Source organism: Chelonia mydas, chromosome 17, assembly GCF_015237465.2.
Source record: "Chelonia mydas isolate rCheMyd1 chromosome 17, rCheMyd1.pri.v2, whole genome shotgun sequence".
NCBI lineage: Eukaryota > Metazoa > Chordata > Testudines > Cheloniidae > Chelonia > Chelonia mydas.
In genome coordinates this window covers 16,860,836-16,914,097 of record NC_051257.2, presented here as the reverse complement: position 1 = coordinate 16,914,097, position 53,262 = coordinate 16,860,836, and the positions used below count along the sequence as shown (strand labels likewise).

Sequence of the window (53,262 nt, the reverse complement as noted above, 5' to 3'; positions counted from 1 at the left end):
ATGCTAGGTGCTGATTGTCAAAAGAAATCTGGCCCCAAGTGGGAGATACTGAACGCTTAAAAATGTGACCCTATTGCTCTGTCTCTATGCACAGCTCACCAATGATGTCATTAGCCATTCGTCCTGGAATAGAGTTGAAGTGCCTGCCTCACTGTTGCACATAGGGCCAGACACTACACTGTTAATTCACACATTACTCATGCTGCAGTCTATTAAGGGAGTTTAAAGACGCTACCACCTGAAGTTGGTAATGTGCGAGAGTGACTCACAAGACATGTGTGACGAGTTACCATTTTTTCTCTAAAACTTAGATTTGACCAGTCTGTGTTCACAGAATGTTTTTCTGCAGTAGTTTCTAGAGATTTGCTAAAATAACTTCAGAAGGCAAATGCTAACTTCTAAAACAAGCACTTCAGCAAGTCGTTGCAAGCACTTCACCATGAATATGGTCTAGCAATTGACATGCCATTAGAATACTCAAACAGTAATTCCAGTACCACTGTAACATCAAGTATAGTTGGTCTCTGTATGATAACGTCTTTGTGTCTCCTGTGTAAGGAAAATAAGTGTCCTTGAGCTTTTTCCCCCTGTTTATCCTAAAACTTCACTTAACTATATCACAAACAATTCACAACTTGGATTTCGTTTAGTGAGCAGGTCACTGACTCTTGTGTCCTGCAATACTCAAGTATCTGTGACCAGAAGCTTCACAGGAAATCACAATATTGCAGATGCTGCTGCACTGTGATTTTCAAATCTCTCTTTAGTGTTGTATTTGTGAGGCTCAAAACTAAGCCTAAAAATAAGCTTGGAAAGACGATGGTCCACTGCCTGATTAGAGGAGGAAACCCATGGTGGTGATAATGCCTGCCTAATCCTCTCAGAGCCCTTTTCAGTACTCAAATTTTGAAATGAAATTCGTCCATGATTTTTGGCAAAATGCAAGGAGAGAGAAGGAAGTTCCTTCCTTATTCCCCCCCAAATACGCTAAAGTGTTCAGTTTCTGTCAGCAAAAATCCCTACAGTAAAACATTCTGAGATTCCACTGGTAGATCAAATAATTATCCACTTTCCCTTAATCCTGAGTCATGTGGAGTCTGGTAGTAATATCTGAGATATGTGACCCGCATCACCACAGTATCAGAGCATCAAGATCTTTTAATGTATTGATCCTTGCAACACCCCTGTGAGCAAGGCAGTGCTATTATCCCCTTGTTACAGATGGGAACTGAGGCAGAGACTAAGCTCACACGGGAAGTCTGTAGTAGAGCAAAGACTTGTAGCCAGGTTTCCCAAGTCCTAGGCTAGTACCCTAGTCACTGGATCATCTTGTCTCTCCTCCTTTTTTCCCTCTGCCAAAGAGGCCATCTTTGGTTCTAAAGAGTCTCCCTGAGTCGTGGCACCTGGGAAAGTTTATTATTAAGATCTTCTCCATTCACTCTTTGAGGCCTTCACAGAATTCTGTAGTACTTTTTCTTCATGCACAACGGATTATCTTGTATTTACCTTGTCCAATCTTGCCTTGAGTGCAAGGTAGAATATATTTTGCAACTTAAATTTCTCAGCAAAGCCCACAGGGCTGGATCTCCTTTTCCTGCAGAAGCTCTATCATGGGAACCTTAATTTTCAGTGCAAGTGGCTAGACTTGTGGGAGGATCGTCATTTCAGGAAATGACTACACTGGGTGAAGTTCCTCGTAACTTGATTGCAAAATTGAGATTTCACTTAATGCACTTAGGAAAGACTTTGAAACTTGCCTTTATGCACTGTGGATCATGCAGAACTCTGTGCCAGAGGAGTCCAGTGGAATGAATGAGTTCACAGGCCTTCAGTCCCAGCAGCCCCCTGGCTCACAGAGTTATGGGGCTACTGCACCAACTACAAGTGCTTCTCAGTTCTTACAGACACCAGGAAATGTTTCAGCAAAGAGATCTTACCTAGCAGTTGGTGTGCTGTGCTATATCAACTTACTCAACTACATGGATTGGTTTATTGTACCAGGTAAGACTCTTCCTCCTCTCTCTTAGAAAGAACAAACTACAGTTCTCAGCAACTCTGTTCACTCCACAGTTAACGGGGAAACCTCTGGCTTAAAGCTGTTTATCTGTGTAAATAAAAGTAAATTATTCAGAAACACAGACTGTTTAACACTTGTTTGCTTTGGTCCGTTGGTCACACTTCCTGTCAAAGTGCCATTTATAGATTTTAATAATTGTTAAATGTCCATAAACTTTTAAGCAACCTCCAACTATTCATGTCTATAACATGTGTTAATCATTTATTAACCCTTAAACCATTTATAAATGGAACCCAGGTATAAAGGGCAACTGATCTGGTTCTAAGTAATGACTTTGCAGAGCTTTGACAAAGATGCTTTTCTGGGGCTGTAGACAGGCAGCTCACAACATCTACCTCCTGTAGGCTTTTCTCCCATCTGCCTGGGGAAGTGAGTGGGGGATTACTGCCCTCTTTGCTTGCTTTAGACAGTGCTCCCATTGGAACTAGTGAGCCTTGCTTGAAAAAGGACTAATGATGAGATCATCCCTGACTCTCTTGTCTTACGGAGGGGATTAAAGGAGCAAAAAACCTACTCTTTTGGCCAAAATTTTGTCAGGGAAAGGCTGGCTTTATCTTCTGCCCCAGTGGAAATTATGTGATCTCTGCAATTAGGAGTTTCACATAACTTTGGGAGGAGTTGAGGCTAGAGGAGACCCATTCTCCATTTCATTGCCCTTCAGAATCACATATAGTTCTCTGAATAAGCTCATGCTGACTTAGGAGGATGGTGTTAACTGAAATATGTTTCAATTCTCAGAGTTATATATCTCCTTTTGTTTGCCAGTTAAAATGGCTACTTATGCAGTATAGCAATATCCTGTACATCAGCTTGAAGTCAAGCTGTAGTGCAGAATTCTTGCATCAGCCACCTTCCTTTTTAACCCTTCTGTCCCTTTGGATGTCAGAACCCTTAAGTAAAAGGTATGTCTACACAGCCCATGACAGCGAGCCTCCCAGTGTGGTTTGGCACACTTTGGCTACCAGGGTTTGCACGGATGCTGTAAAAATAGCTCTGTCAACAGCATGGGAAGTTGCGGCTCAGGCTGGAGCTCAGGCTCTGAAGCCTAGGGAAGGGTACTATTTTAGAGTACTATTGTGAGTCCTGCTAGCCCGAGTCTGTGTAGGTATACCCAAAGTGTCTGGCTTTTAATAAGTTTGAACAGAAAAGTAGGGGAGGTGTGTGCATCAACTTGCAAGGGTACTGAAGGCTATGGAGAAGTTGTGGTTTTCTGTTCTTAACACTTCTCTTCAATATGCAATCTGCTTTGCTCTGACCCTCAGCCATAGGAGACATTTTGTCTGTGTGCATCTAATTATATGAGGGGAAAGGATAGACTAGAATCTGTCAAATGTTTCTTCAAGTGTTGATAATTACGGTCATTTGAACTTTGCCCCTCTTGTTTGTAATCCCATTGCTGGGGGTTAAGGTCAATACTTTCCAACTTGGTTCCCACTAAAAGTTATACACCTAAATAACTGGCCTGAATTTCAGAGGTGCCTATCATCTTTGGCTCCTATTGACTTGTGTGGCTTGGTATGTGACAGCTAGAGAATTATTTAGGTGGAAAATTTTAGGTAGCATTCAAACTGAAAATTTTTTAGCCTGGGTTGGAATGCTCAGTTTGCATGTGTGGAGAATTCTACTTTCAATTCCAGTTGCAGTTTTACTTTGATACCTTAGTTTCTGCATTTCCTGTTGATCAGTGGTGCTGTGCGTTGATAAATAGCTACCCAGTTCTACCCTAGAGGCATGGATAAAAGGGTTTAGTTTGATTGATTTCTAGTGTGGTAAAATCTTGACTATTAAAAGTCTGTCTCAATCATTGAAATAACTTCAAATTTTAAGTGTGGTTCTGCTCTGAAAAGTGACTAAAAATGTCACTGGAGTTTCATGTGTTGTACATCAGTGTTTGTTTGGTTTGTTTTTTTCTCATTCTAAGCCCTGCAAATTTATCCTGGGATATGAAAATCAAAGTCTGAAGGTCTACACAATCTCTAAAAGCAAAGGGTTTGGAGGCAAAGTACTGCCTTCAATTACACCTGTGTTTTCTATAATGAAGGCACAGGGATTGTACACATGACATGTACACATGATTGCAGAAACTGACTGGTGAAGGAAAATAGACTCTCCAGTCACTGAGGGAGATTGCAAGAGTAGTAGACTACAAAAAATAATCTGTTGCTTGCATGTGAAGAATATAATCAGAAGAAATTAAGAATCAAATATGGAATCTCAGTGTTGCTGCTAGTCTCATTTCAAAGTCACTTTAATCAGTCATCAAAGAAGGCCACATTCAACAGTTGCTTGTCTATCACACTATTGGAGATTAGAGAGTGGCACCATGTCTCCTCATTAAAATTCTTTAAATTCCTTTTTCAAAAACAGAAAAATAAACTAAACCAAGTAATACAAGAAGTAAGAAATTGATAAAATATCCTTTATTATAATCAGACTAAAGGAATACAAATACATCCCTGTTTCTTTGTTGTTTAAGCCTCTGCTATCTATTTTAAATTTTGTCTCAGGAAAGGGCTGGTGTGTGATTAAAAGATAAGTGTGTGCTAGCTACAAATGCAGCCTAAAAATAATGATGGTCATGATACTGTGTAAATACCATGTTTTATCACAACTGCATTAATGCATCCATATTATGTCGAATCCCAGTGTTTTTCCCTGATGTAAAGTCAAACAGTTTTGAAAGAAACTAACATTTCTTTCAATAATTTTTAATAAGCTGGAAGTTCAAATTTTGCCACTGTCTCAATTAATTAAGAGGAAGTACATCAACCAGCTCTTCACACCTTTATATAAACCAGATGCAGAAATATCAAATAATTCTTTATCACTGCAAGCTTGTAGTGTTTGTCAGTGTCATAGGGATTACAAAAATCCTTTGTCTCAAAATTGCTCTCCTACATGTGCCTCAGTTTGCCCCAACAAAGTGGGTACAAAACATCAAGGCTCTTGTCAGGATAACAGTCTTTCCAAATGGTGGAAACCATTTTTAGAGAACTATTATACCAATCACTAGCGTTTATTTCTTTTAGCCTTCAACTCGTAATAAGGACTATTATAACCATTTATACTCTTTGGAGAGAGACAGAAATCAGAGCACCTCTGCACACTGGAAATGTTAAAACTCATCCTTAACAGAATTTTAGAAATAACTTTTGCTTATCCTAAACATTTCAGGATCTCTAGCTTCATGCTAAAAGCCCACTAAATTAAACTACCATCTATTCTATTTTATTTCCCATTGGGTCCGTATAAACCAGTGGTTCCCAAACTTGGTTTGTGGCTTGTTCAGGATAAGCCCCTGGCGGTCCATGGGACACTTTGTTTACCTGAGCGTCCGCAGGTACGGCTGCTCGCAGCTCCCAGTGGCTGCGGTTTGCCGTTCCCGGCCAATGGGAGCTGCAGGAAGCGAACCAAGTTTGGGAACCACTGGTCTAAACCTTGAATTGTAAACTGTTTATACATCACTATGCACACACATGGCTCTGTAGAAATTAGATGGAAATCCTGGCTGAGTTGAGTCTTGCAAGATCTCCACAGTAGGATGACTAAGAATGGCCTGAAGAAAGTGATGGAAACTTCACAATAACTAGTTTATTAATGTATACAAGATGCTATGGAAGATTTAAAGATTACACTTCAGTTTAAAGATTACAGCCCCCATGAAAATTAATGGGCCAAACTCACCACCTCTGTGCAAACCCTTGACTTGAAGTGAGTCTTCAGGTTAGCAAATGAGTAAAATGAGCAACTACTGAGGAATGATACACTCTGCTATAGCTGCATAATTATGAACTTTTTCTTTGTTGCAGGGGTGCTGATAGATATAAAGAAGTACTTCAACATCAGTGATGGCAGTGCAGGCTTACTGCAGACAGGTAAAGAGATGTCACACTACTGGGAGCAGCTTAGCCTGCTCCACATCCATGTTGCCTGTCTCTAAAATGAAGTCTAGTTCTTCCCTGCTCCTTATTTTTTGCAGTTCCCCACTGTCCTGTTGATTTCAGCTTTGAACTTTAAAATGTTTAGTCAGTTTGGTCACAAATACAAGACTGAAAGTCACTGGCTAAAGTCTGACCAAGCCTGCAGCCTTCCAGGAGTAAAGAAAGTCCTTGCCTGTTTGTGGTCACCACTTAGGGTGACCAGATATCCCTATTTTATAGGGACAGACCCAGTATTTGGGACTTTTTCTTATATACGCACCTATTACCTCCCACCCCGTGTCCCGATTTTTCACGTTTGCTATCTGGTCACCCTATGGTCACTAAAGTTCTTATGGCAGTTAAATCATAAGAATTGAGGGGGGTTAAACTTGGTTTCTCACTTAAATTCCAACTTGGGCAATAAAAATCTGAATATAAAAATTCTCCTTGAGGTCACCATTGGGAAATATATTTGCTTCCTGCCCTGAACACAATAGGTAAAATTCTAACCTCGTCAAATCCATTGACTCCAGGATATAAATAGAGCAGGCTAACCAATTAAATAGCTCTTTTTTCCATAAAGCAATTGGAATGAATGAAAGTTCTACATAAGCTGGTCATTGTGTGTAATCCCTTTGTTTTACTTTTAACTGTTGGGTATCTTTCAGACTCTGTAAAATGATCAGTTCCAGAATTAGAACTCTTTAACTGAATTCAATAGTATTTAAGGGTGTACTCCCTTTTAGAGCATGCTTTGGAAATAACCAATCCATTCTGGATGGTGACATGACCTAGTAAGCTGGGTTGACAGTGTCTGAACTGTAGCTGCAGAGTCTGGAGGCGCAACCTTAAGCTGAATTTTCGGTGTCTCCTATGGTCTATTGAGGTACTTGGGGGAAGTGTCTTTCAGCTATGTATATAAAATAGTAACTTAGTAACACATTTCATCCAGTTTATTGCTTTAAACATCTATTTTACTGTTAATGGGTTCTGTCATCTCCATCCGTAAACTTCGATAGCTAGAAAAGCCACTGCCTAAGACAGAATGAATAAATCCAAACATCTTGTAACTAAAGAGCCGGGGATATACAAATGGGAATTGTTTGGATCTGGAGGGTTGGCTCAGAGCTCTCTACTCACGAATTGCACTTCTGCAACCTCAAAATTGGGCATTCAGCCTAATAAGTAGCACACGTCAAGTATCAGAGGGGTAGCTGTGTTAGTCTGTATCCACAAAAACAACAAGGAGTCCAGTGGCACCTTAAAGACTAATGGATTACTAACAGTAGCACATGGTATCCCTCTCTGGGGAGCAAGGGGAGCCATAAGAATAATATGACCAGCATTGTCACTGCTCTTGCTTTGCATTGCAGTCTTCATCATCTTTTTTTCGCTGTCTGCACCCTTCTTTGGATACCTTGGTGACCGGTACAACAGGAAAGTCATCCTCAGTGTTGGTATCTTCCTCTGGTCAGGTGTGACGTTAGGCAGCTCATTCATCACTGAATCGGTATGTCACTTACTTATTTGGAATGGTACTTAGAGAAATCAGCTGCCTGAGTCTTTCAGTGACTCATGGAACTTTTGTTCTGATCACGTTATAGTTTGTAAAAGCTTTCAGGCAGCACCCTGGAGCTTACTCCTTGAAACATGAGTAAATGGGCTTTGTGCAGAAAAGCTCTGCAGGGAATGATATCCTGTCCCTTCCAGGCCATAGAGCACCAGTGAAGCTATTCTACAGCTGCTGCTGTAGTATTCTTAGCTTTGTCCTTTCCCTCTTCCTGAGCATGTGCATTGGAGTGTAGGGGATTGGCTGGTGAATCTGTGGAACTACTGACCATGCCTTGCAATGCCCCCTGGTGACACCCCAAGAATTCGCCACATGCTGCTGCAGAAGGAAGCTTGAAAAGTTCAGCTTTGTGGTGTGAGGGGCTGCAGGTGTGGGAGGAGACAGCACTCTGAAGTCAATGGGAGTCATGAATGAATAAATGCCAAGCACTGCAGGATTTGGCCCAGTCACTTCAGCTGCCCTTCTTAGATCCTCCAGTTTAGTGAGGCTACCGTAGTAACCATAGGGGACTCAAAGTGTTCTCCCTGTTGTAAACACTGGTAACTGTAATGATCCTGGCAGAGGCAGCTAAGACCTTGTCTACACTAAGGGCTTGTCTTCACTACTGGCTAGATTGATGCAGCGGGCATCCGTTTAGTGGCTCTGGTGAAGATGAGATAAGTTAATGTGAGAGTGCTCTTCTGTCAACTTCAATACTCTACCTCCCCAAGAGACGGAAGCTGTGTCGGTGGGAGAACATCTCCTGTCGACATAGTGCAGTTTAGACACTGCTGTAAGTCAATCTAAGTTACGTCAACTTAAGTTACATAATTTAACTAACGTAACTTAAGTCGACTTACATTACCCCCTTAGTTAGAGTAGACCAGGCCTTAAACTCCCATCCCATGAGAAACATGCTTCCTTAAGAGACAGCTTCCTTTTAATGTGTGCTTTTTGGATCTTAATGCCTCTTCTGTCCCCAGTACTCCTGGATATTCTTCCTTTCACGAGGATTTGTTGGCATCGGCACAGCCAGTTACTCCACCATAGCGCCTACCATCATTGCGGACCTGTTTGAGAGGGACCAAAGGACCTGTATGTTGTCTGTCTTCTATATCTTCATCCCAGTTGGAAGGTTTGTCTGCTCACCAGTAACTGGCACTTCTTGAAGCACTTTCTGGAAAGAACTAGAACACATATGCCATAACTTGACTGAGTCATGTTGGTTTGTGCCTTAGACTAAGCTTTTTAGGGCAGGGTCTGTTACCTGTTTGGCACTCTTAAATAGAGCTGGTTGGATTTTTTCATGTTTACTTTTTCAACTAAGAATGGCTTTTAGACCAATCTTTTTTCTTGTGGAAAACTTTGATTTTGGGGGAAAAATCGAATTTTTTAACAAAACAAAAGCAAACTGAAAAGCAGAATTTTCTCCTCTGAGAGTGGGGAAATAATGGTCTTACAGATAAGCTGTCCAGAGTTCTACCGTGTGTTAGTGACAGTCAGGACTAGAGCTCAGTCTCCCAGTTAAAGCTAAAGGAAGGAACCACTGCAGAGCTTAATTCATATGGTTTACCCAAACAAGGTCTTGCAGTGAACCTGTGTGTGGGCTGCCTGGATTTGGATGCTTGGGTCTAATTACACAGAATAAATGTTTATTCCCAGGGGAAACACACCTTTTATCTCGGGGTGGGCAAACTTTTTGGCCCGAGGATCACATCGGGGAATAGAAATTGTATGGTGGGCCATGAATGCTCACAAAATTGGGGTTGGGGTGTGGGAGGGGGTGAGGGCTCTGGCTGGGGATGGGGTCCAGAAATGAGGAGTTAGGGTGCGTGAGAGGGCTCCGGGCTTGGGCAGGGGGTTGGGGTGTGGAAAGGGGTACAGGCTCCAGCTGGGGGTACGGGCTCTGGGGTGGGGCTGGGGATGAGAGGTTTGGGGTGCAGGAGGGTGCTCCATGTTGGGATCGAGGGGTTCAGAGGGCGGGAGGGGGATCAGGGCTGGGGCAGGGGTTTGGGGAGAGGCTCAGAGATGCAGGCTCCAAGCGGCACTTACCTCAAGTGGCTCCTGGAAGCAGCAGCATGTCCCTTCTCCAGCTCCTACGCAGAAACTACCAGGTGGCTCTGCACGCTGCCCCGTCCACAGGCACTGACCCTGCAGCTCCCATTGGAGCACCGGAGGGGGCCATTGGAGCATGTAGCAGCCAGAGTGGGGCCATGCCGCAGCTTCCGGGAGCCGCTTGGTGCGGCCCCCGATCCTGCACCCCACTGGAGCACCGGAGCGGGGCAAGCCCCAGACCCTGCTCCACAGTGGGAGCTCACAGACCAGCTTAAAACTGTTGGCAGGCTGTAGTTTGCCCACCCCTGTTCTATCTGATAACCTGGATAATACTCTCCCCTACCTTGCTTCTTTGCCTTGCCCCTACCTCCCCTCCTCCTCATTTACCATTACCTTCATGGGGGGAGTGTGGGCAAGCCAGAGGCATCATCACATTGCTTCTGTGCCTTCGTGGGCCTGGGAAACCCTTTTCTAGGATAGTCCCAACAGGATTGAGTAACTGCTCCCCAATCTTAACATTTTGTGTGGGGCTGCTGGATAAGGGCCAATCTCCCATTGTCCTCCAAATCTGTCCTCTGGGGGAAAGGTAACCTGACCACCTGTGGTTCAACAGTAGGGACACGCAGAGTGTGTCTGTACTATGAAAAATCAGTACCTGTTTTTCAGCATCAGCATACTTGCATAAATATTAATGTAAATGTGGCTTGGAAATTACCACCATTTCAAACCTGCTCTGAGCAGGTTACAATGCCTAAACCCAACTAGTTTCTCTGGGAGCTACAATTGAATAGGCCTCACTGGTAGGAAATGCCTGCAAAAATATTCCTCTATGTTCCTCTCTGTACAAATCCTACCCCTGCAGGGCCTTGGGGTCTCACTGCACCAATGGAAACTAATGTAGTCTTGGCATCCCATTTTGTCTTTTACAGTGGTCTTGGTTATATTCTGGCATCTGGTGTAACACAGGCTGCTGGCCACTGGCATTGGGCATTCAGGGTGAGTCCTTTCTCTCACTGCTCAGTACTGATCCACTCTTTGTAAAATCCTGGTTTTGACTGGGATCCATATAGCCTATTGGGGCCTGTATCATTAGGATTTCAATCTCATGTCACTGTGTCTCAACAAGAATGTTAAAAGGGTTTTAAAGAAACAAAATATAAGAATGAATGGAGGGGAACATAGTTACCAACAGAGAAGAGAGTTGCAGTCCTATGACCTTCCATAAAAGCCCCCCTTTCTTACGTGAATTCACTATTTAATGGAACTCTTTCTGGAGGGTGAGTGGCGTTTTAAGGTTTCATGACTGTAATTGTGCTAAACGCAAGGATGGGTGAACTGCAGAGCTGCCATCCAGTCAATTTTTAGGTGGAACATTGGATCCTCCTTCGCTTCATAGGCACCCCTTAATTACAGACCCATTTGGAAGAGCTACAGTGGACTGATGGGTAGCTGGTGGTGGACCTAGAGGCCTTTTCAAACAGAGGCACCTAAAAACTAAAATGGTCCTCACTTTGGTATAGAGTCATGTCATTCTGCAGAGACATTGTTACAAGAGGAACCAGTTTTTTTAAAATACTGCTGGAAATAACACCTATTCCAGTCTTGTATTAGTCATATTGCTGTGATGGATGCTCTGCCCTTATAGGACATTTCACATCTTCAAAGCACTTGATAAATCTTCCTAACTCACCTGCAAAGTATGTCAGCTAGTATCAGTGGGGCAAAGAGGACATGGGGTTTGTCTTAGGGCTGCACAAAAAATGAGTGACAGCTGGGACTAGAACTCTGGAATACTTGACTTGTATTCCCAAGCTCAATTCTTCTATATTATGCCGCTCAAAATGTCCTGAATAACCCCCCTGCTGAGGTACTTGCAGGATTAGAAGTGTACGTGTGGGTGTGAATGCTTTTCTAGGTGCAGAAGGGATGCTATGGCTCCCATATCTGGTGACCTTCCCGCTCGAGATCCCAACATTGAATCGTGGGGATTCCCTCCCCTTACATTTTTCTCCAGGATCATGGGGAAGGGAACAGTGCCTTTGCATAGGAGAATGCATAAGGGTTGGGGAACATACTGCATCTTTTCACCAACATCACCAAAAGGATTTCTCCCCTGAGAGAAAAGCTAATTATGTCTAGGAGATGCATGCAGCTGGGTCTAGGCTTGTCTGCAGCTTCCCTAAATGTAAATCTTTAGGAGCAATGTCATGACTTTCTTCTGCTATTAACTGGCCTTCAGTATTAGAGGAAAAGTGACCATGACCTTACTCCAGTTTTGTCTCTACAGATAACTCCTTGTATGGGTGTTATAGCACTGGCTCTTCTGATTCTACTGGTCCCTGATCCAACCCAGGATGCAGCTGAGGGACATGGAGGCCAGAGCATCTCTAACACAACTCAGGGAGCAGATAAGAAGCCTGGTGCCGAGAGTACTGCCAGCACGACCTGGTGTGAAGATGTCAAGTCCCTCAGCAAGAAGTAGGTGGCTATGGCTACAAAGGCTACACCCCGCCTCAAAAGGCTATTAAACCAATAGAGCAATTCCAAATTCAGAAAGCTGCCATATTCTACATGCAGGTCCTCTACATCCATATGCTGTTGGGCATGTAAGATCACAGAGATGTCTGTAATGAATCCCCCTTCCTTAATTACTGATAAACGTACTACCTGTGAGACTAAGAACTGATCTGCACTGGTCACTGCAAGATGCAAAGCAGCTAGTCTTTGGGACAGAAGGAACAGGGGTGTCTGGCTCACTTATCACTGGAGAGACTCTGTTAGAATTGCCTATCCAATTTAGAAATGGGCCTGAACTCTAGCACTGGTTCAGTCTAGCTGATACTGTCATTCAGTTTGAATCCTGATCCAAACCTGCCTCCAAACTTAACCTTCCTGGGGCTCTATGTTGGGATTCAGTTCAGGGGTATAACTTCACAACTCTGGCCCATCCCTAGCATGTACAAATGTTTGTGGTCTCCCATGAGGCTATCTGTTGCTGTGATTAGTTGGACTCAAATGAGATATAAATCCAGTATAGAGGAACTCCTCACCTGCTTGTGGTAGAGCAAACATAATCCTATTCCTACGTGTACAGCTGACGGGGCTGAGAGTTCACCCCAACAAACAAGGGGCGGTCCCAAGTGTTGGGTATTTTGACAATTAGGTTGCAACATCTTGAGTCATGGTATGAGGATGAACAACCCAAATGCTCCTTCAGATCCAAGCAAATGGAACACATTAGAGGGCAGAAAGAGCTGTGCTACAACCAGTTGATCCCAGTTCAAAGTAGCCTTGCGGGCCCTAGACTTTATGGTCTATAGGGTGCTTGGAGGTCTCAGATGACAGGAGATACAGGAAAATGAGGTGTCTTTATAACAGGTCTGAGAGCCAATTGAATACCTGCCAATTAGGAGCAGGCCAGATAATTCTACACTACTACTGTCTCACTGCTGCCTCATGTCTCCCTGTTTGTCTTGTCTTTATACTTTGACGATAAGCTCTCTGGAGCAGGGACTGTCTTTTGTTCTTTCGGCATATTGCCTAGCACAGAGGGGTCCTGGTCCAAGACTGATGTTCCTGGGCACTACAATAATACAAATAACAAATGAAGACAAGCAGCAATTCAAATGACTGAATGCCCTGTGGGGCTTTCTAACGGAATTTGTCTCATTCCTAGTGTTCTGCAGCAGCAGGAGCAGCGCACTATTGCTAATAATTATTCAGCCCTGTGAATCTATAATGCCTTCTGCAATCAGAGTAAAAGGCCCTCCCTTCCCCTAAGAGCTTCCAGAACAGGGGCCTGCCTGCTCTGTGCTTACTGCTTACTGCTGGACATATGTTTGGTACCAGTTGTGACTTGAGCAGGTACACTTGGTAGTAAATGTTTGCCTCTCCCAACCTTGCTCCTTTAGGGGAACGCTGGGCTCAGGATCTGTTGCCATGGAGTATCAGTTCCTCAGCTCTGAAAAGTGCCTAGAGGAAGACATGGCTGGCAGCAGGGGGAAAATAAGAACAGGAAAATCCATATCTCTCAGTGGTGCCATTACTTGGGACCAATGTGCTGTTGAACTTTGTGCGTAGGTGTCAGTGTTAATACCATTGTGTGATCATTTCCTTTTCATGATGCTGAATTTGTGGGTGTCTCCTAAGGAATGTTGTATCAGTACTTCTCAGGCAGTCTTGCATGTATTGAATAGTCTGCTGCAGTGCCTTATGATATCAGGGGGCTAGATCCTGCAAGATCAGGACTTAGATTTGTGAAGTAACTGTGCATCCTCTGATGTATGACCAGCTAACCACGTCAGCTTTGGCAAAAGTCTGGAAAAGCTGATTTTCTTTATCCACTAGGTTTCAGAGTAGCAGCCGTGTTAGTCTGTATTTGCAAAAAGAAAAGGAGTGCTTGTGGCACCTTAGAGACTAACAAATTTATTTGAGCATAAGCTTTCGTGAGCTACAGCTCACTTCATCGGATGCATTCAGTGGAAAATACAGTGGAGAGATTTATATACTTAGAGAACATGAAACAATGGGTGTTATCGTACACACTGTAACGAGAGTGATCACTTAAGGTGAGCTATTACCAGCAGGCGAGCGGGGTGGGGGAGGGGGTGAACTTTTGTAGTGATAATCAAGGTGGGCCATTTCCAGCAGTTGACAAGAACGTCTGAGGAACGGTGGGGGGTGGGGGAATAAACATGGAGAAATAGTTTTACTTTGTGTAATGACCCATCCACTCCCAGTCTTTATTCAAGCCTAAGTTAATTGTATCCAGTTTGCAAATTAATTCCAATTCAGCAGTCTCTCTTTGGAGTCTGTTTCTGAAGTTTTTTTGTTGAAGAATTGCCACTTTTAGGTCTGTAATCGAGTGACCAGAGAGATTGAAGTGTTCTCCGACTGGTTTTTGAATGTTATAATTCTTGACGTCTGATTTGTGTCCATTTATTCTTTTACGTAGAGACAGTCCAGTTTGACCAATGTACATGGCAGAGGGGCATTGCTGGCACATGATGGCATATATCACATTGGTAGATGTGCAGGTGAACGAGCCTCTGATAGTGTGGCTGATGTGATTAGGCCCTATGATGGTGTCCCCTGAATAGATATGTGGACACAGTTGGCAACGGGCTTTGTTGCAAGGATTAGGTTCCTGGGTTAGTGGCTCTGTTATGTGGTGTGTGGTTGCTGGTGAGTATTTGCTTCAGGTTGGGGGGCTGTCTGTAAGCAAGGACTGGCCTGTCTCCCAAGATCTGTGAGAGTGATGGGTCGTCCTTCAGGATAGATTGTAGATCCTTGATGATGCGTTGGAGAGGTTTTAGTTGGGGGCTGAAGGTGATGGCTAGTGGTGTTCTGTTATTTTCTTTGTTGGGTCTGTCCTGTAGTAGGTGACTTCTGGGTACTCTTCTGGCTCTGTCAATCTGTTTCTTCACTTCAGCAGGTGGGTATTGCAGTTGTAAGAATGCTTGATAGAGATCTTGTAGGTGTTTTGTCTCTGTCTGAGGGGTTGGAGCAAATGCGGTTGTATCTTAGAGCTTGGCTGTAGACAATGGATCGTGTGGTGTGGTCTGGCTGAAAACTGGAGGCATGTAGGTAGGAATAGCGGTCAGTAGGTTTCCAGTATAGGGTGGTGTTTTTGTGACCATCGCTTATTAGCACTGTAGTGTCCAGGAAGTGGATCTCTTGTGTGGACTGGTCCAGGCTGAGGTTGATGGTGGGATGGAAATTATTGAAATCATGGTGGAATTCCTCAAGGGCTTCTTTTCCATGGGTCCAGATGATGAAGATGTCATCAATGTAGCGCAAGTAGAGTAGGAGCATTAGGGGACGAGAGCTGAGGAAGCGTTGTTCTAAGTCAGCCATAAAAATGTTGGCATACTGTGGGGCCATGCGGGTACCCATAGCAGTGCCGCTGATTTGAAGGTATACATTGTCCCCAAATGTGAAATAGTTATGGGTGAGGACAAAGTCACAAAGTTCAGCTACCAGGTTTGCCGTGACATTATCGGGGATAGTGTTCCTGATGGCTTGTAGTCCATCTTTGTGTGGAATGTTGGTGTAGAGGGCTTCTACATCCATAGTGGCCAGGATGGTGTTTTCAGGAAGATCACCGATGGATTGTAGTTTCCTCAGGAAGTCAGTGGTGTCTCGAAGATAGCTGGGAGTGCTGGTAGGGCCTGAGGAGGGAGTCTACATAGCCAGACAATCCTGCTGTCAGGGTGCCAATGTGTGAAATGATGGGGCGTCCAGGATTTCCAGGTTTATGGATCTTGGGTAGCAGATAGAATACCCCAGGTCGGGGTTCTAGGGGTGTGTCTGTTTGGATTTGTTCTTGTGCTTTTTCAGGGAGTTTCTTGAGCAAATGGTGTAGTTTCTTTTGGTAACCCTCAGTGGGATCAGAGGGTAATGGCTTGTAGAAAGTGGTGTTGGAGAGCTGCATAGGAGCCTCTTGTTCATATTCCGACCTATTAATGATGATGACAGCACCTCCTTTGTCAGCCTTTTTGATTATGATGTCAGAGTTGTTTCTGAGGCTGTGGATGGCATTGTGTTCTGCACAGCTGAGGTTATGGGGCAAGTGATGCTGCTTTTCCACAATTTCAGCCCGTGCACTTCGGCAGAAGCACTCTATGTAGAAGTCCAGTCTGTTGTTTTGACCTTCAGGAGGAGTCCACCCAGGATCCTTCTTTTTGTAGTCTTGGTAGGAAGGTCTCTGTGGGTTAGTATGTTGTTCAGAGGTGAGTTGGAAATATTCCTTGAGTCGGAGACGTCGAAAATAGGATTCTAGGTCACCACAGAACTGTATCATGTTCGTGGGGGTGGAGGGGCAGAAGGAGAGGCCTCGAGACAGGACAGATTCTTCTGCTGGGCTAAGAGTATAGTTGGATAGATTAACAATATTGCTGGGTGGGTTAAGGGAACCACTGTTGTGGCCTCTTGCGGCAAGTAGTAGTTTAGATAGTTTAATGTCCTTTTTCTTTTGTAGAGAAGCAAAGTGTGTGTTGTAAATGGCTGCTGAACTGGAATTAATTTGCAAACTGGATACAATTAATTTAGGCTTGAATAAAGACTGGGAGTGGATGGGTCATTACACAAAGTAAAACTATTTCTCCATGTTTATTCCCCCCCACCGTTCCTCAGACGTTCTTGTCAACTGCTGGAAATGGCCCACCTTGATTATCACTACAAAAGTTCACCCCCCCCACCCCCCCTCACTCACACAAATATGCCTGCTGGTAATAGCTCACCTTAAGTGATCACTCTCGTTACAGTGTGTATGGTAACACCCATTGTTTCATGTTCTCTAAGTATATAAATCTCTCTGCTGTATTTTCCACTGAATGCATCCGATGAAGTGAGCTGTAGCTCATGAAAGCTTATGCTCAAATAAATTTGTTAGTCTCTAAGGTGCCACAAGTACTCCTTTTCTTTTATCCACTAGGTGGCACTGTTTACCTGCATGAAGTTTCTTTCTCCCAGGCCGGACTAACATTGTAATCTGCCTTCAAATGCATTCCTATCTGCTCCCTTTATTTTAAGGACAAACTACCTCTTCTGCTTTCCTGGGAACCAGGCTTGATCATATCTCACCACCATAGAGTGACTACATCATCTGGGAGGATGGAATTGTGGTTCATTAGTAGTGGCTGGACACTAGAGCACAGTACTCCACTTGGTGACTGGCATTTCTTTATGGGCACTCTGCACAATAGTCACACTTGAGACCCAAATCAGGATTTTTGTGGTCTGTAGGCAACTGCTGTCTTAGGTGAGCCAAAAGGTCCTTGGTTGTTCTGATGCATGCAATGCAAAGCTTTACTCATCAGGAGGTCACTCTTCAAACATTAGTGATGTAACAGATCTGTGGCCCCCTAGTGTCATGTACTGGCTGTGTATGTATGTGACCTATTTGCCTCTACTGACTGATCCACAAAGAATAAGGGACCTGCTACTGCAAATCAAGGGAGATCTCTTTAACTCAAATGCTAGAGCCATGTGTCTTGAGGAGCTGAGGTACTAAGTTGCTAATCCTGGCTCACTGGGAGGTTACGACATGTCATCTACAGCACATTTATCTGACATCAGTGGTTCTCAACCAGGGGTACGCATTCTGCCGGGGGTACGCAGAGGTCTTCCAGGGAATACATCAACTCAACTAGATATTTGCCTAGTACATAAAAAGCACTAGCGAAGTCAGTACAAACTAAAATTTCATACAGACAAAATGAGAAAGTATGCAATTTTCCAGTAGTATTGTGTGCTGTGACACTTTTATTTTTATCTCTGATTTTGTAAGCAAGTAGTTTTTAAGTGAGGTGAAAATTGGGGTACGCAAGTCAAATCAGACTCCTGAAAGGGGTACAGTAGTCTGAGAGCCACCGTCTTACACTAAGATGTCATCCTTACCCTATTGACCTTTTAGTCTAAAGTAGACTTTCTGTTCGTTCTAGGGGGTCTGTGAAACAGTTTAACAGTTCTAATTGCTTCCAGTAGAGGCAGCTTGTTATACTGCTTACCCTTCTGCTTGAAAACTCTGTAGGCTGATTAAGAAATAATTTATACTTTCATGACACTTTGAGATACAGTAACACTTAACTTCTCAACTCCTTCCTTAACTATTGGACCGTCCAAACTGTTGTGCTCGTGTATATTGGCAACAAAACAGACTTCAAAGCATCCTGAGGCACTCAGGGCTCTCTCTGTGCACTGTATTTTCAAACTGTTGGCAAGTCATGACATTTTCACTCACCTTCCAACACTGTCATTTTTCTTTCACAGCCTACCTGCAGTAAATGCTTGTGTGAATCTCCAAGAAAAAGATGGACTTTAACACTGTGAAAGCAAAAGTTCACACAACTAATTAATGCCTAATGCTTGCTGGTCTGAGTTTATATAGATTTGATCTCTTCAGTAATCAGATCTTCATAATCAACAGGGAAGTTACTCACATTGTTAACAGCTTTCTGAAGCAATCCATTCATATTGATTACTTAGAACACTAGATATCCAGGCTGGACTTCTCCTTCCTTCCCATGTCCCATTCTTTCAAACTATTGATCATAGCACTAATACTTATTTCTTTTGGTGTGACAGCCGAAGTTTCATCTGGTCCTCATTGGGTGTGACAGCCATGGCCTTTGTGACTGGAGCCCTGGGATTATGGGTACCAGTGTTCCTTTCCAGGGCTCAGCTATTCCATGACCTTGTACCTCCATGCCTTCAGGAGCCATGCGATTCTTCCACCAGGTGAGACACACTTCACTCTGAAAAGATCAGACAGGGTATAGGCAATGCATATATGAACACTCCATGTTTCTAAATGCTAACGGCGGTCATGTGCTTTCTCTTCCTAAAGACAAAGGGTGGGATGGGGCTGAGAACGCTTATTGAGAAGGCGTAAGTGTTGATGTGTTGCTCCATTTTACAGATGACAAACTGAGTCAGATAACTGACTTGTCCAAGGTCACACAGGTAGTATGTAATGGAGCCAGGAACTAATGCCAGCATGCCCTCCTTATGATGGGGCGTAATTCATCTATAAATTGCTTTAAATCATCCGAGGAAAGAGATAAACTGTGCATATTACGATTAGCAATGTAATCTCTTGACTAAATTACTCTTAATGTACACTTCTTGCAACAGAATCTAATGAACTGGGGTGCCCTAAGGGACTGCTCCTCATCCCAAGTGAATGGATCACCTAATTAGGAGAAGATTCTGACTTGCTCCTGAAATGCTTCTCAAATTCCTTGACTTGGCTTGTGTACAATGTGCCGGCTCCCTAAAGGGTTAAAATCGGCCACTGGTGAAAGGCTCTGATCTCTCCCAGATGGAGCTGACTTGTAGTGGAGGGAAATCCAGGGCAACATACTAACTTCTTTAAAAAGCGCTTAGAAGACAGTACTAAATCCGTTTGGCTTTGCAGAATTGGCTCCCTCCTTACAAAGAAGTATCAGCCCTTGATCTGAAGAGCATCCCTACTTGGATGCCACTGATGGGTGTCCCAAACAAGCAGCAGCCCTTGCAAGAAGTAGAAGTCTTAGAGTCAGGCTTACACACAAATATGCCAATACAGGTGTTCCCATAAGGACTTTCACTGATTTTGCTACACTGAATTAGTTAAATCTGTGCAATTTCAGTGTGTAGACAAGCCCTTAATTTGGCTTCTTGGGGAGCATCCCAGTTAAACTTATTCTCTTAAAGGGCTTTCCAGTTGCATCAGATTTATATCAGTATTAGAATACGTGGGTTGGAGGGGAGAAGTAATTTAAACATCTAAGTAATGAAAAGTTGCTGATTGGAGAAGGGTTCAAGCATGAGGTTCAGATTCAGAGTTTAAGGGAGTTTAGTCCTACCTTCAGTGGATATGGAGAACAACTGATCATTGTCCTCTTTCCTTAACATATTTGAAGACTGTTATCAGGCTCCCTCCTCAGTCTTCTTTTCTCAGGACTAGATATGCCCAGTTTTTTTAACCTTCCTTAATAGGTCAGGTTTTTGAAACCTTTTATAATTTTTGTCGCTGTCCTCTGGACTCTCCAGTTTGTCCAGATCTTTATAAAAGTGTGGCCATCCCTATTCCTTTCCTACTATTCTGGTATTAGAATCAACTGCCAACGTAGCAAAGTTACTGTGACTCCAATGTGAATCAGGCTTGATTCATCTGGCACAGTACCATAACCTTTTGTATAAAAATAAGGTAATTTCCACCAATCAATAATTTATCTGCAGGCAGAGCTCTTCTGGAGAGGAATTCTCCGTTACAGATCTTGAAATGCAGATAAAATATCAGGTACCTTCAGAAAATGATGTGTGGTGTTGGGAGGAAGGGAGGGATTTGTTGCTTTGTGTCCCAGCAAGGCAGCAGGACAGAGCAGCTGATGATGTAATTCCGATCTGGCATTTCATTGGCTTTGACGTTCTCAGAACCCTTCCTCCTTCAGAGTGGAGGAAGACAATCCTCCTTGGCTTTCTGTACTTAGGGATAGTGGAGTGTACTCAATACTGCGCTCCCACCCTTGCCAGCTATTGCCTTCCACAACACAAGCATCAAAATATCTCCCTGTCCTCTCCTCCTGTATGTACTGATTGCCAGACTCCATGCAAGTGTGACTCATCAGGCTTATGATCTGTCATGGACGTCCCAAACCAAGCTATTCCTAGTCTTTCAGGATATTTCAAGGATTGAGTGATTTGCCATACTCTTCATCCCTGTAGGGGGTTTCGAATGAAGTAAAGCAAATCAGTAGAACCCTGGTCATGTCCTGGTGGCTGTGAGATGCAAGAAACCTCAAGGAATCAGGCCAGAAGGTTCTGAATTTGGTGCTTGAGGTATCCAGGCAAGTACCTGGGGTTTTCAAACACTAAAAGATCCCATGACAGTCTTAAAAAAAAATTATCTCCAGAAATAGGTTTCTGCACTTAGCCAAAAGTCTCTTCCACTCCTTCTGTCTTAAATGCTCCTTTTCCATCTTACGAGTGGCTATGTTTCAGTACTAGCCTACAGCTCATAGCTCCTTTGGGATAAAAAGGGATCTCTAAAGACAAATGCAGGGCCCCTCAGAAACACTAATGTAACCTTAGATCTTCAAACTTGCCTGTACCGGGCAAATGTGTATAAAATAAATCTTCTGACCATTGATGCTCTATCCATGTCATTTCTAAGAACTGTTTAACTGTGATGATTGCCTAGAGTGGTGAAGAGTGGTAAGCCTGTTGCACACTTGAACTCTGCCTGATAGAGTTGGCTGTCAGTTTTTGCTTCACCTTTTTAGTGTAGAATTAGTAACTAATTTCCTCCTAACCGTCTGGGAGAAATGGTAAGAGTCAGTGTGCTGCAGTTTAAAAGAACAGAGTCCTTGTTTGGCATCACAGCCTGCTATGTATAAGTGCAGATCTCCCTGCCCTAGAGCCAGGGAGAGCCAAGAAAGGGCACCATTTTTTAAGGGTATGTCTACTCTGCAATTAGACACCTATGGCTAGCCCATGCCAGCTGACTTGGGCTAGGCTAAGGGTCTGTTTAATTGTGGTGTAGATGGGCTTGGGCTGTAGCCCAAGCCCTGGGACCCTCTGACCTCTCAGAGTCCTAGAGCCCAGGCCCCAGCCGAGCCTGAACATCTACACCACAATTAAACAGCCCCATGAGCCCGAGTCAGCTGGCATGGGCCAGCCATGGGTGTCTAATTGCAGAGTAGACATACCCTTAAAGCCACATAGCATGCTACCAGAATGCTAAAATATTTAGAGCCTCTTGTGTTCTGAACACTACACTTCTGTCTCCACTTCATTCGAGAGGGCTGTGATAGATTAAACAATCAGGGACACCAAAATCTTATTTATCACAGGGAAGTTTATTTTTATCATCAGAATCTCATCTGGGATAGAGGAAAGGGTTTACAAAAGTCCCACTGGAAGTCAAGATAAGTCTTGCTTTCAAGAAGACAAACTGGCTGTTCCTCTGAGGAGCCCTTCAGCTTTCACAGGCACATGAAACAAAACTGAATGGCATTTGAAATTCTACATTGTGAAAATATTTTGTGTAGTTCCTACTGGATAACTGTTCAGTCTGCCCTGAGCTGTCATGTAAAGAAGGGCTGTATCCAGCAGTGGGCGAAGTGTCCCATGTGAGCCAGATTAATTTGAGGGTTATGATGGGTTCTACCAGTATGATCCCATGTGATGGGATCTCTTCCAAGAGAGCAGACTGGTACAAAGCTACCCCATCTGTAATGGGGGCGAGGGAGTAGCTTAGTTCATAGGTATGGCCAAGATGGCTGGAAACTCCTCTGACTCTATGGCTCTCTAAGGCAGCTCCTACTGACTGAGCACCCAGTGGGTTGTTAATCTCCCTTCCTCTGGCACAGGTGATAACACCTGCTCTGTGGCAGGGCACATCACTGCTTTAGTGGACACGACATTGATTTCCAACTAAGCATGTATTTAGCCCTGGAGGACTTGGGTAAAATGGAGCCCAGATTTGATTTCTCCATTAAAATCCTTCTCTGCTTTGTGCAATAAACACCAAAAAAAAAAAAAAAAAAAAAGGGTGGTGAGAAAAGAAGCTTGAAACTTCTCTCTGAAACATACAAGAGAAGCTGAGGTCACAAACTAATGACAGACACATGGACTGATTCTTCTCCCTTTATGTGCCTTTATTGCCCTACTCATCCCATTCCTTTCCTTTACTGCCAGCCTAATATTTGGAGCAATTACTATCGGGACGGGAATTGTTGGTGTCATCACCGGGGCAGAAGTTGCAAGAAGATATAAGAAGATAAACACTAAGGCCGACCCTCTTATCTGTGCCGTGGGCATGTTCTCCTCCGCCCCATGTCTCTATCTGTCTATCATGCTGGCCAAGCAGAGCATCCTTGCTACCTACGTAAGTGTCGATAAACTGTGTAGCCTTGACAGATGGTTTTGTAAGATTGCATGGGTGGGTTGCAGGGTGGTCCTCAGAATGGTCTAGTTGAAGGAATTTAATTAACAGCTTGCAATGGCTCATGCCACTATGTAGCCCACAGGCCACGTGCTGCACAGGGGGCTCTAACCTGATCTGTGGTTGCAGTCTCTACTTCCGAGGTGTAGCCTAGGGACTACCCGCCCCATCGTGCGGAGCTCCCCTTTTAATATGAACAGCCAGACCACCTATGGAAAAGGGGACGTTGCAGACCGGATCTTATGCACTCCATGCACCTCCATGCACTGCATCTTTGTACTGAAAGTGTGGTAAGTTTATTCAACCTAGTATGGCCACTTGCTAAAAGACTACAGTGCACCTTTAGCTGGGCATGGTTTGACTGCGCCAGGTTTCCAAAGGTATATTTAGGCGCAAACTCAAAGTCCTAACGTGGTGTTTAATTAAATGAATCTGCCATGTATGATACTATTTCTCTTCTTTCCCAGAACACTTAAAGATTACATTGTGCTTGGCACTGTACAATAAACAGAGTTCCTGGTAAGAAGAATTTAGTCAGCAAGTTGGGTGCCCAAAATCACTAGCTGCTTTTCTTAGACCTGTGGAGATGTATCCAGAAGCGTTTCTTGGTAAAGAGGAATGCAGAAACATAACAAGAGAGATCAGTAGCTGCAGGAACTCCGTGTGAGGATGAACTGAATGCAAACCTTATTTTAGCAATAATCCGTTAACAGCTATGAAAGGAATCCCAAGCCCTCTCCAATGACTCTAGATTCACCGTTACCAGAATTAACATAAATAATAGGATCCATGTAAAGTTAATTACAGTAATCAACACTTCACTGCAAAAAAGGGTGCTTTCACAGTGCTTTCTCTTCTAAAAATAGCTTTTGTTCAAAAAGGTTTTCCTTTTGCCTCTTCAGCAATCTAAAATCCCACTGACACTTAAGGGGGAAAACAGATGAATTTTTCACTTGCACAGAGCAAAATGTGGACTTGACTTTAAAAAAAAAAAGATTCAGGTATGCGGAGGTAAATGGCAGAGAATATAACTGTCTTGAGAATCTGTGTGCTTTCTCTTTGTAAGAGCCTCTGTCTCAAATCCATTTACAGTTCTGCCTCGAGCAGACATTTTTACACCTAAAGGTGCAGCACACAATCATAACTTCATATTCCACTAACTTTAACCAACCTCATAGATGATTCTGCCAGTCTATCATAGTGCTTCTCCCCCTTCCCAGCCCCTATTTCTAACTATGGATGGTTGGATGAAAATTCATTTGCTCAAAGGAGTTTGTCAGCTCCTGTTCCCTAGTTGTTGCATGAGACATCAAATGACAACCAAGCAGCATGAGATGAAAATCTTCATGAATGAAAAACTTTTTTCACACAAAAATCTCTTAGTTTTAAAGGGTGGAGGAACATACCATCATCCCCTCCAAAATATAGTGGCAGAATCCTCCTTTGAATAGAGGTTGGCATCCAGCACTCTGTTCTCAGGATTTGGGAGGAAATCCCAGAGTGGGATATGGACAGCCATAATTTCTCCCTTCTCTCTCCCACCCCCCCGCAGATACAGGCCAGTGGGTCTTTAAATGCTGCAGTTTCTCTATATAGATAGAAGAATATAATATTATTTATGTATTTATTTATTTTATTGAGGTCTGTGTAGTCTTGCCGCCTGTTTCTTCTGATTCTTACAACTACAGCTGCCTAACTGTTCCCCTTCCCAGCACCGACTATGCTGTTTTTTTCTTTCAAACTCCATCTGGCATAAGTCATAATGGTGTGAGAATTGGGGTGGATTGCCAGCTGGTGCATCTGACTCAAAGATCCCACTGAGTTGGAGCGTTCCATGGTGTAGGAAGCAGGCAAAGAAGCTGGCTTTCCTGTCAGTGTTAATTCAGGCACATGGAGGCCAGCAAAGTAGTCTATACCTTACAGTATACAAAAGCGACTGAGGCAAAAACTGCACACTTCACAGAATTTCTTAAGAGTGCTTGCTGTATTCCTCTGTCCATATCTGAATAAATTATGAATGGTGCTTTGGCTGTATATAACTGGTGGGTGAACATCAGCCTTGTGTTGTCTATCCAAACTTACAAGAAACCTCTTGTGGAAGTTGAAATGGAAGTATTTCAAGACTTTTTCAGTATTTCTCTGTGACAGCTGGATTGGAGATGCCATTAGAACAGTCTCTTTCTTCTGCTTTCTGTGTGCATAGTTCAGCAATTCTTAATTTCAGAATTAGTTTTTGTGCAGGTGGTGCAAATTGCAACAACGGTGTCTGAATTTTGTTCCATCTCAGGATGTGGTTTGGTTTGGATCACCTGTCTGAATCTATTCCACCATCCAAAGCTGTAAATTTCCTTATGCTGATAGGAGAGGAGTATACTTGGCTGTAGCAGGGAGTACTGTCTCCTTAGTGCCTTAATACATTTTTATGTTTGAATTTTAGCTATTTATCAGGAGCCAGATTACAATGAGGGCTGAATTCAAACTGGATTTAAATGGGTGCACCTCCATTGACCTTAGCACTGAGTTTGCCCCAGTGAAGCCAAATTTTGAGCCAACCTGCAGTTCCTCTCTTCTTAGCCACCGACTGCTGCGATCCAGTGGGATTAGTACCTGTGGCCTGCAATTAGACTTTCTTGGTTACATGTGATGTCTGCTTCTTGCCCAAGTGACTCTTTTACTTGGTTTAGGAAAGAGGCACCATGTTTTCCTTAAACCAGCCCATTAATTGCTACTCTGACTCTTCCCTAGATAGGTCTTGCTGGAACTGATTTCGTACAAACTTGATTCTTTCATCTATTTTATTTTTCATTTGACAATGTAACAGCATGTTGGCTGCCCTTAAAATACCTTTCCAAATGTCTTCAGGAAAAAAAATCACAGGGGATTTAGTTTTTTCTAGGATGGTTATAGGGAACCCCAGAGATACAGATGCTCCCCAAGTTGCTGTTCCTGTTCACAAACCTCCAGGGCTGATATAAGTCTTTTCTTCAAAGCTGACAGTACCTTCAAATAGAAATTGTAGCCAATGTGCCATGTAAACTACCATCAAGCTTTAAATTGCTCATTTGACAGGGACTGGGAAGGGAAACAGGGAAAGGAAATAGACCATTGGAGTGGGCATAGTGCTGGAATCCGGCGGGGAGGGTTGGGGGGGGCGGGGAAGAAAGGGGGCTTAAAAATGGGGGAAAAGAAAGTGATACAAATCTCCTTTGATACAGGACACATGGTTCTTGCCCAAACACTACAGCTGTACTAAATATGCAGTATTTAGGGCCACTAATGTAAAACATAATGTATTTGAGGCAAGGAGGGAACCATTATTAAGACTTAAATAATGGACCAAATGTGCATTCTTGGTGCAACTCCCTTGACTTCAGTTGTTGCAGGAGGGATAAATCTAGTCTATTATGTATGACAGGCAGATACGATCTAGCTTCGCAAGCCATTGTTGCAATGTATTTATTAGTCAGTTTGAAGAAATCATGGAAGATTTGTGTAATAGTATGTTACAAGATACATGACTGACCTATAGCAGGGCATTCTTGAATCTCATTTCATGTTTAAATATCATAGTTCAGCATTCAGTCTACTTTACAGGGGCTATATAAGAATACAAATACCTCATTCACAGCAATAATCCTAATAAAATAATAACCCTGTTACTGTGGAATCTTATAACCATTCCAATGTAACTAATGGCTGTCTCCTAGTACTGTATCTAGGACCTCAGCTGACTCCGTGGTCTGAACAGTACCGTAGCTGGGCTTCCCTGTTGTTTTGGACAGACATTCCAAACCGTTATACTTATTAACAGATGAGAGCTGACTTGCCACAAAACAGACAAGATTGTCTGTAGCTCTGACAGAGCCATTCCCCATATTAATTTAGAGTAGTGATTTGAGAGGTCTTAGGCTGCATTGGGGAATGGCAGAAATAGCAGGGTGCACATAAATAATGCATTGTGTGTGGCTTCTCTGTGTGAGTAAATGGCTTCCAGGATCTTTTTCCCTGATCCAGGGAAAAGGAACACACACAGAATCTCTCGATACTCTTGTGCACAGCTGGATGGTGAGGAAACCTGAGGTGCATTTATATCATAGGTGGGAAAATAAAATTGGTGCTAGTTCAAGAACAGAGAACAGCTACGACAGGACACTGCAGCTGTAGGTGTTGCATCCCAAAGCGGGGGGGGGGGGGGGGTGTAATATTTTTCCACTCTGAGCTAAAACTATCCTCTGCATGAGACCTTAAAAATGAACTCTGTTAGGCCAAGGTGGAATCACTCATACTACCAGAACTAAATAGATCTGATAATATGGACTAGTACAAGGTATTTAATAATGATCTAAACTACTCTAGTGGAATTGTGTGGAGCTGTAGGGCCTGGGGCCTTTGCTGTAGCATGCTGTAACTCTTTATCCCGGTTTCTCTGCCGTTCCAGCTCATGTCAGTCCCACCACTTGTCATACTCTGGGCCCAATTCATCTTTGACTTCCCTGTGATGAATTTGGCCCTCTTTCTCAGCACCTTGTTTGGCACATCCTTGTGCTGGAAGAAGTGTCTGGACCTATTGTCACTTGGATTTTAACACTAGATTTTACGGTTTAAAGTTATTCTATTTCTGTACGACAAATGTGCTCCACATGTCCTTTTTTTTTTTTTTTTTTGGTGCATGTACATTTTATAATGCCTTGTCCTACTATACTGCCTTTCATCCCAGAATCTCAAATTATTTTACAAATGCAAAGCATCATGAGTCCCCTATAAGGGAGATGTGTAGTATTAACCTGCTACTTCTATAAAAGAGGGATAAGTGAGTTGCTGAAGGCCATAGTGCGTTAGTAGTGTCCAGGAAGAGTTCAGGACTCTTTCAGTCCTTTGGTTCTAATTGCTACACAAACACACACTTCTTCTAGATCCAAAAGATCTGCTACTTTCTTTCCATGTTTCCATAAATCTCCCCTTTCTTTCCGTCTCTTCTCTCTGTCACTTGAATCCACACTGCCTCTTATAACCTGCTGCAGGATGGATGGATTTGCATAAAGCTTAAGCTGCACAGCAGGACTCAACTTCATGCAAACACTTGCAGAAGGTCCCTTTCCAGGTCTGAAATCCGCTCCCTCAATCTGCAGTGATTCTGAAGTATCAAATTACAGACAATGATCCAGTTGAATTTTCATGGCACCAGTAAAAGAGAGGAAGGAAGGGACTTGTCTAGCACATGATCAGTTAGGACTGTCCAGCCTCTTCCCACCCAGTTCTGCCCCCTCCCCCGAGTGCACCCCCCACTCCCCTCCCCCCCAGCGCCTCCTGCTCGCTGCAAAACAGCTGATTGCAGCAGGCGGGAGGGGCTGGAAGGGGGAGGGAGGAGGAGAAGTTGATTGGCAGAGTGGCCAGTGGCCGGGAGGCGCTGGGGCGAGGGCAGGAGCTAGAGGGCTGGAGCACCGACGGAGTCAGCGCCTGTGTCAATGGTTCTCAACCAGAGGTACATGTGTCCCTGGGCATACACAGAGGTCTTCCAAGGGGTAAATCAACACACCTAGATAGTTGCCTAGTTTTACAACAGGCTACATTAAAAAAAGCAAAGTCAGTACTAACTAAAATTTCATACAGACAATGACGTGTTTATACTGCTTTATATACTTTACGCTGAAATGTAAGTACAATGTTTATATTCCTGTTGATTTATTTTATAATGATATGATAAAAATGAGAAAGTAAGCAATTTTTCAGTAATAATGTGCTCTGACACTTGTATTTTTATGTCTGATTTTGTAAGCAAGTAGTTTTTAAGTGAGGTGAAACTTGGGGTACGGAAGACAAATCAGACTCCTGAAAGGGGTACAGTAGTCTGGGAAGGTTGAGCACCACGGATTTAGCTTACTGTACTTAGTGCATAACTGTGGCCACTGTCACTAAAGTCGGATACTGCCTTCTGAAATTGCTCAGGATTGATAGTTTATTACAGGTTAACTTTTTAATCTTGTGGTGTTTCCATCAGATGCGGTTTGGTCCACACAACCTGATTTAAACCCATATCTAGGGACTAGCAGGGAGAGGGTTTCCAAGACCACAGATGTAAGATTTATTAGGGACCCAGCCATGGTGGGAAGTGTGGTGTGGCCCATCTGTGGTGAATTAGGGAATCCTATAGGGCACCATAAGAGGGATGTGATCCAAGGAGTCTGGGCTGGTTGTGTCTAGGAGCCAGTTCCTCCCTCCTCTTGGGATGAGCCCTCTGAGTGCAGTACTTGAACTTTGCCTGCACAGAGTCATCCTGTTGGTTTCATTTAGAAACCTGGCCAAAAGAACCTCGTGGAGCTCATTTTAAAACTCATCTGACTGTGGGGAGTTCCTCCGTGCTATTGGTTTGATTTTTTTTTTAAACTGGGTTCTGAAATGCTTGCTCCCATCTGCTACACCTACACCTGCCCCTTATGTTTTATGTGTGTGGGGATTGGGAGTGAGGACTCATGACTCCTGTCCCTGACTCTGTTACTGACAAGATGTGATGTTTGGCGAGTCACTTACTCTCTGTGCCTCCATTTCCCCATCTTTAAAATGAGACTATTTGCATTTATCTCTGGGGGTGTTAGGATGTTTAGTTAAGGTTTGTAAAGAGATTTTCATATACAGCACCTCTCATTACCATAGCAAAGTATAATTACACTTCAGTGAACTCACCTAGCCACTTTATGGTACAGAAAGTCAATCTGTCAAACAGAACTGCTATGTTCATTTTGTTTTTGTTTTTTCAGATTTTTATTGCACTTGGAGAATTTCTTTTAGCCTTAAACTGGGCCATTGTGGCTGACATACTACTGGTAAGTTCAAGTTCATTCTTCCTGCTGTTGTATGGTTTGTGCTGATAATTTTAATTCTGTTCTCAAATCTGTGTACTCAAAGTACCTGCTTCTCCTACTAAGCCTTTTGACTCCTCCCAAGAATACCATAATTGGTACCCCATTAACACTAAAAGTTGGCCTGCACCAGTAATAGACTCCATTTCACTGCCCATATTCAAATGTTTTATGTTTGTGCTGAAATGGCTTTGAATAAGAGATCCAAGTGGGGAAAAGTCAACATCTTTAAATCACTGTTTTCTAAAGAAAATTGCTTTTTAGGGAAGTCTGATGAAATATGCATCGTTACTCTCCTTGGCTTGCGGTGTCACTACTGGAACCTCCAGTAGTGTAGTGAACTTCGCTGTTTTCCTAACACTTTGGAAATGTGGCACTGTTTATTAATTTGATCTGTAAACGCTGAAAGCTGTGTGCACTGTTTTGGGGAATAGAGGAATTTGCTGATAATTGACAGAGTGGTGAAATGAGATGGAGTCACTTGCTTTGTAATTTTAACCCCAGCTATTTAACATTTTGAGACCGTAACTCTCTGGAAGGGGTAAAAGTGTTCTAGCAGCGAATATCAGTGTTTTGGATGGACATTATGCTGTCATTAGTGATCTCTACTGAAGGTGTAAATGAAGGGGCATGCTCAGTGAGAATAAATTCACTTGCAGCATGAACCTGAAAGCCCCTCAGAACAATGGCTTTACTGCCAGGCTGCTGCCATGTGGAGATACTAGCTTAGGCACAACTCTGGGACTTGGGCATCATTCTTGTCATGGATTTGGAGTGTGCATGATCTTGGGACAGTAGCTGTGGTGGAGATAGGCAAGATGATTGCTGCCTAATCAAGTGTGATTAATAATATACTTTTGTTATCACTAATGCTGTCAGTCAGTGTCCTGATGGACACCTGTCCCATCAGCGCTTGTGTCATAAATATAAAGGGAAGGGTAACCACCTTTCTGTATACAGAACTATAAAATCCCTCCTGGCCAGAGGCAAAACCCTTTCACTTGTAAAGGGTTAAGAGGCTAAGATAACCTCACTGGCACCTCACCAAAATGACCAATGAAGAGACAAGATACTTTCAAAGCTGGAGGTGGGGGGGTAACAAAGGATCTGTCTGTGTGTTTGCTTTTGCCGAGAACAGATCAGGAATGCTCTTCAGAACTTGTGTAAAAAGTTAGTAAGCAATCTAGCTAGAAATGCGTTAGATTTTCTTTTGTTTAATGGCTGGTAAAATAGCTGTGCTGAATGGAATGTATATTCCTGGTTTTTGTGTCTTTTTGTAACTTAAGGTTTTGCCTAGAGGGATTCTCTATGTTTTGAATCTGATTACCCTGTAAGGTATTTACCATCCTGATTTTACAGAGGTGATTCTTTTACTTTTTCTTTAATTAAAATTCTTCTTTTAAGAACTTGATTGCTTTTTCATTGTTCTTAAGATCCAAGGGTTTGGGTCTGTGTTCACCTATGCAAATTGGTGAGGATTTTTATCAAGCCTTCCCCAGGAAAGGGGGTGTAGGGCTTGGGGGGATATTTTGGGGGAAGACATCTCCAAGTGGGCTCTTTCCCTGTTCTTTGTTTAACATGCTTGGTGGTGGCAGCATAGGGTTCAAGGACAAGGCAAAGTTTGTACCTTGAGGAAGTTTTTAACCTAAGTTGGTAAGAATAAGCTTAGGGGGTCTTTCATGCAGGTCCCCACATCTGTACCCTAGAGTTCAGAGTGGGGAAGGAACCTTGACAGCTTGCCTTCAGGTGACCCTTCTGTCGGTTCGTTCAGTCAGTCAGTCCTTCCTTTCTCTGCCTATTCAATAACAACTTGCTGAATTCCCCTCTCAATATTGACATCTTCTTTCCAGCACTGGAAGCTGTCATTGTGACTCTGTTCTTTAGCAGGGACTGTCTGCTAACATTTCTACTCTATAGAGGAGTTCACGTACACAATGAGTGCACAATTACACCTTCCTACTGGGTAAACTTCTACGGCCTATTCTATTATGCAGTAGGTCAAACTAGAAAGCTAGTTTAAAAACTCAAAAGACCGAGCACGTCACAACTTTGATACACTCTTTGTCGTGATAGAAGGTGACCCTATACCAGTCAGGTCCAAACCTTTTAATTTTCTCACTTGCCAGTGCAGAGTGACTAAATGCCCATCGGGGCAAAGTGTGGTAAGCTATTTTCTGAGAATGCTTTGTGATGTAATCCTAAATTGTAAACTTCAGTAATTCTCATTTTCCTGGTTACACCAATCTTCACTTAGATCACTTGTTGTGTCTTTGCTCACTCAAGGACTCTATAACTTTGGAATTGTATCCATTGCATTGAAAAGCCATGTGGGTTCAGTGTACTGATGCTATCATCTTAGCTGCAGAGCAACACAGTAAACATTTAATCTTTTTTTTTATATATATATGTATTGTCATTTGTATTGTTCAGACAGTTGCTAATAATACAGCTGGACTTGGGAATGGCTGTTCTTATTTTGCCATGAAAGTGGCTTTTTTTCTCCCCAAGTGGTGTTGCTATCCAGAAAATATCTCCAGGCTTTATTTATCCTGCAACCTGTGGAGTTGCAGACAAAGGAAGATGCTGGCTGAATGATAAAGCTCTTTTGTGGCTATTGAATTAAGTTGTATTGAATGTAGCCCCTCTGTGCCCCTTCCCCCCAGCACTAAACACGAAGAGAACTAATGTACAACCATACCCAAAATAACGTGTGTGAATGGAGAGATGCCAAGCTCCTTTGTGGCTCTCTTCGAGAGAGGTTGTAGATGGAGTCTCCATGTGTATCAGTCTGGTTACCAAAGTGAACAACCAAGACAACAGTGATGAGGGAAGAAGGCAGCCCAGGGAAGAGCACATTTACTTGTGAGGTGTCAGTGTGTGCACAGGAGGTCTTCGGCAGCTCAGGGTGAGGAAGATGCCTTGGCTGGAGGCTTTGGGTTGGGACTGGGTCAGCTTGTCTGGTTTGGAAGTGGCTCATGAGGTATATGGGTACATCTGTGTGTGTCACAGCTGGGAGCGTGAATGGCAGCTCCCCTGGGAACGTACTCAGTCTTGTGCAGCCAGCACTGAAGCACATACTGCAGCGTCCACACTTGTATTGTTAGTGAACTAGCTGGAGTACATCCAGCACAAGTACATCTGCCTGGTTGCCATTCTCTGGTTGCAATGTATGTGCATGGCCAGTCTGTCCGTTTCATCTGCTGGGCTAGTTGGCCACTCCTCCATGTAGCCAATTAGCAAGAGGCTGTCTCTGTAAAATCATCAGGGCGAGCAGGACAGGCCCTGTAAATTAAGACATTTGTTTGGGGCACCTTGCCTATCTGACAAGGAATCCTGACTGGATCTCCCAGCAGATGACTTGCAGGCTGCCACTGGAATCTGTGAGAATGAGTGGGTGTCTAGGACATGTCCTTTGATAAGCAGGATATTATGGCACATGATTCAGAAGCCGTTGTGTGGGGGTGCTTGGTTTGTTCTGTTCCTGACAAATGCCATATTGCATTATATGCTAGTAAGAGGAAGAGTGCTCCAATCAGTTCTCATTTCATTAGCAAGCATCATGTCCAGTCAGACTCTGACAGAATGAACTGCACAATTGTACAACACTTAATGTTATATATGAGTGAAACCATAAGATCAACCTTATCTCACCTCTTCATTCTTGTTGACTACTTCTCCTAGCAGACCCACTCCATTCACTCCTTGTAATTCTGGGTATTGGAAATCTCTTCAGCTGAGTGACTGCAGCATCAGTGGAACTGAATGGGTGCAAGGTATTGAATTGGGCTACAAAGTTTTCAATTTCTGGGATGCTTGTTCAATAATTCTTAATACTTTTCATCTCTATATCATTCAGTGTATAGTTGGCATCATTAGTCGCTTGTAGAGATGGGAAACGGAGTCAGCAATACAACCCAAGTCTCTTGACTCCACTCCAGTGCCTTACTCACTATAGCATGGCACCATGTTATCCACTGATTTATAGTTGTGTGCTGGCAATCTTTTTGGTCTCTGTCCCTGGAGAAAAGGATCCTTCCCCAAAAGCCACTAAGCACCAACTGCCACCTTGATAGTCTTTCCAGATAGGCCAAAGACCTCTTGGGCCATCGAGAATGAACTTTCTCACCCTAAAGAGCCATACTGGGTCAGACCAAGGATCCATCTAGCCCAGTATCCTTAATAATATATATTCTTCTATAGCAGATAGCCAGGTACATAAAGACACACAATACTTCTGGCAGGAGTCCAGCTTCCCAAATTGCCAGACACAAGGGGTGTTGAACATGTTAGTTACTGTAGCCATGGCCATGTTTCTAGGACCCAAAGAGTAAAAGACATCTTACAGTTTTGACCAAAGTGGCTAGTCAAATGTGGGGCCTTGCCGGTTGTTTGCACTAGGAGGAGAAATTGATGATGAAGCCAGGTTTTGTTTGAGGCAATCTGGTTGATTTTCAAAAATGTACAAATCCTGTTTCCCCAAATATAGGAACAATCAAACAACAATAAGAGACTGTCTTCTGCCTCACAGGTCCAAACTTCTTTCAGCCAGTACCCGACCCAAAACCTCTCTCTTAGCTTCTCACAGGGCCACACAATGTATCTGTCTCTCTCCTGCCATGCACATCACACATTTAGCCAAAACAATACCAAGTGAAGTTCATCTATCCAGATTTGTAAATTCCTGAGCTGACTCACTTATCCCTTTGTTTTGGGCAGCGATCTGTGCTTAATTTTCTCTTGCAGTTATTTTAAATAAAGGTCAGTGGTTACACTAATAACATTACTCAACATAAAGCTGTTCTTTAGATGTAGTAAGGGCTTATCTACACACAAGCTGGAACTGAAATAACTCAACTGGCTATAATTCATGCCACTAGTTATTTACTTCAGGGCAACTCTCTGTGTGTGGATACGCACTTAGGTTAAGTGCCCAGTTATATCTAAATAGGACATTTTTATTTTCAAAAAAGCATCCACACACAGACTCACACCAAACTAGTGGCGTGAATTTAAAAAAAAGTCTTCACTGCCAGCAAAGAGATGTGTTCATAGCAAGAGAGGTAATGTATTAGTTAACTCCTATAAAATTCTAATGGTGACAAAATGCGGGCAGGTTTAACCTCACCTAGCTACACAGTGGTTAACATTCATAGATTCCAAGGTCAGAAGGGACCATTGTGATCATCTAGTCTGACCTCCTGTATGACACAGCTCATAGAACTTTGAACTAGAGCATATATGTATTTTAGACAGACAGACATACACTCACTCACTCACTGTGGCTGACTATGCCTACCAACCTCACGGTAAAAACTACCTGTGTTTTATCTCCACTGGGACTTTATGGCAATATAACTAACATGTACTAGTTGTCTCACTGTAAACAGGCACACCTTTTTCGGCTGTCAAGACATGGCCTTAGTTATTTTGGTTCCAGTTTGTGTAGGCATAACGTTTGAAATAAGATGCCAACTTAAAGCAGCATATACAAACTAGTGTCTGAATAACAGATGAGGGAAGGGGCTTTTCATGTGAAGTCACTGGAGAACACTAGAATTGAATTTTAAAGTGATGCCAATAGCAGTTAATGTTACCTGCCTGGTTAGACCCCAAATGGGGACCTTTATGGAAAAGCCAGGTACAACAAGGATTGGTATTTGCTAACGAGGCAGTGGTCTGTTCGTGCTGAACCCAGTGCCTCAACAGGGTGTGGAGGGAGGCTTTGGGGCTATTGCAAATGATTTCTTAAAGATGTAAAATTGAGGCCTGCTCTATTCACCCATTTTTTTGTACTGGCATGGCTGTGTCAGTTAGGGAGGTGAATTTTATTTTGAACCAAAATAGTTACACTGATACAAACTGCAGTGTGGACGCAATTATACCCGTTAAGCTAATTTATCTTTCCAATACAGGAATAAGCTATACTGGTATAACTGCATAAAACATCTATGCATAGAACCTAACCTCTTCTGGTAATTAAAGAGTGTATGGTCCTTTTTTGAAAGAGTATGGGTGTTAACCCTGGGGTCCTGGCCAAAACTAGCTTGAGTAATTACTTACTTAAATTAGCCTTCCTAATTTCCACCTTCAGTTTCAGCTGAAGCAGTTATATGTGATGGTGGAGTGTTGTTGGTGCAGTGTAGCTGCATTTCAGTGATGGGTGGAGTGATCCCTCTGTCAAGGGCTCTGGGATCTCTTTACATGGAAGGTGACATATAGACAGACACAAAGCATGTTCATGAACTTCACGTGCACGTTAAACATGAAAGCGGATCTTTTTCTAAGATTTCTTTACCTTGCTTGTTAGCTCCCTTTTACACAGACAAGAAACAAATACTTCCTTTCTCATAGTAGCTAATGTAGGCATCTTAGGTTTAGAAAGAAAAACACCAGCCATCATATTAAATACTTGATGAGATGCCCTAAGGTGAGGGACAGTTTCTATATTTATGAGAAGAATGTTAATAATTAACAATGCAGCACTGTGTCCTTGTCTGGTTCTGTCTCATCTAAGATTTTAAGCATATGAACCTTTAACAGAAGAAACTGTTCTTCCACTGAGCATAGAGAAAGGAATATAATGTTACATAGCTTCTCTCCATTCACTTACCGGATGGAGAGGAGCCTCAACTGTGAAGTCCAGAGCAATTCCCAAACTTCATGTATGTTTGGATCTGGAGCTTTGGTGTTGCCTCATCTGGCTGTAAAATCCAAGGGTTGCCTTAATCCAGGGGTGGATTTTCAGTAACCTCATGTAAGAGGAAAGGGATAAACATCTGAGTCCCTTAAACATCTATTAGAGGGTAATGATGCAAAGGTTCCGAATGCTGTCCCGGAACAGAATTTTGCCTGCCTCTCTGCATAAGAGTGCTGCATCCCAGTAGCTCTGCTTTGGGAGAGAAGAGGGTGCCAATTAAGCAGCATTTAGAGAGTTAGGCAGCCAATAGAAACTAACAATGAATTTCACATGTCTGAAACTAAGTGAATATAGTGAGTTGGGAACAGGATAAGCAGCTCATTCAATTTTGAGTCTTCAGATTCTTCTAGCAATGGGCTAACCCAGTGGTTCTCAAACTTTTCTACTGGTGACCGCTTTCACATAGCAAGCCTCTGAGTGTGACCCCCTTTATAAATAAAAAAACACTTGTTTATATATTTAACACCATTATAAATGCTGGAGGCGAAGCAGGGTTTGGGGTGGAGGCTGACAGCTCGCGACCCCAATAACCTCACGACCCCCTGATGTGTCCCACCCCCCCAGTTTGAGAACCCCTGGGCTAACCTCAAATTTCAAGGAGAGGGCCGCAACGCCAGAGCTGTCTATCTGAACCTTGGAGCTCTAGGATTGACTTGTAATGCAGTTACATTGTCTATCCTCGTTCAAACAGCTTTGAAGACCTTTCCTGAAGGTCTTTATTCTTCAGTGAAAAGCCCTGCTGATGCTCTAGTGTCAGAATTCCTACATTTGGGGCTGATGTTAGCATTGCTCAAATTAGGTTTCAGTTGTTCAGGGCCTCTGTGCCCACCTTTTTAGTGGGTTCAGTTCAGGCTCCTGTGGCTGCAGCCTGTTTCTGGGCTTCATTGAACTCAGAGCAAAACTTGGCCGGACTCAACTATTTTTTTCCTTCTTTTTTTAAATGAGTAACTGAGCTGGTAGCAGTAGCCAGACTAGTCACTAGAGAGAGAAATATCATCACAATTAGCCAGTGTGTTATAGTCCCATCATGGGGCACTTGCCCAAGTCTGGGGTTCACAGGAGTCAACTCCACAGACTTGTGGAGGAGGCACAACTTCTAACCACTTTCCCCCTCCAGCAGGGAATTAATCTCAGAGTCGAGCAGGCAGCCTAAAACCCCACAGAACGCCATGTTAGTGTCCCTCGGCACCTTCTGGGTTTGAGATTAAACCTGAGACCAAACAAGAGTCTGTAGGCCTGGGGTTTATTGTGAAAGTTTGGCATTGATATGGCTGATGCTAGGGTATCACCTGGGATTAGAGCTTTAGGTGAAGGTAGGGTTTGGTGCTTCTCCTCTTCCTCCTCAGGGATCTTCTTTCAAACTTGCTGGGATCAGAGTTTCATGCAGCAATAATACTTCCAGTGGGCCAGACACTAATGCCTTGTCCTCCCTGGTTAGGAACACATGTAAAAGGGGATAATACTCTCACCTACTCCTTGTTTTGCGTACTTAAATTGCCTACTTAAATTGTAATCTCTTTGTGGCAGGGATTGTCATACTCAGGGTATTTCTACATCAGGAGAATACATAGTGTGTTAACGGATCTTCAACACATTGTGAAATACAATTTTACCCTTGGGGTTAACCATGAACAGTTGACACGTTTCTAAAATACAACTTATCCTTGTCCGCAATAAGGGTAAAATATCGTCGAACAGGTTGAAGACATGTTAACACACATTCCATTCTCCCGGTGTAGGCTTATACTGGCTGCCCAGAACTACTACTATGGAACCCTAATCTCAGTTGGAACCTCGTGGATTTACCATAATATCACTGTGTATTTATCTGTGGGCCCCAGGTTGGCATGGGCTTGATTGCAGTTGATCTGAGGCTGTGTGTGCTATCTCTGGGCTATATGTATGAATGGGTCTTTCTCTTCAAAGATAATACAGATAAAAAGACTGGACTATAAAGGGTGGGAGTGGGGGGGGAAGAACACTATATGCTTTTGTCTTAAAAGTGAGCAAATGGCAGATACTTAAAAACAGAATGTCCTAAAGCTTTAAAATTTTTGGTGTTTCAGGACTGTATAAATACATTGCCTGGCTATCTGTAATAGTGTAAACATATTGTCAGAACAGAAAAGAGGAACAAACTATGTAGGATCCCATTGTACTTTTTATGCATAATTTATCTCCTCCATTATCAAAAATGACCATATTCCATTTTTAAAAATCACTGTAATTATCTCAGTGCTTTTCACTGTCTTGGACACACAGGTACATATGTTCTTCTCTGAGTGCTTGCTCATGTCCATTCCATATTAGGTGTGTGTGCTTGCCACATCCACTGGTGCCGGAAGTTTTTTCCTCAGCAGTATCCATAGGGGACTGTCTGTGGCGCCCGCATGGCGCAGTGTAAGGGGCGCCACCGGCTCCCCCCACCCTCAGTTCCTTCTTGCTGCCAGTGATGGTGCTTCGGCTAGCATTGATTCCTTCTCTGTTCTTGAAAACTTTGAGATCCTGTAAAATAGTTATACATAGTTAGTAGTTTTCTTAGTTACCCTTAGTAGTAGTTCTCAAACTCTCCATTAGTCCTGAATGGGACCCAGCCAGGAGGCATGCCCCGATCCCCATGCTTTGAGCCCTGTGATCACTGCAAACAGCCTATGCCCATCGGCGATCCACATACCAGCTGCCTAAGGTGCTTAGGCGAAGGGCACATAAGTGACAAGTGCTGTATCTGCAAGTCCTTCAAACCTAGGACAAAGAAGAAGCGTGATATCCATCTAAGAGTGCTCCTGATGGAGTCAGCACTCACTCCAGCACCGGAGCAGCAGTCCAACTCTGCACCCAGCACCATGGTGTCCACGAGCCGGCACCGGTCTCCCTCCACAGCTCCAGTCAAGAAGCTGAAAAAGACAGTGAGGGGAAGATCTCCTAGCTCCCGCAAGGGAAAGGAGAGGGCTGGGGGTGAACCAAGACCTGTGTTGGGCAACTCAACATCCCGCTCGGGAAGTCGGGCCCCAGCTCAAGTCGAGTGGTGCAGCCCATCCCATGCCTTGCCTGCAACTCCAGATAGTGGTGCAGGCCCCAGCCAGCTTCAGGTGCCATTGATACCCAAAGCCCTTTAAGCAGCTCAGGAGATCCTGACGCTCCCAGTGCTGCCCTCACCAGCTCCTGTTATACCCTGATCTCGCGGAAAACCCACGTTGGGACCTATGCATGTGTCCATGCCTCAGCAGTACTGTTCCCCATCAGGAGGGACATCACACCAGCATTTGCCCGCCCGCAGCTGTCACACCTCAGGATGGGAGAGGCAGGCTCACTGGACCCCTTTTTGGTCCCCGCACCAGGGGCACCGATCGAGGCACTCGAGGCATACCTTGCCGGTAGATTGGCGCAGACCCTCTGAGGCACGTGCTACCCAGCAAGAACTCTGGGACTGGCCCCAACCATCTTTAAGGGCCCGGGACTGATGCCGGGACCAATCGGGCACCAGAGACTGCCAATCGCTGGGCCGTCATCGCCCATCTCCAAAAGGAAGGTCGCCCTACTCAGGACGATCCTCCCAGCAACCGGCTCATAGCAGCTCCCAGTCCTGTTCAGCGTCCCGGTACGTGAGGCATGGATCGCCAGGTATCCGATGCAGATCCACCGAACACTGTTGGTCCCCGAGAGCCGACCAAGACAGTCTTGCTCGGACAGGTCAGCTTTGGGATGCAGCAAACGGCCCTAGTCAGACAAGAGCCACCGTTCAGCCTGATCGTGGTCGCCCGGGACCAACCGCTCCGCTGGTAGCTCTGGCTCAGGACAAGTCCTGGTTCTGACGGTGCTAACTACATTATCAGTACTGAAACCTGTCCCATGGCTGCAAGTGCAATGGCCAGCGCCATGGCACCCGTGGAACCTTTGGGGGTTCACGCAGCCTTCCTAGGCTGCCCGATCAGTGTCGGGAGCCTCGGAGAGGCCAGTGGCCTCGTTATCCCGTCCCCCTCCGGTGCTGGAGACTTCGGGGGGTAAGACCCTGCAGGTCCAGGGGGACCCAGGGGAGCAAGCTGTTGGACCACCAATGGATGTGGAGGTTCCTGCGGCACTAGCAAACTCCTCATTGTCGCCACACAAGGCTATCACAGGGCCCCCTCACCCAGTTCCTCAGAATGACACCAAGGCGTACCAGGAACTTTTGAAGAGGGTCGCTTCTAACGTGGGGCTTCAGGCAGAGGAATTGGAAGAGCCCTCGGACTCCGTTTGACGTCCTCTGCTCCTCGCCTCCTGCCAGGTGGCTCTACCCCTTCATGAAGGGATTTCCAAAATCACTAATGCCCTGAGCCACCCCCAAAAATAAAGACTCGAGGAGGCTGGATCTTTTCAGACGTAAGGTTTACTTATCTCCCAGACTTCAGCTGAGAGGGCCAACCACCAAGCCCTCCTTGGCCAATATGACTTTAATATGTGGCAAGCCATGGCCAAATTCGAAGGGTCGCTCCCCGAAGCTTCCAAGAAGGAGTTCTGAGCGATCCTCGATGAGGACACAACCGCGGCCAGGGTGGCCCTCCAAGTGGCGTCAGATGCTGCTGATGCTGCTTCCCGCACCATGGCTTCTGCTATCTCCATGAGGCGACCCTCTTGGCTGCTCCTCTCTGGGTTGTCCACCAAGGCTCATCAGTCAATGCAGGACCTGTCCTTTGACATCCGGGCCCTATTTGCAGAGCAAACAGACAGCAAATTGCATGGCCTCAAAGACTCCTGCACCACCTTGAAAATCTTGGGTCTCTACGTCGCAGTCCTGGTGCGTAAGCAGTTCAAACCACAGCAGCTGCAGGGTCAGGGGAGCCAGCCTCAGCAGGACCAGCCCCATAAACGAGCCAAGGGCTACAAGTGCGGCCCGAGCCACCCGCCTCCACCCTCTGCCCAATCAGTCTTGACCCATAATAAGCAGGGACCCAAACGGTCATTTTGAGGGTGCACCCGAGAGCGACCTACCAGACTATTCCTTGGATCCATCCCTCCGTGTGTTCTCCAACCGCCTTTCCCTCTTTCTCCCTGCCTGGACAGCTATAACCTCAGACCAATGAGTCCTCAGCACTGTGAAACAGGGTTATACCCTTCAATTCCATTCTAATCCCCCTTCCCACCCGCCTTCCCCATCCCTCTTCAGGGATCCATCTCATGAGAGCTTCCTCGTGCAGGAGGTAAAGGGGTTACTACAGCTGGGTGCAGTGGAAGAAGTTCCTCTCAAGTACAGAAACAAGGGGTTCTATTCCCGGTACTTTTTAATCCCAAATGCCAAGGGTGGTCTACAGGCCCTCCTGGATCTGTGAGACCTCAACAAATACCTAAAGAAGTTAAAGTTCTGCATGGTTTCCCTGGCTTCTATTATCCCCTCCCTGGATCCGGGAGTCTGGTATGCCGCCTCAACTTGAAGGACGCATACTTCCACATAGTGATCTTTCAAGGGCACAGATGCTTCCTCCAGTTTATGGTGGGGCCCCACCACTACCAGTTTGCGATCCTCCTGTTTGGCTTGGCAACAGCACTGAGAGTGTTTACCAAGTGCATGTAAGTGGTAGCAGCTTACCTCAGGCGCCGGGGTATTCAGATCTACCCGTACCTCAACAACTGGCTCGTCAAGGGCAGCTCCAGGGCTCAAGTCCAAAGGGATGTTGCGGTACTTCAGGCCACGTGCTGCTCTCTGGGCCTACTGGTAAACGACAAAAAGTCAACGTTAGTGCCGGTGCAGAGGACAGACATCATTGGAGCCGTCCTCGACTCGACCTGCGCCAGGGTGTTCCTGCTTCTTGAAAGGTCCCACATGTTGACAAACCTCATTGCAGAAGTCTCTGCATACCCTCTGACTACAGCCAGGGTCTGTCTGCGCCTCCTGGGTCACATGGCAGCATGCACTTACGTGGTCTGCCATGCCAGGCTCCGAATGTGGCCCCTACAACAATGGCTAGGGACTGTCTATTCCGAGTCCAGAGACCGCCCTGGAAAAGATTGTTGCCATTCCCCAGGTGATACTTACCTCGCTGCGATTGTGGACCGACAGCAGGACAGTCTTGGAGGGGATTCCATTCAACAACCCACCCTCACTCCATCAAGTTGGTGTCGGATGCCTCGGACCTCGGCTCGGGAGCGCATCTCAGCGACCTCCAGACACAGGGGATGTGGTCCCCGGAGGAGGTGAAGTTGCACATAAACGTAAGGGCAGTCCGGCTGGCATGCAGAGTCTTCCTGCCCCACCTGTCGGGCAAGGTAGAATGGATGGCTCTAGGGATTAATAAAAGGAAACTAATTTAGTCTGTCATCAGAGGTAGAATTGCCAGCATCTGACACCTTTTTGATGCCCTGTATGAAAAGTTTCAGCTCCATCCCTAGTGACTTGGAATGCATAATGTTTCATCTTGGCTGGCATCCTTGTTAGTCTTGGCAGAGATTCCAGACTGAGTCTGCAATCACAAGTACCCTCAATCCAAGAGGCAGTCCTTCTACTCCAGGCAAACTGACCGTGTAGAATGGATGAAACTACATGGAAAACTGAAGAGCAAGTATCTGCTTATGGGTACGTCAATAAAGCCACAACGGCTGTCATTCAGCATCATCTATAAAAGCGAAAATCACGTGGCAGAATGGATCGGTACATACTGCATTAAGAGTCAGTGTGGGTGAGGTCTTTTATTGGACCAACGTCTCTTGGAGAGAGAGACAGTCTGTGAAACATATTGAAACATGTGTTAACTCCTTATGCTAGACAATGGACCATTCAAGGTGAAGTGGCCAGCTAACTGCTCTCCAGTTATGGGGGGAAGAAGGAGGAAGGGAGGGGGAAGGCTATTAATGGAGTGTCACATTCTCCCCATTTCACCTTCATTCTTTCTTCTGAATTTTTTTCACTTAATAGTTTCTCAAAACCAATCACAGAAAATAGTCTGCAGCTTGCAGTATTACCTGTAGCCTAGATCTGTGCAGGTCATTCGTGGAATTATTGATTCTTCAAATATTGATGATCCTCTTGTTTTGTTTCAGTATGTGGTGGTGCCAAAGTGCCAGTCAACAGCTGTTGCCTTGCAGATTGTCATGAGCCATTTGCTGGGAGATGCAGGCAGCCCATACCTCACTGGAATTGTAAGTAATGGGATTTTATGGCTACTTCTCTGAACCTTATCCAAACCTTTTTAAATATAAAACATTTGGAAATTTCTGAAGAATAGACTCTGATTCCTGCTCCCAGATTGGAAATGCTTTGAATACTCTTTCTTGCAGTGTGGAATTGGAATCCAGATGCAACTTAAACCAGCACTTCTGTACTAAGCACTTTTATATCACTATTGTCCTCCTGGCCCTGCAAACCCTTAAGTACAAGCTTAACTCTATAAGTACCATTAGTCCCACTGAGTACAAAAGTGTCTGCAGGCTTAGGACTTCACTTTGATATCAACTATACTAATTCATAAGGATTTGGTAGCAGTCTGATTATGGCAATGGCACTTGTTCAGAGTGTTTAAATCCAAGTGCAGAACTTTTCTGCCAGGTTAATGGACAAGTTCATGGGAACTAATAAAATACCATTTTGCACTTCAAAATGAAAAATACAATTAAATAAAATCTGCAGGCAAGATCTCATTCTGCAAAATACCCTCTGGAAAACTCAAAATATGCAACTCTTGTAATAGCAGGGGGATTGCTGTAGTTGAGATTGCATTGGCATTCCAATGATTGGCGTTCCAAGCCCCTGGTCTCAAATGCTCCTAACTTTCCAAAACTTTACCTTTCTGGACTCAAACTTTCAAAATATTCACACAGAAAGACAAGAGGTGGAAAGACTGAGGAAAAGAAGAGAGTTCAACGAGTGGGAATGAACTTTGTCACTTCCAAAAATAACTGAAAGGTTCAGTGGCTCCAGTGCCAAAATGGGATAGCCAATTGAAATTTGGGAGAAATATGCTCACTGAAGAAAAGTATATGTGAGTGGTCTGATGAATGCTGGTTTTGATTGTGTGGCTCTGCTTTGAAAATCACTCTGATGTGCAGTAACCTTTACACAGTAGCAGTAAGCTCTTATTGGATAGCTCGGGAAAGCTGCATTGCACATGAGTGCCAGGACAGCAGCGGCACATTCTCTGAGAAGCACCTGGGTACGAGCCTTGAGTTCTTCGAATGCTTGTTCACGTCGATTCCAATCAGGTGTGTGCGCCTTTTCCTTTCCTTTCCTTACCCTGTCACCCCACCTCATCTTGAACGCTTCCTTGCTCAGAATCAGACTCCCTTTCCTCACCCTGAAGCCGCTTCATAGCTCTTCCCTTCTCTTCTTGTCTCTTACTGTTGCTTCCGCCTACTTCTGCCAACAGTGCCAGCTTTGACACCCACCCATCTGTCAAAAGTAAAAGCCTTGATGAGGGATGGGTGAAGACGTTCTGATAATGCAAGAAATGACTCAAACCTTTGTACAACCTTGAAATGTGGCTCAAGCTTGTTTTATGGAGACAAAGTGGGAAACCCAGTAAAATGAGTTAATGGCTACTGCACGAGCACTCCGCCCTGCCATGGTTGCAACTATTTCCAGCTCATGTGAAACTGGAAGCTCTGGACATATGCAACAACCTGATTGCATGAGACTTCTAAGCCGAGTGAATACTGAGATGCAGTGAAGGCCAGTTTATGTGTGTTACCAGATCTAGCGCATGCAGGCAGTGAGTTTTCTTTTCCTGTCCTCTCAGTCTTGTTCTTGTCAGAGATGGCATTGCGAGCAACATGTTTAAAACAGGGAGAAAATAAGCCATTGAGTCCAAAGTAAATGACACTGTGTTCCCCCCCTAGATCTCTGATGCTCTCCAGACCAGGCAGAATGACTCACACCTGGGGGCCTTCCGGAGCCTGCAGTACAGCTTCATCCTGAGTGCCTTCATTGGTGTCCTTGGGGGAGGCTTTTTCCTCCTGACAGCCCTTCATGTTGAGAAAGATCGTGAGGAAGCCCAGCAGCTTTGCAGAGGTTTCTATGTCCAGTTGTAATTTCCTCTATCAGCCTATCCAACTGCTGTAGCTGTTTGTACCCCAAACTAAAATACACTCTAAGTATGTGACATAACAAAGGACAGTCTGTTCAGCTCAAACCTGCAGCAAAACCAATCAACCACAGTAGCAGACTAAACAAATTCCTCATGCCCTGGGACAATAGACTTTGCAATGTGCCCTGAAAATCAGCAAATTGCCATTCCTGGCAATTCCTCAAGTAACTTGGCAATACTACAATAAGACGACGTAATAAGATAGCATTATTGTAAGTATTGCAGAATTCAACACACTGTGGGAGTTTTAGGTCTTTCTCCAGATCATGATATCAGTCTTTCTCAGGCAAAATGCCAGATCAGAAGGACCATTTCTGGTCTTATGCAACAATTCCTATAAGTTCTCTCTCATTCCATACAAGGATCTAGATTCAGAAGTGTAAGAATTCTAGTGAAAAATGATGTATAATGTTCCCTTATCACAAATACTCTGTTAAGTAGCCCACTTCTTTTGACTCAGACTCTGTTTTCCAGGTACTGAGAACAAAGGCTACGTTCCAAGTGAAGATGAACTCCAGGATGAGCTCCCCAAAGCGTGAAGGAGCCACTGCCTCCTTTCCTTTTGCCTGATGAAGCTACAGTTGGAGGAAAAGGCCAAATAACAATCCTTCCATATGGAAGGAAAAACCTGTGTACTGATTTTTATGATGCTTTTGACTGAGAGTCAAAACCTGCTACTGAAATGGCATATGGCAAACCTCCACCCCCATCTGTGAGACCGGCACGAGAGCTCTGAGGAGCTTAGTAGCTCCAGAAGCCGGGAGTATAGAGATGTCACAGAAACGGATATTATCCCAAAGAAGACAACAAAACCCATTTAAGGTGGAATGTCTAGTTGAGATGGGGAATGCGGTTACTGTAAATTCTCAGCAGGATTATGAGCTGTCTGTCTAAAAGCTTGGAAAATCAGGGCAAGTACAAACATAGCTGGGGATTCTGTATCCCCATGTCCTTATTTATGAGAATGGAAGGCAAAGGCTGGCTGTGGAATTGAACAAGTGTAACTAGGAGGGGCAGAACTTTCTGTTATGGACGTTTAATAAATTACAACTTTAAACAATCACGGGGGAAAAATGGATAACTAACTCGGAGCAACTTCTGCAGGACATTCAACCGTAACCTAGTATGTCAGGGTCCAAAACGATCTGGATTCTGAAATACTAACCAACTCTTCCCAGCTTTAGAAGCAATTGACATCATTCTTCCACTAAAATTCTGACTGGAAAGTGAAATGGTGCAGATGAAGTCTTATAGTCACTGATGGATTCCAAGTGAAAGTGCTGGAACAGCTTGAGCTTGCAACATGAGATCATGTGTCCACATACAGCAGCCTTTCATGGCATTTTCCCAGTGTTTGTACCAGTTATTGGCAATGCCTGGATTGACAGCTTTGGTTCAAGCGTGACGGAACTGGTGGAGTCAGCAATGTCTTTCACCCTTTGCTGCTGCACTGGTTCAGCCAGTCTTCCTAGACTTTCCAAAATGTAGCGCCTCATTATGGGATGGAGTAAGGGGAACTGGAAAAACACCAAAAAAGCCTCTGCTTATACAGCGTGCTGTGCGGATAAATCCAAAGGGCTCTCGCAAACTCTTGCAGGTGAACAAGCTAAATTGCAAGGGCAAGTGAAAAATCATTCATATATTTGATAACTCTGCAGCCATGTCTTCACTAGGGACAACTGACAACAAACACATCAATCTCTTATGCCCTAAATTTACCCTCATTTTCAGAAAGGGCAAACCCCAGATCAATCTGGTAACAATAGAAAGCTCATTGGAACTTAAAATACACACAGTGTAAAGCTCTCATAGAAATAATCATCTAGAAACAAAAAAACCCCTGGGGCTAAATCCTGAAGTCCTCAATAAGGAAATAGGAGTTGGCCCCATGTAACTTGATTAAATTAAACTGGAAAAAGACACTCTTCCTCCAGAATAAAAGTGTCCGCATAGTGACTTATACCAAAATAATTATTTTGGAATAGCTATTCCAAAACTTCCAAGTGTTGACAAGTCGTGATACTTGGGACCAAATTCTGCCTCTGTGGTATTTACAGAGTTCAATGGCAGGTGTACACCAGAACCAGAGGCCAGAACTTTGTCATCTGGTCAATTTAATTACGCAAACTTTTATTGGTTCGCCACTTTGTATTAGACAATTTTTTTCATATTTTATTTTGTTTTTTTGAGAATTTGCATATATTCATGCTATACTAAAGGTTCTACATTCCTTCGTAAGTCACACATCACATTCACATGCAGCCATACACCATAACTATGAATTGACCAGGGTTTATTTTGTTTTGACTGTTACTACCTTTCTGGCCAAGAATTATATCTTTTAAGGTAATGGAAGATAGTAAAAGAGTTTGGAACTGAATGGCTGTGAGATTCAGTAAAGGAATCTGACGCCTTCAACATCCAGGCTGACTCTAGCCTAGGGTAAGCAGTGATGGAAAGTTGCTACCACTAACAGGTGCCCACATCACAGAATCACCACCACAATAGGCTCCTAACAGTCTTGGCAGAGAGGCCAAGATCTTAAAGGGCCATTGAGCCTATAGTATCTATCTCTTCTGATAGAGGGTAAGGCATGTTTGGGGCAGCATTATGAAGCTTTCCCTGCACTGCATTGTCTGTTCTGTGAATAATTCCATAACTGTCAAATCAGAACTAAAACTCGCTGTTCTTTAAAAAAAACAAAAATCAAAAAACTCACTGTGAGAGTTCGATACTCAATATATTGAGTGAGAGATGGCAAATAGCTTTTTTTGCAGAATTCCTTGATGAAACTGATTCCAGCTCTGATTTCCTGAAATCTTACCTGCCTGTACGCAAGTTCATGAAAATAGGACTTCATGGTAGAAATCAGAGGTGCACAAGGCAGCACTTCACTCCAGTATTTTTCCAATGCATGCTTTTTTTATTGTCATGCTGCAGAGAGATATTTTAACTATGCTGCTACTGATCCCAGCCATCTAAAAGGCTAGATGCTCTGAATTTTGCTTGTGACCAGACAGCAAGTGTGAAAAATCAGGACAGGGTGTGGGGGGTAATAGGAGCCCATATTTAAAAAAGCCCCAAATATCGGGACTGTCCCTATAAAATTGGGACATCTGGTCACCACTAACTGCTCTGAAACTGCAGGACTACTGTATGGCTTGTTGAGGCACGGCTCTTTCAGATTGGCAATGACTGAGTGAGTGTAAAGAACCTGTGAGTAGTTATTCTTGAAAGCTGTGAAATTCTTTTCCTGAGGCATTTGAGCCTGAAGGTAGGTCTGCATTGGCGCAGCTGCTGCGCTTTAATGAAGATGCTCTAAGCCGACACGAGAAAGCTTCTCCCATTGGCTTAGTTAATCCACCTCAGGTCTCCTGCTGGCATAGCACTGTCTACACTGCCACTTAGGTCGGTGTAACTACGTCACTCAGAGGTGTGGATTATTCACAACCCTGAGCAACGTAGTTACACTGAAGTAATTCTGTAGTGTAGACCAGAGCAGAGAGCTTGATTTGCAGTCTTTAACCTCTGATGCTTTTTTCAAAATTTGCCTGATCAGACCTTCAGTTTTTTCCCTTTGTTCACTCACTACAGCTAGCAAATTAAATATTAATCAGAAAAGAAGTGTAACCCCTTGGGTGGGATGCATGAAAGGAATTAGACTTCTTTAAATAAAAAATCAACCTGCTGAAAAATTTTAGTATGCTCTTTAACAGACAGCACCAATATTTACATTGAGAGATGAAAGAAACAATTTGGCTGCATTGGGGTGGGAGATGAGGTTTTGTCTCTAGGGTAGGATGAGTGCATGGAGGTGGTATCAAACTTGCTGATCTCTGACACCTCCTGGTTGACTGGAGGGGCATTTCAGGCTATCCGCATATTGAATTTTCTGCATTACTGGGTGGAGGAAAAGTGTGTTATAGGTTCATGTCAGCTCGAGGTGGAAGTCTTATTAGAACATGGCGTCCCTACTCTTGAAAGCAGAGGATATAGAGGATGTATCAGTTATTACAACTGATGTTATCCCCAAGCCATGATAACAGACTACAAAACTAAATGTGGGGAAAATTGTAAGAAAGGAGTAGCCCCAGAATAAAGTAAGGGCAGTTCTTTCTAGTTCCCCCCTTTCCCTTTTATTCTAGCTGTATAAGCTTGAAAATATTGCCCTTCCTACCTGTTTCGGCCCCTCTGGCACCAGGAAGAATTGATATCTGACACCAGGAGCTAGGTATTCAAAGCCATTTTTGCACACTTCTCATGTCTATAAAACCATGTGTCAGCCCTAGCTGTAAAATTTGGATCTGGATCCAAATATCCAAAACATTGCTGTTAATAAAAGCTGGTGTGATAACTTTTAATGTTTGCTTGGGTTTTGGCTTTGCTCATTATGGAATTAGCATCATCCATGATGTTTAGATCTGAACTTCCTAAAGTTTGGGGGTAGTCAGAATTGACGTTACACAGCATTTGGATGATGCATAGCTTAATTTTCAGGCATGTGCAAAAGAATCTGGACCCATAGTGCATAGTCACACCGTGGTGCCAACTCTCATTACAAATGTAGTTCTAGGTTTGTGTTCTTGATCAAGGGGAAATTAAATAATTGAGTTACCTGTTGTTCATAAGGATTGTCTAATACAAGAACATGTGCCTACTTTTATGACTCTCAGCCACCGTCCTCTTGCTTTCTTTTCCTGGGCTTACTTAATTCTAACATGTTCCCTATTCCTACCATAATTCTTGGTATAAGATTTGATGTCTTAGAATTTTAAATCAACCAAGAGATGTTGGGAAGGATATAACATTTAAGGTTATACACTTCTAGAGTGCCATCAAAAACCTTTAGTAGGCCTGTTGTTGGAACAGTATTACATGCCAATAAAGTAATGAGCATTATTTAGGTGTCCACTGCATGTAAATTAATTAGAATACAAAGTGCCTGCTATGTTCGAAGTAGACAGAAATGATGACTGGTTGCAATGAATTTTCTAACTTGCACATGTGTGTCTGCCCACTTAGAAAAGAGCTGCTGTATAACTTCTGGTTACTGAGCGAGTTTGTTCTTTTGTCTTGGAATCTTCCTTGTGTGATTCAATAAAAGGTTAGTATGTTAAGGAAACCAAAGTGGGTGCTCGTAATGAATGCAGGAATGCGCAATCACCTGGAAGATTTCAGTTTGTCTCTTGTATTTGGCAAATGAATAAAAATGGGATCAGTTGTATTTTCTTTAATAATAATAATAAAAAGCATATCTCCTCCTATCCTTGTATCTCCTTTCTACTCTCCCATACTAAAATAAAAGTAAAAGAAAAAAAAGCAGCAGCAGCGTTTTGGAACATCTTCAAAAGATGCAGTGGTGTCATCCTATGAGGTTATGTTCTGCCCAGCAAAGCAAACTCTGGGCCGATGAGTCATGTTGGGTTTTAGCGCCTTTTGTGTACATTAAGATTTTTTTCAGAGTAGCAGCCGTGTTAGTCTGTATTCGCAAAAAGAAAAGGAGGACTTGTGGCACCTTAGAGACTAACCAATTTATATGAGCATAAGCAAGTGAGCTGTAGCTCACGAAAGCTTATGCTCAAATAAATTGGTTAGTCTCTAAGGTGCCACAAGTCCTCCTTTTCTTATTAAGATTTTTAGAACTTTACAGGCCCTCAGCTTGATTTGAAAGGGGTGACAAACCAGAAAACAGCAAGCCAGCAGGACAAGTCCACGGTAAGTTTAGTTACGCCGCATCATTCATCTCCACAGATGATTCCTCTCATCAGAAGCAATGCTGATATTACACGCTATTGCTAATGGAAAGACTTCGTTTTCAAAGCCCATTTATTGGCTTGGACAATGACCCTGGGAATCGGCTCCTGAAAGTGGAGTGTGAGACTTCAGAAGTCCCCCTCGTTGTAGCGATGACTGAAGGTGTCGAGATGGCAGTCTGCGGCTTTACAGAATACAAAGCCCTGCATTCTCGCAAAGGATACATCTTCATTGCAGCTGTCAGCGTGCATCCCCGCACGAGTAGACAGATAGCTGTGCTTGGGCTAGTGCACTAGAAATAGTCGTGTAGCTGGGGCTAGCCACCCTCGTACAAACCCACCCTGACTCCCTGGGTACGTACTTGGACAACTAGCCCAAGCCACCACCAGTGCTACCCCTGAGCACACTACTATTTGTAGCATGGTAGCTTGAGCAGAGGTTGCATTTTTCTGTCTATCTGAGCTGGGCAGCATGCTCCCAGCTGTAGTGTAGAGGTATCCTGAGTTGCTCTTTTTAAATATCCCTTGTCTTGTTCCTTTTCACTCTAACCACTGGCACAGCTGAATGCCCTTGGCCAGGAAACTGTGTGGAGCAGTGGTCACAGTTATGTGGAGTGTGGCTGCAGAAACCAAAGGTGGTCCTTCGGTTTGGAAGGCAGGGTTCAGGACTGCAGAGAACTGCCATCAATACCAGGCTCTGATTGTTGCTGGAGTTCTGTGATATTGAAACAAGTGACCTAGTAGTTCTTTAAGGCACAGACAGCTTGCATTTAATGGACATGGAAGTAGGATTTCTAAGTTAACTCACGTAGAACCAAGGGCTTTATAAGATATGATCAATAGTGATGGGGGTGGTTGAGCCCTTTGTGCACTCTGAGCCCCTTGCTGGTCCCAAGAGCAGTTGCACTGAATTTCTCCCTGAATGTTTTCTCGCAAGCTGTTGGCAGTAGTGAAGTGAATGCCTGCTGCTCAGCACAGCATGTGCCTGGATTTTTTCCAATTCTTTCTATGTTCTGATCTTTTAAAGAGAGTGATTTATGTACTGATAGAAGGTATTGGATTGGCAGCCCTGGAGAGAATGTGTGTTAGCAGAACAGAGAGCGTGCAAGCTTCCCCATGCTGCCCTGCCCAGTTGCTTCAGTCTAGCATGAGTGGAAGGGACCGCCTCCCAGGAGCAAGAGGGGAGTTCAGACTACATGTCAAGTGAGTAATGTTGACATGACAAACTGTGTGTTTTAGGCTTATCCCCTATGGCTCTACCATTGTCCTATAACAACCCTCAAGTGTTTGAGCGTGTGGCCTATCTTGAGCTATTCTTTCCTTCTTGATTGTTTCCTTACAGTCTGCCATTAAACTAAACCAATACAGTCATACAGTAAACAGCCAATAACCAAGCCAACATTCAGTATTCATACATTATTAGAGAGCAGCTCCTCGTCCATCAGTTGTAGTTCGTTTTGATTTTGTTTTGAGTAACCCAGATCCACTGCCTTGTAATTCTTCCATTTGTCAGATGAATAACTTTTATTAAGTCTTCTGTACAGTAATAAGCTGACATCCTGTTCACTGGAGATTGTAACCAAGTGATTTAATTACATAGTGTGTTGTCCTCCTTCCTTTCAGGACACAAAGGATGATGAAACTGAATTAATTTTCTTGCCAAAGATGAGTTAAATGGGTGATCAAATGTGTATGTTCAGGTGGGCATACAAGAGAAAAGTTACCACTGCAAGGCCAGATGAGCCATATACACTGTGTAGCCGATTGTGCCTAATAGAGGTGCACTTTTCGGCCTTAGCCTTTTTTTCTAAAATGTGAGCTGTGAAAACTGCCCGTCTGAGAGACACAAGGCGAGAAATCCTCACTTACCCA

At 43.9% G+C, this 53,262-nt stretch overlaps 1 protein-coding gene across 1 annotated transcript; it reads left to right on the top strand.

Annotated features, from left to right (window-relative positions):
• The first annotated feature begins 1,709 nt into the window (after window positions 1-1,709).
• SPNS3 (sphingolipid transporter 3 (putative)) lies at window positions 1,710-50,901 on the top strand. The gene is made up of 12 exons (XM_007054154.4): window positions 1,710-2,001; window positions 5,887-5,952; window positions 7,371-7,507; window positions 8,530-8,681; window positions 10,531-10,597; window positions 11,889-12,079; window positions 18,689-18,841; window positions 22,787-22,976; window positions 29,789-29,854; window positions 43,599-43,697; window positions 45,390-45,561; window positions 46,112-50,901. Exons 1-12 carry the CDS (start codon window positions 1,776-1,778, stop codon window positions 46,174-46,176), a joined length of 1,584 nt encoding a protein of 527 aa, XP_007054216.2. The 5' UTR covers window positions 1,710-1,775; the 3' UTR covers window positions 46,177-50,901.
• Window positions 50,902-53,262: the final 2,361 nt, after the last annotated feature.

Bases quoted from the DNA above. Each gene is read 5' to 3' on its own strand.
- SPNS3 (XM_007054154.4), top strand. From the start codon at position 1,776: ATGCAGAACTCTGTGCCAGAGGAGTCCAGTGGAATGAATGAGTTCACA. The intron at 18,842-22,786 runs GTGAGACACACT...CTTTACTGCCAG, and splicing joins CCATGCGATTCTTCCACCAG to CCTAATATTTGGAGCAATTA. The intron at 45,562-46,111 runs GTTTCTATGTCC...TCTGTTTTCCAG, and splicing joins AGCCCAGCAGCTTTGCAGAG to GTACTGAGAACAAAGGCTAC.